This window comes from Pezoporus wallicus, unplaced genomic scaffold, assembly GCF_028554395.1.
Source record: "Pezoporus wallicus isolate ANWC-B61680 ecotype Strahan unplaced genomic scaffold, APGP_CSIRO_Pwel_v1 contig_5863, whole genome shotgun sequence".
NCBI classification, from domain to species: Eukaryota; Metazoa; Chordata; class Aves; order Psittaciformes; family Psittacidae; genus Pezoporus; species Pezoporus wallicus.
In genome coordinates, this window is record NW_026635152.1 from 780,585 (window position 1) to 848,759 (window position 68,175).

The window sequence follows — 68,175 nt, forward strand, 5'->3', positions numbered from 1 at the left end:
GCCAGCCACACGGGTGGTGGGAGAGCTCATCACATTCCATTTGGAAATGGACCAGAAGTCCAGGCTGGCTGAGAGGAAAGGAGAAGCATCCAAGGTCCCCAGCACTATGGCAGACACCCTCCTGCCCTTGGGTCTCCTCAGGAAGGGGACCAGGTTCCTATGGGACTGCCAGCTGCCCTTGGCTCCCTGGGGCTGGAGCAGATAAGGCAGCATAAGAAGAGAGCGTGTCAACCTGTATTGTCTGTGGCGTCTCCCAAGCCTGCAAGGGTTGTGGAACAACCAGTGCTGAAGAAAGCCTTGGTGACCGGTGCAGGGACAGCTGAGGAAGACCATTCAAAGCAGAAGGCCCACCAGGATGACACTGGGCAGGAGGAAGAGCGAAAGCCCCATGCAGGTACTGGGGGCTCCAGCCGTGGGCTGATCCACGCTTGCATGGTCCGAGTTTGTCTCCAGTTCTTCGGTGTCCAGGGCTTCTGCTGGTGGGAGAGGAGAAAAGGAGGAGTTAGAGGGGAAGGTGCGGGCAGAAAAAGGAGCTCCCTCTCATGCAGGTCCATCGGTGACGTGCACCAAGGCAGGGCGAGATGCGAGGCAGCAGTGCAGCCACCCAGTGAGGCGGTTGGTGGGTTAGTGGGGAGCAGGCTGCAGACAAAACCGCGCTGCGTGGAGGAGACATCCATCCAGCTCCTTTCAGTGTTAGAGGAGAGTGGGGAAGAGTTGGTGCCACGCACAAGAGGAGGATCCAGAGGACCTGGTTCCTCCCAAGCATTCTCCATGCTGCTTGGGGATCACGGAACGTCTGAGGGTCCATGCCAGGACAGACTCCACCATCACCTTACCTGAGAGGGAGTTCTGGAAAGCAGGGCTCTGCCCTTTTTGGTCTTTGGCAGATGAAGTTAAGCGCAAGAAGGTGGGTTCTTCAGGGCTGAAGAGCACTGGCTTTGAGGGGGTTATGAGCTCAGCTTTGTTAAAGCCTAACTTGATCTCTGGAACTATTTGGTTGAGGGATGGAGGTGGGCTGGAAAAGGCCGATTTCTCCTTCCCATCCTCTTTGAGACCTTGATTTGTTTCTGGGACTGATTTGGGGCTGAAGGCTGTGCCCATGCTTTCTAACAAGGCTGGATCCTCTGTAGTTAAGGGGCTAACAGGCTCTCCAGTGTCTACCTCTGCTTCTGGAGACACTTCATAATCTAAGTCTGGGGTGGGCTCCAAGGAAAGAGATAGCCCAGTTGCCCCAGTAGGAGTGGGTCTTTCTGTTTCAGTGCGTTCTGGCTTTGTGGTTGTGGTAGGTTTTGGCTGCACCTTTGCTGTTGTGGTAGAAGCTGGTGTTGTGGTGGTGAGTTTGGGCTTTGGTGATGTTGTAGCAGCAGGTATTGGCTTGGCTGTAGTAGTGGTAGGTGTTGGTGTGGTGGGTGCTGGCTTGGCTGCAGCGGTGGTTGTGGTGAGTGCTGGCTTGGTCATAGTTGTGGTGGGGTTTGGTGTGGTGGATGTTAGCATGGTGGCCTTTGGCTTGGTAGTAGTGGTGCTGGGTGCTGGCATGGTGGGCTTTGGCATGGCCATGGCTGTGGTGGTTGCTGGTGTCATGGGTTTTGGCTTGTCTGGGGTTGGCGTTGGTTGTGTGGTGGCAGGTTTTGGCTTGGCTGTTGTGATGGGTGTGAGCGGTGTGGGGCTGGGCTGGGCTGTGGTTGGGAACGTGGTGGTGATTGCAAGTGTGGTTGTGGGTCTTGACTTGGCTGTGGTGGGCACTGGTGTTGTGGGTGCTGTTTTGGCTGTGGTGGGCACTGATGTTGTGGGTGCTGGTTTGGCTGTGGTTGTACTGGGTGCTGGTGTTGTGAGTGCTGGTTTGGCTGTGGTGGGCACTGATGTTGTGGGTGCTGTTTTGTCTGTAGTGGGCACTGATGTTGTGGGTGCTGTTTTGTCTGTAGTGGGCACTGATGTTGTGGGTGCTGGTTTGGCTGTAGTGGGCACTGATGTTGTGGGTGCTGGTTTGGCTGTGGTGGGCATTGATGTGGGTGTTGGTTTGGCTGTAGTTGGTGCTGGTGTTGTGAGTGCTGGTTTGGCTGTGGTTATACTGGGTACTGGTGTTATGGGTGCTGGTTTGGCTGTGGTGGGCATTGATGTGGGTGCTGGTTTGACTGTAGTTGGTGCTGGTGTTGTGAGTGCTGGTTTGGCTGTGGTGGGTGCTGGTTTGGCTGTGATTGTAGTGGGTACTGGTGTTGTGAGTGCTGGTTTGGCTGTGGTGAGTGCTGGTTTGGCTGTGGTAGGTGCTGGTCTGGCTGTGGTGGGTGCTGGTCTGGCTGTGGTTGTAGTGGGTACTGGTGTTGTGAGTGCTGGTTTGGCTGTGGTGGGTGCTGGTTTGGCTGTGGTAGGTGCTGGTCTGGCTGTGGTGGGTGCTGGTCTGGCTGTGGTTGTAGTGGGTACTGGTGTTGTGAGTGCTGGTTTGGCTGTGGTGGGTGCTGGTCTGGCTGTGGTGGGTGCTGGTTTGGCTGTGGTGGGTGCTGGTCTGGCTGTGGTGGGTGCTGGTCTGGCTGTGGTTGCAGTGGGTACTGGTGTTGTGGGTGCTGGTCTGGCTGTGGTGGGTGCTGGTCTGGCTGTGGTTGCAGTGGGTACTGGTGTTGTGGGTGCTGGTCTGGCTGTGGTGGGTGCTGGTCTGGCTGTGGTGGGTGCTGGTCTGGCTGTGGTTGCAGTGGGTACTGGTGTTGTGGGTGCTGGTCTGGCTGTGGTGGGTGCTGGTCTGGCTGTGGTTGCAGTGGGTACTGGTGTTGTGGGCGCTGGTCTGGCTGTGGTGGGTGCTGGTCTGGCTGTGGTGGGTGCTGGTTTGGTTGTGGTGGGTACTGGTCTTGCTGTGGTGGGTGCTGGTCTGGCTGTGGTTGCAGTGGGTACTGGTGTTGTTGGTGCTGGTCTGGCTGTGGTGGGTGCTGGTTTGGCTGTGGTGGGTGCTGGTCTGGCTGTGGTGGGTGCTGGTCTGGCTGTGGTTGCTGTGGTGGGTGCTGGTTTGGCTGTGGTGGGTGCTGGTCTGGCTGTGGTGGGTGCTGGTCTGGCTGTGGTTGCAGTGGGTACTGGTGTTGTGGGTGCTGGTCTGGCTGTGGCTGTGGGTTTTGGCATGGCAGTGGTTGGGGTGGAGGGCCTTGCCTTTGCTGTCACAGGGGCTGGAGTGGTCTCTTCTACAGTGGGCTCTGGTAAGAGACGAGAAGTGCAGGGTTAGGGCTGCTGTGGCCTCCCCTCAGCAGAGCCCTGTACTGAGCAGGGCCAGCAGGACCCAGCGGGGCTGAAGCAGCAGCCGAGCCCTCTCTGCTCAATGGGGCTGTCCCGCCTCTGGGCTCCCAGCCTGGAGACCTCTCATCCCCCTCCCACCGCTTCCTGCTCCTCAAGGGGCATCCTCACGGGGCAAAGACTGCAGCCTAAGGGGGCTCCAAGTCCTCGTCCCACCCTCATCATGGAGCCTGCCAGCACACCTCGTGTCTCACGGTCCAGCCCTGGAACTGCTGGTCCAGGGCTTCCCAATAGCTCCAGCAGTGTTCCGAGCTTGGACCCCAACGCAGGGGTCCCAGTCCCACACGCGCCGCTTCTCTTCACCTACCACACAAGGAGTTGACGCAGACTCTGCCCTCGGGACACTGTGAACATGAGGGTCCTTCCTTGTAGGGCTTTCGGCCTTTCATATTACCCCTGCCAGGAAAAAGAAGTGTGAGGAGAGGGGGAAACACCCATCCCAGAGGAGGGGTCTGGTCCAAACGGAATATCCCAGCCAAGGCAAAACTCAGGACTAACGTTCTTAGAGGAGGTGAAGTTTTTACAATAAAACAATAATATAAAATAGTAGAAATGATTATGTTTGAGAAATTTATAAATGAATAGTGAGGTTTTGTATATTAGAAAATGTTGTAACTGCAATTTTGTATCACGGCTGTTCTGTAACCAGTGTTGCAATGATATGTGTATGGGTGGATTTAGAAAGGTATGTACTGGAGACTATACCCAAATGGAACCTATGCATAAGGTAGCCAGAAGAGCATACCAGAAGCTGATAAGAAAATGCTAGCGTCCACACAAGGGTTGGGATATATCCAAGTAAGGAAAAGGTCCTGAGGAAGACTCCTTACTTCACCTGAGGAAGACTCCTTACTTCATCAGGACGACCACCAGAGGGGGCGGCGCAAGCGCAGAAGAGGCTGATGTCGTAATAGACTGATGTGGCAATCCTTGATGCATATGTATTAGTCAGTGATGTAATCTGTGTTGAATATGTATTAGTTACGAAATTTTTAGTGTATAAATTGCGAACGCGATGGGACGGGAATCGGAACCAGATTTGGGTGCGTGCCCCTGGTTCCCGGCGCCTCAATAAAGCACCTCATATAACCATCCCGGTGGTGATGTGTTTGTCTCGACGCTAACAACGTGAAAGCCAAGTCTTGGTCTCCTGCCACACCGTCAGTGCCGTTTGCTCAACAGCTTTGCACCAAGGCTGCTGCAGCCATGGAGCCAGCTTCAGGGAGCAGATCCTTCACCACCCCTAGAACAGAGCAGGAGATGGGCATTTGGAGACCTCACTTTGTCTCCCGTCTGCTCAAGACCCCTAAAGTCCTGCAGGCACCAACTGCTCTTGTTGGTGTCATCAGCTCCAAGCAAGTGGTCCCCAAGGCTGGTCCCAGGGCTTCGCAAGCAGGCACCCACCTCTCCTCCCATGTCCAACCGCTTCTGATGCTGCAAATGGGCTTCTCCATCCAAGGTGACCTCTGCTGCCGGCGGGGAAGAGCAAGGCACAGCCCAGAGAGCTGCTGTTTGCGCCTCAGCTACCGCGACATCAGCCCCGGGGAGCTCTTTGGGGTAAAGGTCCCTCCCCAGGTGTGTGCCAGGAGCTGACCCACACCTCAGCGGCGGCAGTCATGGGCAGGGATCACCAGAAAACCCTTCCTGCCTTGGTGACCAACCCAAGGTAACAGAGACCTGTCTGGGAATCGCTTTGCCTTTGCTCCTGAGCAAGGCCAAACCCTGCCCTGCTGCGGGGCTGAAGGAAGGACATCTCCTGCACGGAAACCCCACGGCGGCGCACCAGCCACGGGAGGAGTGGGACTTACGGGGGGTAATAGTTGCAGACGAGCAGGTGCATGCCCTCAGCTTCGATTCCATCGATCTTGTCACAGAACTTTGCTCCACAGCCGATCTGGTGCGTGCTGGCCCAGACCACCTGAGGAAGACAGGGTGATTGGGTGGAGGCAGATAGAGCCATAGGAACATGGACTGGTTTGGCTTGAAGGAACTTAAAGCTCCTCCAGCTCCAACCCCTGCCACGGGCAGGGACCCCTTCCATAGAGCAGCTTGCTCCAAGCCCCTGTGTCCAACCTGGCCTTGAACACTGCCAGGGATGGGGCAGCCACAGCTTCTCTGGGCACCCTGTGCCAGCGCCTCAGCACCCTCACAGGGAAGAGCTTCTGCCTTAGATCCAACCTGAACTTCCCCTGTTTCAGTTTAAAATGGTGCCCTGTTGGTGATCTGTCCCTTGGCACTGCTCTATCACTGCACCAATGTCCTCCTCATCCCCTAGTGTGTGCCCCACATCCCCACATTACTTTAGCATTCAGGATCCTCTCTCTTGCCCTTGTCTGGACCAACCTGGGGCTGCAGGTTGTATATCCAAGTGCCACAGCTTTCCTACTGTATTGTCTAGCCAGGTAGAGCATCACCATCTCTACTTTGGTCCTGGAACACTCTCTTCATCCATACTCATACTTAGCACCACCATCTCTGCTCCTCCTTCCTCCTACCTAGGGTTGAAACCTCGTATCTCTGCCCAAGAGCAGCTGGTGCCCAGGTCTGGGTAACCCAAAAATTGCTGCAGAGCTTGTTTAAGCAAAGGTCTTCTCCGAAAGGCTGCTCATGGACCGTGCCCAGGTTCCTTTGTACCATTGTGATTCCTCCCTGGTTCCCCATCCCTCTCTAAAGACTTTGGGAGCCCAACAGCCCCATCCCTCCACCCTGCAGCCCGGTACCTGGGTGTAGTGGCCGCACATCTGCCCGGAGACACACGTGGAAGCTGACAAGTTGTAGTATTTCTCCTCCCCGTTCCAGTCTTCCACAGCGAATTCCAGGTCCAGGATTGGGGCCATAGCGAAGAGGTTTTCTCCCCGGCGGCCCCTCTCCTTGTTGTGGTCCCAGATGCACTTCTCTGCATAGGCCTGAGCAAAGGCCTCCAGCTCCGTGTCCCAGCTCTGAAAGGAGCTCGGTGTCAGCGCGCAGAGAGGGACGCGGGGCTCTCAGCGTGAGCCAGGGCTCGCACCAAGGACCCCGATTTCCCCGTTCATGAGAACGTCAGCTCTCCAAACGTTAGCTCCTGGGTCAAACACGAGGCCAGTGCAGCAGCATGACTGTGACAGCCTTGCCCAGAGCATATGGAATCATGGAATGAACCAGGTTGGAAAAGCCCTTTAATCCCATCCAGTCCAACCATTCCCAGCACTGCCAAGGCCACCCCTAACCCATGGCACTGAGGCCTCGTCTCCACGCTGTGTGAACACTTGCAGGGACGGTGACTGCAGCCCTGCCCTGGGCAGCCTGTTCCAATGCCTGAGCACCCTCTGGGGCAGGAATTGTTCCTCAGCTCCATCTAAACCTGCCCTGGGGCAGCTTGAGGCCGTTTCCTCTTGTCCCATCCCTTGTTCCTTGGGAGCAGAGCCCAGCCCCTCCTGGCTCCATCCTCCTCTCAGGCACTTGTAGGCAGCCATCAGGTCCCCCTGAGCCTTCTCTTCTCCAGCCTGAACCCCCCAGGTCCCTCAGCCCTTCCCCATCACACTTGTGCTCCAGGCCCTGCACCAGCTTCTAACATCATCGTCATGGAGCATCCTCAACTTAGCACAGAGGAACCGTGACACTGGACAGCAGAAGGGAGGAAATTCACCCCGGGTCATGCAGGAGGGGAACCTGGGGCCACCCCTCTTTGACCAGAGTGGGGATGGGAGGGAGCAGGACACAGCACTGAGCCTGCGAGCACACGTTCCTGGGCAACGTCATCTGTCTGCTTGGATCAGAGATGTGGATGGCTGAACGCTGCCAGGAGCCCCCTCGCCAGCTGAGCCCACCGGCCACAGAGATGTGCAGGAGGAGGAGGAGAGGTTTCCTCCCAGGGATGCACACAGGGAATCCTAAGCCGCAGCTGTTTGGACCGTCCTTACACCATCTGATGGAGACGGCAGCTCTGCTGGGAAGGCAGGCCAGCAAACAGGGGATCCTAAGGGGGGACCTCTCCAGTGGGAGCCAGGGATATGTCCTAGAGGGATCAGGGCATGGCCCTGGTGCAGGGCATGTCACCGTCAGAGTGTCCACGGGATGTGGATGAGCCCCTGAGCAGCAGCACTTAGGGACTAGAGGGGAAGGAAGCACCAAGGCATCTGTAAGGGGGCACGGCTGGTGACTGAGCTCCCCCCATGGCCCCAAGGCAGGCTGAGAGCGGTGGCAGAAACCCCATTTGGGAGCGCACGCCCCTGGCACGGAGCTGGGTCTGTGAACAGGGACTCCCCCCTGCAGGGTTTGCCTCGTTCAAAACAAGATTGGTTTCAGGCTCTGGACCCCCCCATCACCGTTTCCACGGCCCCCGGAGCAGTGTCCCCATGGAAGCAGGGGGTGAGCTCAGCCGGGCACGGTGCCACGGCAGCGGGAGCTGGGAGGCAAAGAGAGCCTGAGGAAAGCGAGGATGGAGCTCTCCTGGGAAACCTCTGCCAAGGAGGTGCCGGGGCCGCTGCGAGCTCCACGCGTGCTGTGCTCACAAACCAGCCCCCTGCTCCAGGCTGGGAGCGGGCTCGCTGTGTTGAAGCAGGAACAAAGCAAGAAGAGAGGGAAGGAGCATCTCGGAGCACGCGATCCTCAACGGCAGCTTCAGCCGGGAGCAGCAGTCCCTGGTTCAGAGCTGCTGCTGACTCAAGGACCTGCAGAGGTCGTTTCCCTCAGGCTCCAAAGCCCTCAGACTCTGAGTCTTCTGTGCCTTGCTCTGGTGGGTGTCTGTGGGACCATGATCCTTAGGGTTTAGGCTCTGTGCCCTTTGAGTGTGAAGCCACTCGTCAGACCTCCTGTACCTGCACATGGCTTTTTGCTTCATTTGCTCAGTAAGCTCCCATTTACCAGCCCACAAAGGTTTCATTCAGCCTGGACAACTGCTGGGGGGTCTGCTGCAGGCACGCTGGCACAGCTCGGTGTGACCAACAGCCATCCTCCTCCTCTCACTGCTCTGCAAACAGTGACAAAACCCCTCACGTGCTAGAGAGCACCACAGCCAGATGTTGATCAAATCAAGGGGGTGAGTGAGACAAAAAGCACCAGCTTGAGAGCTTGGGTTTGCTCCCACTGCAACCACACGTGATGGTGGGCACCTGATTGAGTTTCCCAAGCAGACGGGGGATCCCTCACCTCCAAGAGCCACGCACAAGTCATGGCAGGGGTTCGGAGCACGATGGAAAACCCAAACAGCTGAATGAGGTGGCCGTCATGGTTTTGTCATGTTTGAAGTTGATGCTTCCTCCTATAGATAAAGGCCAATGAAAGGCAGCAGGTGATGCCCGCACAGCATCCACAGGACATCCTCCTCCATCCTCCCCATCGCATCGAGCTCCAGCAGGCACTCACAGAGGGAGCTGCATCGCACTCACACAGAGCATCAGGGCGCCCAGATCGCACTTAGGAACTTCCAGAAGTGATCATAAACATCTCTATAGGTGAGCAGAAACTGATCTCTTTAGAGGCATTGACACTTGGCTGTAACCCTACACAAGAATTGCTCTTCTCCCCTAAAGGGAACCCCAATCCCTACAAGCATTAAGACCGAGGCTTGCACTACTCAAACCCTGACATTCCCCTGCACTAAAAGCCACTTACCATCTTCAGCATGTCCATGGCAGGAGGAGAGACCTGGGAGCGATATTTATTATGCCCATCCAAGATGATCTTCTTTTCCTCATCGCTCAGCGATGCTCCAGCATCAGAGCTCAGCTCCAGCACAGCGAGCAACAGGACAACAGGAGGAAGACCTGAGCTCAGCATCGTGCAGCCAGCTTCTGCTCTTCGTAAGCCCACGGCTCTGGCAGTCAGCTTTAAAGCACCTCCCAAAAGCAAGGAACACCCAACAGCTCGAAGACTGGGGAGGAAATGGATTTCTTTATGAGAGCAGAGTTGGGAGCCACAGGAACACACCCAGCTCACATATCGGCCTCATGGAGGAGCAGCAGTATGGCCCTTGCCAGCGAGTGCACAGGGTCTGCTCCCCAGGAGAGACCCTCTGCCTGCAGCCTAACCCCGGGATGGGCGCTTTGCAGCCAAGCCTCTGCTGCTCCAAACCTCAGCCACCCCCGAGGCCCCCGGTTACGGATCCTCTTCCACCTCCTGTCCCTTCCCTCCTGGACTACACTGAGAAGCCCCAAGCAGCCGGCAAAGCCCAGCCTTGTACAAGGGTCCTCCCCTGGCCCTGGAGCGCAGCTGTGTCTGGAAACGAGGACAAGATGCAAGTGCTGGGAGCGGTTTGGAGGGTGGAAACTCCCCAGGCAGGAGTCAGAGCCCACCTCAGCCAGCCCCGTGCCTGCGAGGGGGGCAAGCGGCGAGGAACGGCCCCTCCGGGGCTCCCCCAGCCTGCTGGGAAGGGGGGAAACACGGAGGTTGATGCTCCCTCCCTGACCATCAGAGGGATGAGCAGGAGAGGAAGAACGGGACCTAGAGCTGAGCCTGCCCCAGAAACAGGGATTCGAGGGCCCGCAGCTGCGCGCAGGGCTGCCTGCAACCACAGACATTGACCCTGCTGCGCTCGGGCCCCAGGCGGACACCGCGGGGCTCAGCACCAGCCCCGGGGCCATGGAGCGGCCCTGGCAGAGCCCCAGCAGCCTCTCCCCCCCCATCTGCACTTGTGCAACCGCCGGCTCCGCGCCGGGAGCTGCCCTGGGAGCGAAGCCCCATCACTCGCACGCTGCCGGCTCTGCCCCGGCCGGGCTTCACCACCTCTCCTGGTTTGGACCACACCGATCACCTCTGACCACAGCAGATCTCCTGCCCCCCGCTTGGCTTCAGTGGGTCCAGGGTCTACCGTGGCCTTGGTAGTTCAATGATTGCGGCAAGCAGGGTCTGGGCTGACATCTCAACAGGCCTTCAACTCCCAGCTTCTGCCTAAGAGCTCAGCTCAGTCTCCCCTCGGGCAGGTTAAAGCCATTCCCCTTGGCCTGTCCCTACATCCCTTGTCCCAAGCCCCTCTCCAGCTTTCCTGCAGCCCCTTCAGGCACTGGAGCTGCTCTCAGGTCTCCCCTTCAGGAGCCTTCTCTTCTCCAGGCTGCCCCAGCCCAGCTCTCTCAGCCTGGCTCCAGAGCAGAGCTGCTCCAGCCCTCGCAGCATCTCCACGGCCTCCTCTGGCCTCGCTCCAACAGCTCCACGTCCCTCTTGTGCTGCTGCCCCAGAGCTGGATCAGGGCTGCAGGGGGGGTCTCCCCAGAGCACAGCAGAGGGGCAGGATCCCCTCCCTGAGCTGTGCTCACGCTCTGGGGATCAGCCCAGGACACGGGGAATCCTACAGGTGGGACTGAATGACTCTTAAAAAGCTCTGCTCTATGTCAGAGGGCAGAGAGTCCCTTCCTTGCGCAAAGGGATCAGCGCTGGTTATAGCTCCTGCTGCTCAGCTCACCAGGGTCTGACTTACAAGGAATGCAGCAGTTTGCAAAGCCCCAGTGCAGGCACAGATCTCTGCAGACACGGTGCAGAGATGAAGGGCCACGCTACCATGTAGCAGCGTCTGGCACTACAGCGTCCTGACTAAGGCTCACAGGAGATAGCGTGGCAACAAGGATTAAGGGAAACGGGGCACATGGTGCTTGTAGGGAAAACAGCCCTGAAGGAGGCACAACCGGGGCATGTGGCTCACGGGGCAAGGTCAAGAGCAGCTGCAGGCAAAGGGGGAGCAGAGCCATTTCCCAGCTCCCCAACCTGCCCACAGGGCTCCTGCTGGAGCCAGCGTCTGAAGCACGGAGACTGGGAGCACAAGGTCCCCACCCCGGGGCTGACGGCTCCCGTCCAGCACCATTAGGTAAGTGCAAGAGGAACGCGGCTCTCCTGCTGCCTGCCCCGGCACCCGCAGCCTCGGCACAGGCAGGAGCCGTGACAGGCACCAAAGGGGTGTGCAAGGCCTGGCTCGAGGCTGGAAGGCTCCAGGAAGGCTCCGCTCCGGGCTGGGGAGCAGCAAAGGCTGGGTTGCCACTGACTCATGTCTTGAAGGTCTCCAGTGTGGGTCCTCTGGTGTCTGAGAGGGCCCAGGCGTTGCCTTGGGAGGAGCAGCAGGATCTTTCTCTCCTCTACTTGCCCGCTTTTATGCGCTCTGGAGGAGCTTCACCATCAGCCCTGTCAGGTAGGGCTGAATAAGGAGCGTGAGCACAGGCCAGGGAGGGGATCCTGCCCCTCTGCTGTGCTCTGGGGAGACCCCCCTGCAGCCCTGATCCAGCTCTGGGGCAGCAGCACAAGAGGGACGTGGAGCTGTTGGAGCGAGGCCAGAGGAGGCCGTGGAGATGCTGCGAGGGCTGGAGCAGCTCTGCTCTGGAGCCAGGCTGAGAGAGCTGGGCTGGGGCAGCCTGGAGAAGAGAAGGCTCCTGAAGGGGAGACCTGAGAGCAGCTCCAGTGCCTGAAGGGGCTGCAGGAAAGCTGGAGAGGGGCTTGGGACAAGGGATGTAGGGACAGGCCAAGGGGAATGGCTTTAACCTGCCAGAGGGGAGACTGAGATGAGCTCTTAGGCAGAAGCTCTTCCCTGTGAGGGTGCTGAGGCGCTGGCACAGGGTGCCCAGAGAAGCTGTGGCTGCCCCATCCCTGGCAGTGTTCAAGGCCAGGTTGGACACAGGGGCTTGGAGCAAGCTGCTCTATGGAAGGGGTCCCTGCCTGTGGCAGGGGTTGGAGCTGGAGGAGCTTTAACGTACCTTCAACCCAAACCAGGCTGGGATTCTATGGATTGTGAAGGGAGGACAGAAACTGTTACTGGAAGAAAGGAAGGATGGGCAGAGCTGTGGCACCAACTTTGGGAACCAGCCCAAACCTGACAAAACATTCTCCAAAGTGTTCCTTCGGAATTTCCAAATGAAAATGTTCCAACTTTTCACTTCAAATGACACTTCCACCCAGAAAAAGTGCCCTAAAACAGTTAAATACCCCGCAATGACTGAGATACAACATGAAAATGAATCAGGAAAGGGGAAAAGCTGCATTAACACTTGGATTTAATTGCAAAAAGTAAAAACTGTTTTTATTCTTCTTCCATACAAATCTCATTTATTTACACACTTTACAGGCTTTTCCCAAGTATTTACAAAGGTTGCAATATATTAAATTAGGACCATCCATAAAATTCTGCATTAAGTGCATATTTACATCCTTTTTTCTTTTAATCCACCACTGACTTTATAGTGTTCAGCATCAAAACAGTCTTTATGCATGTCCAGCTCGACTTCCCAGCACCCCTGAGCCCTTCTAACACAGCTTCTCTCCTTGAGGACAAAGAGATAACACCAAGAGTAATCACTTGCCATGTGCTTGAATCTCCAGAGCAAAGGGGAAGTCCAGCATCTCCCGTGTTTAACTCAGCAGGACAGTAAATCCTGTGCAAGAAGGAGCTTCCTGAAGAGGAGAAAGCAGAGTTCTACCTAGGAAATTTAGCAAGAGGTGAGAGTTTGGTTTGTGGGAAGCCAAAGCTCGTTGTGCGCCCACCACCATGGCCTCAATACAGAACGTATCCGGTTCTCCTGGGAGCCACGGGGCTAAACTCCCATCATGGAGCCTGGGATCTGCAAAATTCCCTGCTGGAGCAGCATTCCCAACGTGAACACGGGTTTAGAGGCAGGAGCATCCCCTGCCTGGGATGGTGCTGTTCCCGGAGCTCATCTCCAGTGATGAGGTGCTCTGCTCCCCACTGTCCCGTGCTGCGTGTGGGACGTGCTGGGAGTGCAGCCACGAGAGCAGGGGGGCTCTGATCCAGCCCAGTAGAACCAGCCTCTGCCAGAGTGCGGAGCGGGAGAAGCAGCAGGGATCCCAGGAAACCCATTCTCCAGGGCACTGCTCAGGGGGTTTGAGGCTGGGACCCGGACAGCTGCCCTGGGGGAACTGGTGTGTGCAGTGCCAGAGGGGAGGGGAAAACGAGAGGGGAGAAAAAAGAGAATCAAGAGGAGCTGGCAGCCTGGCTCCCACAGGGGATGCTGACTCCCTGGTGCTGAAGGAAGTAACACCCCTCCTTTCTCCTCCTTTCAGTTACCCTGAGTTCAGGCCTGGCTGAGACCCTGCTTACGGAGACAGCTTTAAGCCAGGAGCCTCAGCCCTGCTGCCGGGTGACAGCCTTTGTACCCTGACAAGTAGAGGGATGATCCCCCCTCCCCTCTGCCCACGGGGCTCTCGGGTAGTACCGGTCTCTGTGATTCCAGAGCAGCTTTGCAGCCTCTGAGTGAACAGAGCCCATGTCCCAGCTCATGGGCAGAGCTCTGCAGCACACAAAGAGGCTTTAAATAGGGAAGTTGCATGCATTGATTGGCACCCCCCAAGCTGACCAGGGTGGGGAGTGGGGATTGCCCAAACCAGCACGGACACTTGGATACACCCAAGTGCCAAAGGGAGGCTGGAGCTGAGGGAGAGCACGTGGGACACACCCCCAGTGATTCATCTGATCGATGCCTCAGTAGCTGAGGAAACAGCCACATCTCCCCCAGCTCAGCCTCAGCAGCTCACTGGGAGCTGCCAGGCTCTCTAGGGAAGCCACAGCCTCCTTCCTGTAGCCCTTGCAAAGGGAAGCTGGAGCCCTGGGTGAGGAAGACAACCAAGACTTGCTTGCTTGGATGGCCAAGGGGTCAAAACCTCCTTCTGGCCACCCCAGTCTTGCCACTTTGGCCTCGCATCCGAGTTTTCCATCCCGGCTTCTTGCCCATGCTCCTCCTCTGGCAGCTGAGGACAGGAGCTGCTCTAGAAGCCGTGCTACAGACTGGGGCTCAACAGTGGCCAGGGCTAAGATCAGCTCTTTATCAGCAGAACTGCCCTCCTGTTTCAGTTTAGCAGCTAATTCCTTACAGCTTTTGGAAGAGGAAGAGAAAATATACTGGAAGTTTGAAAACAAATGATGTAAACCCCAAAGGGAGCACAGCTGGGACATATGCAATGTATCGCCTAGACACAGAGCTGGAAACTTATGCAGAGACCATAAAGTGCACTTGGAAAGCTGATCTGCAAACAGGCCAGATTCACCATCTTCTGTCCAACCAGCTGCAACTCTGAGGAGGGGAGAAGCAATACTTGAGAGCACTTTTCGTTAAATAGGCACAAACCTGCCCGGGAGCCCTCCCCTTTTCCCCCAGTCTAAACAGCAAGCACCAATAGATCCGTTTTCTCTGCTTCTTCCCAAAGGATCCAGACAGCCACAATGGCTTAGGCGGGACTCACAAAGCACAGGCATTTCACAGACACTTTGAGAATTGTCTCTGCAGCTCTTACAAGTTACATTCAAGGACACTTGGAAGTGGCAGCACCACCAAAGCACCCACAGCCTCCACAATCATAGGCCCAGCAGGTTTTGCCCATAAGCATCTCTAACCAAAGGGCTCAGGTACAACCCGGGTGAGAGGTGAAGTCACCTCATCAGCCTTTGAATTTGACTTGAGAAGCTGCCAGAGTGTAAACAGCAACAGTCACTAACGAGGCCCTAATTCTGCCATCACCAAACCCCCAAATTTCCATTAACTAAGACCCAGGCTTTAAGAGGAGGGAGAGGAGGAGGGGGGTGTGTGTCTTGGCATGTACAAGATTGCACGTAGTGTCACAAGTGGAAAACATCCCCCAAGCATTAATTATATTGATGGCAGTCTTATTAATCCAATTCCCTTTAATATTTTGTCACAAATTAGATCAGTTCTTTCCTGTCCTGACTCAGTCACACTCTCCCCCTTCGGTTCTACCAGACCTGCTGTGTGTTGGTGCAGTGTTGAGGGCCATGCATCCAGACTGACACAGGTCCTGGGGCTGCTCTCATTTGTTTACAGGAGAAAACTAAGGGTTATGCATAGAAATGTTTGTAGTGTCAAGGCCTCAGACTAAATTCTTTGGAGCAGGAACTGTCCTCTGCCTTATCCTCGTACAGGAGCCAGACGTGGTCATCCCACTTGGCAGCTTTTGTCAGAGTTTACTCGGACCAGTGCAATGTTTGCTCCCATTCTCCTGGTCTCACTCAAAAACAAAGGCTGGGCACACAGTTTTCCAACCTGTCATTTCACATGTACCTAAAGTATTTACAGAGGAAAAGGTTCTTGCTCCTGAGAACAGAGTTAACTCGCTTTCAAACAAACCCCCTCCCAATTCCATATTAACAAGTGTGAGAATATATCCTGAACCCCAGCCCTGGCCTGGCAGTTCAGCCCTGACACATCTGTAAATGATCTTCCACAACAGGATCAGACCCAAAGGATCAGACTTGGAAGAGCCCTCAGCATCCACAGCCTGCAAACACTGAAACTGAGCCTCTCTCAGGGCATTGCTGAGCAGTGCTCGAGCAACAGGAAGCAAGTGAAGGCAGCTTGGAAAGGACTCAGGAAAAACCAACGTTCACTCTGACAACAGAGTTCCAGGTCTGGATGGAGGCAACGCAAAAAAACACCAGGGACAAGGAAGTTTTCAGGTGCTCCTGTAGGTACTCTGGGCGGGGGACACAGGCAGCACCTCCCAAAGCAAGGAGGAAACAGTGGAGCAGCCCTTGTGTCTGAAGTGCAGAATCAGGAGATGGAACCTGCACAGAGCTGCTCTGCCCCCAGTCCCGTCTCCATCCAGAATTACGAGGCCCTCAGCACCACCAGCACAAAACTTGCCTTGGTATGTTTGTAGGAAAGGAGGTGGGGAAAGAAAAAGCACAGTTACGATTTGACTCACTCATAACCTGCTGACAGAGAGCCGCAGGAGAGGGGTCACAAGACACAAAGAAGAGGCCTGAACAGATTATTTTGGTACAAGAATGATGCTGAGGGTCTCTGCCCTTAGGCTGCAAGGGTCATCTCAACCCTGGAGCATGGAGCAGAGATGGGCTTTATGGGGCACACCACTGAGGCACACAGCTGCGAATGTGATGGAGATAGGGTGAAGTTGGAACACATCAATTCATTCCCTTTATAGAGCTGGCCTGACAAGACAGGCTCAAAGCTTCCTCCTCAGGAGGAATGTACACACAAGTGTTACACACCCCCTCCACTCCCAAACCCCCCAGGAAGTTTCAGAAGTGCCATAGTCCAAAAAGGACACAAAGTGAATCTCATCCTGAGAAATCCTTTTGCTGCAAACCCAGGGCTTACCTGACAGGACAGGGAAGATCATAAATAGCTTGAGCTTCTCCCAAAATACATTTGGGGAAAGGCAAAGAATTACCTCAAGGGTCAGGGAAACAGTCCTTTTTAAACATTGTAAACATGCAGGGTGGCAAAGCTGCCTGCCCCAGCTCGATTCTCTTGCATGACATTGCCTTGGCTTCAAAGCTGAAAGTCTTCTTGTCCTGGATACAGCTCTGTTCTCCCACCCATGTCCTTAGCTAGCAGCTCCATCACAAATCACTGCTGGCTCTGTCCCTTTGGCCATGAAGCTCATCATCCAGTAATCTGCGCTGGCATAACCTTTGGGAGAGGCAATGAAGAGGGTGTATTAGATGAATCCATTCTTAATGACTGCACCGATTCCCATCAGGTGCTGCAGGTATGCAGAAGCTCTTTGGAAAGACACTGCCCTCTGTGACACACTGGGTTTGTGATACCCAGCAGAGCGTCGTGTCTTGTGCAGCCCACCCTGCTCACTTTTCACACTGAATGTCACATGTGTCCCATTCCAGGATGATCTCTGTACTGGCACAAGCAGGTACACACCAGTTTGGAGGTGGTAATGGAACACACCACCTTCTCAGGTGTCACACAGCAAAGACCCAGCTGGAAGCAGTCTTCTGACACCAAGGGATCTTCCAGACCCTGCATACTATAACACCAGTACTCACCCAAATCTCCAGCTTCCAGCTCCACCTTGAACATCTCACAGTGTTCTCTGCACTTGTCCAGAGGTACAACAGTCAGGGTGAGCTGTCCACTTCCAACAGCAAAGAGGCTGTGCAGACTGTAGCTCTAGGATGAAAGAACATTGCAACAGCTTTGCCAGCTTCTCTTGGGTCTGTCTGACCAAAAAGGGGGCAAGTCTCTGCCCTGCAGCAAGGTGACACAGCACAAACCACAGCTTTGCTGCTCCTCCCAGTTACCAGTAGGTCATACCTGAGCTCAGCTGCATGCAAGGTTCCTACTCCCATCTCTGCCAAAGGCAATACAGGCTCTTTGCACCCACAAAACCCACAAGAAAGCAGGAGGAGATCAGGCTGGAAGCCTCAAGTGTCACTACCTTCAGTGAAACACCTCGATGGCAGGTATCTCAGAAGGGTGAAACTCACTGCCCCAAACAGCTCCTACAATGCAACTCTTCAATGAATTCTGTCCAACTGTGCACAAAAAGACTATCCCCTCACCCTGAAAGTGAACAGAGCTTGCACACCACTTGGGCATCTCTAACTGCTGAGGGAGACGGGCCTGGTGTACCACCTGCACAAAGCCAGACAGCTTCTGGGTGGCACAGCAATCTTGAGATGTCACATTACACAGGGATGGACAGAACTCTAACCCCTAAACCCTTCTTGCCAGGATTGCAGCAGCTGAGAATGTCCTGCAAATCCCCCAGAGACTTGGAGGACAACTAACAGTCAGGAGATAATGTCTCTGGGATGAATTTCTTCTCACCTTATTCCCCAGATCTGGATGGCGGATGAGGAAGCAGCTCTCCAGGGACACTGCCTTGGGGAAGGACAGCAAAGAGGAAGCAGGGAAAAATTCCTGAAGAATCCGAGTTTTATTCACAGATTTGTTCCTAAACAAAACAACCCATATTAAAGAAATATCTTACAATGATAATGCTTGTGTTTAAAAGACTATTTTCTACTTCTTCACAAATATTCCTGCTTGATGAACAGCATGGCAACCCAGCCCCAGGAGCAAATTTGACTTCCCAGCTTCTAAACCTGTGCTCTGTCTTATCCCCTTCTGTAGCAGGACCACGCAAACAGGGAACAAAGATCATGATGGATGCCTCAAGTTAACTTCCCACCTCCTTCCCTTAAAATGATCTGAGTCATCAATCATATCCGTTAATTACAAAGATACAGAGGTGGTACTGGACACAACCATAACTGAAACCACATGGCAAGGAGGGGGAACACAAGTCTATTCTCTAGGCCAGGGAGCGTAACTGGAAAAGGCAGGGTGGGGATTGTTATTTTTCCATCTCAGTCTAGTGACATGATTAACACTCCTGTACCCTGACCATCTGTCTACCAGTGCTGCGGACAAGAAGCGCAGCAAGAAGATCCCATCTAAGGCACAGGCTCCACCATGACCTTCTCCAGGTCTGCTTGAACCATGCTCCTCTGCTCATACAAACATGCCAGGAGCTGCTGCTGGCTCCTGTGAAGCTCCTGCTCCATGCCAGGAGGCACCTCCTCACTCTCTCCTCACCCTTCTCCACATGAAAAGATGCTGCTGGGTTGCTCTGTAACCTTAAAGAGCTCTGAATTGTTCACATAGCTCAGAGCCACACTAAAGGCTTTGGGAAAAAGCTTTTGGTTAACAGCAGCTCAGGATTAGGGTGGGCCATTTTTCCTGCACGGGACCAAACACAAACTGCTTTCTGCTACTCCTCGGTGTTTTGCAGAAGTCATGGTACCCCTTCTCAGCAACACTAACGGTGGAGGATTTCCACTGAGCAGACAGAGGGGATCAGAGATGTAAACCAGTTGCCTCAGGTGATCAGACCACAGCCCAGATGATTAATGTATGGCCTGAAGAACAAGACCGAGCAGTTACTGGATATTTTTATCTTGCAAAGGGAACAATATGTGAAGTCCCAGCCACAACACTCCATTTTTAGTGTAAACCTTCTCCTTGGGTTACATCAGTGCTAGCAAGCAGAGCCCATAACCCACTGCTGTTCCCCTGCTCAGTGTGAAAGTTGAAGTACAGCTTGCAAGCTCCTGGTTGTTCATATAGAGTCACAGAATTAACTACGCTGGAAAAGACCTTTAACATCATCAAGTCTAACCAAGGCAAAGAGGTAGGACACCTCTGCAGAAAGGATGTGTATCATCTATCATATGTTTTGTCTTTAACTCACCAGGGAAGGAAAAATGGGCAGCTCCACAATTCAGCTGAGTTTTCTTCTATTATAACCTCTGCCAGTTTTGGATCCTGAGACTGAAAATGTTTGATTTCTTCATAGGAGAGATGCTGCCCTGTCTTAAATGACACAAACCAAAGATAGAAGCTGTGCACCTGATGTTCCCCCCACTCCCATCTCCATCCTGCCAAGGAACATCCAAGAGGGACAGCCATCTAGACTGCTGTTTCCAACCACATCAATTAGTCAGAGGAACAACTTGCTAAGGATGCAGAGAGCTCCTCACCCCCTGACATCTATTGACTGGGGCTAAATGTTCTCTTAGATACATGTTCTACCTCAACCAGCAGTATGTAGTTGAAAATACTGGCCAGGGGTCTTTGGTTGGTGAGTTTGGACTAATCATCCAGCCTTACAAAGCCCTGCATTACCTTGATTAGAAAAGGCTGAGGCCTCTGGAGCTTTTCTGATAGTTCTCCAAAGTCTGTCACTATCTGAAGGCTTTTCACAGCAGAACAGACTGTGCAGTTTGCAGGAAGCGTAGAAGTGTTCTGCCTGCAACCTGCTGCCCACCAGTCCTGGCATTCTGGGAACGAAACAAGAGAAACGTGGTTAATAAGACCAAAAATGAAATGGAGAGACTTGATGATAAACTCATTATCCCGAATATGAAACACTGAGATTTCTTATAGCTTCTAATGGCTGTAAGTTACTCAAAAAAGCAAGTTTCCCCAGGCAGGGAACTCATCACAGAATGTTTCCAGCACAGGTTGAAGATGCTGGAGATACAGCTCAGAGTTGGGAGAAGCTTTATGGAATTGCCACTTCTCTGTACATACAGGCTAAGCTACCCCTTCATTATGGACAGGAGAGTGGCAACTGCCACATATAGTGCCATTCAAATGAAACAAGTCCACAGGCACAAGAGGAATCCACACATGTGATCGAGGAGACATTCAGAAGACAAAATTAAAGACCCTGGTTGAAAAGAGTAACCCTCACAGGGTTAGAACTGGTGCCATGAACCCTGAAATCAGCCCCCTTTACTTCTGCGCTAACTTCTCTGTCCTGGGCAAAGCTTTCCCAGTTTCTGATGTGCAAAAGAAACCAGGGAATGCAGGATCTCACCAGGATGTGCTGCTGCTCTTTCCATTCACACTGACTTGAAGATGAAACAGGGAGAAAAGTCCCATCACGAGGAACCCCTGAACCACAGCTATATCCATTTTCAATCCCAGAAATCGTTGTTACACCACAATGGGCTGAACAGGCCTATAATTCATGTTACATCTTCAAACAGCCAGCTTTTATGTGAAACCATGACTTGATGCCTCCCTCCTCCAACTTAACAGCCATCCCAGCACAAACCAGTAAGTAACCATTAACAGGAACCACATGTTGCAGCACGGAACAAACAGGACAAGGATCCCTAGGAGCAGCTGCCACACTAAAAGGTTGTGGCTCTAAGTTCATGACAGTGATAGCCCTGGTTCTGCAGCTTTAATCCAATGGGGAGATATAAAGTGTCCCTGCCCATGAGAGGGGTTTGGAACTGCATGATCTTAAGATCCCTTCCAACCCAAAGCATTCTATGATTCTAGGTTTAACTCAGGCAGTGGCAGCAAACCCACCCAAGTGGGATTGTCAGGGTGGGTCAGGAAAAACCCAAGGCCGGGGATACATTTCACACGGAACATCCAAAGATCTGTCCTCAAAACAGACCCATCTGTCCTGTATGGTGCCAGCACATGTCAAATCAGCTCATGACAAACCAGCTCATGTCTCCTGGCCATCGCTGCAGGCCACCCACTCAGAAACAGAGTGGATGGGAAAGGAAAAGGGGGGAAAGAAAAGACAGTGAAGGCTGTCTGAAAAATGAAGTTGGAGAAATGAGGATGCACAGTGGGTTTTAGAGGGAAAAAGACCCTGCACAGCCTGTTACTGCCATGCCATGGTGGTTTCCAGCCATGCTCATGCTTCTCTGCATGGGCTGTAACTGATGAACAGCACTTAACAGGAAAGCTTTTGTTTTACTTCTCCTTCTGACATCCGCAACAGACAACAAGGAACATTACAGAGGATTTAGGTTCACTGGGACGTAACAGCAAGGAGCAGATTGGGATTCATTTTGCTTTTTTCTTTCTATTTCCAATCTACTCCCAAATGCTGCATTTCCCACCCCACTGCTGGGATATGGACTGAAAGGGATCAGGATGTAATTCCTAATCTTTCTGGAAGACACGACTACACTGCTTTCAGGGAATAGGGTAAAAAGGCAAAAGAAAGTGTAAAATCCTTATTGGAAGCAGAAGTCCCACTCCCATGAGAACCTGCTCCAACCTACTTTCCCTCCCTGCTCACAAGAGAAAAAAGAACATCTTTGTTCCCCTGCCTGTAAAAAGCTTCAATTTTACAACAACAAAACAACTCAACTCACAAAAAACAGCTGGTCAGGGACAGGAAACAAAAGGCTGAAAGATCTCACCAGAGGAAGGGCAGTTGCCATGAAGAGAACAAGAAAACTTATCTTACGGTCTCTTACAGCGGGAGCAGCAATACTATAATTTCTCTCTGGGCAAAACTTAAGAAACCTCATCCCAGAGCATTAAGCACAGTTGTCCCTACATTTTCTCCCTGGGCTCAGAGCAGGACCCCACATAAGGGGATGCAAATCAGCTTGACAGTACAGAGCTTGATTCCTCTTTTGAGCCAGGCTGGGATATTTGCATTCTCAATTGCTTGATTCAGGAGGTGATTTCTTTGCCCCATGAATAACCCAAGCAGAACACAGTTGAGACGCATTTCAAATGCTGCAAGTGGGGTTGTGGGATCTCTTTTTTTTTGTTGGTAATTAATCTTTTAGATTGATTGCTGAGGGTGTTAGTCTGTGCACCAGCATGTGTGTGACTGGCATAACAAGTACGGGCAGCGAGAAGCGCCTGCCCTGCCCATGCTGCGAGGGAGAAGAGACTGGGGAAAGGAGAGGGCACTCAGCTGCACACTGAGGACCACAGCAGGAGTGCATGGAGGATGCTGATTCCCTCTCCATTACCCTCCCTGCATTCCTTCTACATTATCACCCTGCCCAGACACCCTGGGGGATTGCTCCGGGTTAAGCCGAGCACTGTCTTGTCGGCACACACAGTCTGCTTGGAGACTGAAAAGATGCATTCTGCATCCCAGTGCAAGCGTCACACCACGGGCCCATCCACTCACACTCAACCACTGAAGTGCTGGGTGTGTGCAACCATCCCTACGGAGCTGAGTGCAGGAAAGCAGCTGTAGGATTGACACATACAACTATCCATCACGCAACACAAGCACAGGCCAGTCCCAACACACCTCTCCTCCCTGCTTGTGCTTTCTCACCCCCTTTTGAGGGGAACCTCAATTCCCCATCAGTCAGACCTACCTAATAGTTGCTTTTATGCTTTGTTATCTCTTCAGAAGAGCCGTCTTCTCCCCTGTGTCAGGAGAGCTCCTAGCAGAGGTAGTGCTGGGGACTTCCAGCTGCTAACACAACACAGATGAAGAGATAACAGAATTCCTTAGCACACATCTATGATTCATGCGAGAAGTTTATGACTGTACTTCCCACTATGCAGAAAAATAATAATTCTCAATTTACAATCCGTTTTAAAGGAGTACTCCTCCCTTCTTGGCCATTTTCACAGAGGATTTCCCAAGTTCTTGGCTGTCCCCAGAACGAGAGGGGTGTGTGAGCACAACCCGAGATGCTGGGTGTGGACGATCAGATTGGAAGCTAAGAGGTTACTGAGAAGATCTGGCCCTGCTTCTGCCCGTTGCAGCAAAGCAATAAACCCCATGGAAACTTGCCCACATAGATCTGAGGCTGCTCTGGTCTCTTCAGAGACCATACAGAGGGTGAAATATCAGTCTGCCTCTGCAGCAGGTTCAAAGCCTTTGCTTTGAAGGGGAACCCTTGCCTCCTGCAGGATACACAGAGCCAAAGGCTGCTTCTGACCCTAATGAAGTGTTGAAATCCATGTCCTGCACGTAGAACTGCAGGTGCTGAGGCAGCTGCTGGCTGCCCACAGAGCTGGTTTACTTCCCAGCACTCAGGACTGCAAGGCTGAAGAAGCAGGAAGCCTGAGGAAGAAGGCAAATGACAGCTATATCTGCACAGGAGTGTCTGCCCCAGGGGAAGGGACACTCCCCCAAATCTTCACAGTCCCCCAGTTCTGTCCTTACCTGTTGTGGTCGCTACTGTCACCCATGATAACTAGAAGAAAGCTCCCCAAAGGGCTGCCTAATACATTAAGCAGTTCCACAACCGCAAAATTTGGTTCCAAATGCCCGATTTCTCTTTCCTAGGACAAAGCTATTCCCCAGTTCCCACCTTATACCTCACTAGGGACCAGTGTTAGGAGTATCCAACTTCAGCAAGCCCGGGATGAACACAGGGTTCTCAAGAAAGACTGGATTGCACACTGGGTATTCACAAGACATTTCTTTGTCCAGGTCCATTGTGCAAGCCTGGCTGTTCCATTAACACCCACAACACTTCTGGACTGTCCCTCACAGAACCAATTGTACCATCAAGGTAGGACAGCAGGAAAATCTCAGGGCTCTCAGAAAGCACGACCAGCTCTATACTCGCCAATTCAAAGGTAGGCTCAGGATGGGGGTGGGCTCAGCAACTCATTTATGGTGCCACACTGACAGCCACAACCCTGTTACTATGTCCTAGATCCAACAGCGAGAAGATGCTGATCTCCACTTTTACAATATCACCCCACAGCTGCACATCTGTAAAAGTCAGGGGATTCTTTTTAAGGTAGATCTGAAGAAAAACTTCAAAGGAAGGGGTTAAGACCTCAGCCTACCCTCTGCTGTCTACGACCATACCTTCCCTTGCCCAAAGGGATGCTTCATGGATGCAAATCTGACAGTCCATGGGATACCAACCTCTTCTATTTATTTTCATAGTGAAAGCCCAATCACAAGCTGGTTCTCATGCTTACACAGGGCAGAGATTTTTAGGAGACATTCAATCCCGCCTGTAAGAGTCCCAGTATCCTGGGCTGCATCAAAAGAAGCATGACCAGCAGACCAAGGGAAGGGATTCTCTCTCTCAGCTGCACCCTGGCAAGACTCTACCACCAGCATAAGAAAAGCCCCCAACATAAGAGGGACATGGAGCTCTTGAAGTGAGGCCAGAGGAAGCCATGCAGGTGCTGTGAGGGCTGGAGCAGCTCTGCTCTGGAGCCAGGCTGAGAGAGCTGGGCTGGGGCAGCCTGGAGAAGAGAAGGCTCCTGAAGGGGAGACCTGAGAGCAGCTCCAGTGCCTGAAGGGGCTGCAGGAAACCTGGAGAGGGGCTTGGGACAAGGGATGTAGGGACAGGCCAAGGGGAATGGCTTGAACCTGCCAGAGGGGAGACTGAGATGAGCTCTGAGGCAGAAGCTCTTCCCTGTGAGGGTGCTGAGGCGCTGGCACAGGGTGCCCAGAGAAGCTGTGGCTGCCCCATCCCTGGCAGTGTTCAAGGCAGGGGCTTGACAGGGGGGCTTGGAGCAAGCTGCTCTAGTGGAAGGCATCCCTGCCCGTGGCAGGGGTTGGAACTGGATGAGCTTTAAGGTTCCTTCCAACACAAACCAGCCTGTGGTGAAGAGCCCACAAGATGCTCTGATGTCCAACTACTGTCAGCACAGAAGGGCCACAGCTCTCCCTCCAGCTGGACAGATCTACCTTCCAGATGCTGTTACAGAGCTTTCCATTCTTTTAAGGACAGGAATTTGCAAGGTTTAGCCTTTAACCTTGAAGTGATATTGCAGCCCATAACCCACTGTTACTGCTTTGACAGCCAGCCTATGCAAGGCCAGGTTGTACCAGAGCCTGAGATACAAGTAGCCACTTGCCACCCTGGGACCACTGCACACTTACAGATACTATACTCCTTAAGTAAATAGCTTTTTACTTGTTGTTCTATGAAATTGCAGCAGGATACACTACATGCTTATCATCATGCCCCCTTTCCCAGATTTTATGCGAAGATAAAGCAATTTAGACATGAATTCATGATCACAATCTATAATGTGGGAAGATCTCGTCATTCTCACACAGACAGAAATGAAGAGCTGCAGTTACCGTGTGGCACAGTTCAGGAGACATTTGGAGCACTTCGTTGCAAACCCAATGTTTCCCAAGCTCCATTTTGCTGAAATCTGTCACCAGCCTAAAAACTAATTCAATCATTTGTAATGTCATGTCAAAGTCAGGCTCAACGATGGGTTCCTGAGCAAGTCAGACAGGAATCATAAGGAATGATTATTAATTACAGTGTGGAAGTCCTGATTAAGGAATGCATCACAGTGGGGGTTTTAAATATACGCTACAAAGATGGTCCCTGTTCAGCACAGGTTCCTCGCTTCTTTCTCATATTGAACTTCTTTGTAGCTCTGAGTATATTTAATACATTTATGTCAGAAGAAAGCATATCCCAGCTTGGTTCACCACATTTTTAGGAACAGCCAGCAACAAAATAACAGCTACAATAAACCCACCAAGAAACCTTTGTTTTTGTTCTGGGTAAAAAGTCAACAGCTCAAAGAGCTGCTCATTCATTCCACTAATGGGTAACGGCTGCTCAAACAACCAAAGGAGGATTAGTCAACCTCTAGCAAAGCACAAAAGTGATTTTGATCCAACGAAATATTGTGAAATCAAGTCTGCCTGGCCCAGCCCGAGAGGAACACAGTCCTCTGGGGTGAAAGAGCATTATTTCCAGGAGAAATCTGCACCTACCAATCTAGAGGGCAGGGACCAAGCCGTTAGGAAAGCCTCCAAAGTCCACTCCAGCCTGCACTTCTGGTTACTGCCCTGGAAGTCAACTTGTGCTGTGCTGACAGCGTCTGCACGAGCAGTGTGGCTCAGGGCAGCAGCACGATGCCAAAACAACTCCCTCCCACTTGCTGCCACTTGCCTGATGGTGGCTTCAGTCTGGATGTGTCTGTGTCACTAGTGCAGAGGGCTCTGCTGGGTCGCTGAATGCCTCTGCAACAGGCCATGGGTGGCACGCTCTCTTTCCAGGAAAGCAAACCCACCTGCTCCATAAATGAGGAACTAAGAGATTCTGAGAGCATCAAAATATAGAAGCAAAAGGAAGAGTTCGTGTTCCACATTACCACAATGATTTGCAGTTAGTTTACTGTCAGCAAATCCAAATAAACAGTCCACTGGTTGAACAGAGGCCAAAGCAGTATATGAAACCAGCTTGGCACCACCCTGCGCTGCAAAGTCAGCCTGGTTTTTCCCCTTTGGACAAGCCAACACATGTTTGTCGGTCCCTTTCAGGCTGTATTATAAAAGTGTTATTTAGATACTCATAAAAAAGAACAGATAAACTGGCAGCTGTGTGGCAATGGGAGCAAGCCCTGTGCAGTGCTGAGCCCACATCACACTCACATCCAACACTCACATCCACCTCAAAACACCCCAGCCACCGGAGCGGGTGCATGAGAACATGCACAAACACAAGAGCAAACCAGCTTGACTTTGCTTAAGAAGAAACAAACAGCAAGATCCTTTGTGAGCAAAGGGAGAAGGTTTGCTGAAGGTAGCAAGCAGTTAGAAATCAGATCCTGCTTTACCTCCTAAGCCACCTGGTTGTGCAACCCTTTTGTTCAGGCAGGACTGTGTTCCCTGGGCTCACGCATCACTGAACCCAGCAGCTTGGATGCAGCATGGGCTGCAAAACCCACAGGGAAAGCCCAGCTGAATACCTGGGGGCTCAGGTCTCGCTGGGCTCAAGGAGCAGAAAGTCCACCCTTGGGGAAGGCGGGCACACTGGCTGCTCCCTTTCTGCACAGAGCTGCACCAAGGATAAACACTGCAGGGCTGCAGCAAGAGGGGAGGAGCGTGAGAAGCAGAGAGAAACGTGGCTGCCTGCAAGGGGTTAAGATCAGAAAGAAGATAGGACCTGGCCAGGGGCCAAGGCAAGCCTTCAGCTGAACTGAAGGTGGCCAGCCAAGAGGCAGAGGCTGCTGTCCTCTCCCTGTAACCCAGCCTCCTGTGACCTGTCCCCAACAAACAGCTCTCACGCCCACCAGGCCCCTGATGTGACAGTCACAGACCATTCACAAGGTGCTGCTTCAACACTGGTCCTCCACAGCTGTTTTCTCCAAAATAGATATATAAATCCCATAAACACAGTTTTAGCCCTACTGGTCCAGGCAAAAAGGGATATTTAATATAAGGAACCTTCTCCAAGCTGGGGGGAACTTGCACAACACTGAGATACATGTGTGCTTGTGTCTGATTTGAGGTGTGCTGAGCAGCTACTGATCCAGTTGATTTTGAGCAGTGCAGCGTACGTGGTCAGGACCAGGGCGCATTATTAGAAGCAAAGTTGGATTTTCTTCAAGGTCATTACAAACCCGTCTATCAATACACGTGGAGACTGTCACGTTGTTGGATGAAAGCCTGCTCACCACCCATGACCTGCTCTGCTGAGCTGCATGGAGTGAACTTAACCACAGGCAGACACAGAAGTTAATGTGAGAGCAACTTCAGGGTCTGCTCATAATGTCACTGCTCTGTGTGGCTGGCAGGGAACAGTCATCAACCAGCCAACACCAAAACTCAGCTTTATATATTGAGAAAGCTAGAAGCACGCCACAGAGCTGTGAAGTGAAGAACCTTTGGAGAACAGAGTAACCACTACTGTGGTTTGAAAATTTCTATTACTAGAAAGAGAAAATCCCTTTTCATTTGGCTCCGATTACTACAGACTTTGGGACCTCATTATATTTCTTCCCAATGCTTTCAGGGGAGAGGGAAGTAGTTGTACCCCTACTTTGCACCGGAGAACTGAAACACAGAGGGAATGCCATGGGCAGGGATGCCTCACACCAGACCGTGTCACCCAAAGCTCTATCCAAGCTGGCCTTGAGCACTGCCATGGATGAAGCATTTACCACTTCTTTGGGCAGCCTGTTCCAGGGCCTCACCACACTCACAGGGAAGAACTTCTTCCTTAGATCCAACCTGAACTTCCCCTGTTTCAGTTTGAACCCATCACCCCTTGTCCTATCGCTACAGTCCCTAATGAAGAGTCCCTCTCCAGCATCCTTGGAGCCCCCTTCAGACACTGGAAGCTGCTCTGACGTCTCCATGCAGCTTCTCTTCTCCAGGCTGAACAGCCCCAATGTTCTCAGCCTGGCTCCCTGTGGGAGGTGCTCCAGCTCCTGATCATCCTTGTGGACTCCTCTGGACTTGCTCCAACAGCTCCATGTCCTTCTTATGTTGGGACACCAGAACTGCACCCAGTGCTGCAAGCGGGGGTCTCATGAGAGCAGAGGGGCAGGATCACCAATCTTAAAAGTCCTTTCCATTCCAACCCTAATCATTCTATGATTTGTCAGCCTGTGTCAGAGCAAAGATTCCAGCTTACATAGGCCTACTTTCTCCTTCCAACAGCACTAGAAAGCCTTGAGTTAACCCATATGCCCACTCAAAATCCAGTGTTCCTTACAGCAAGTAAACCCTTGAGATCTGCAAACTCATCATGTCCCTGAGTGTATGTGAAGCACTGATCCACCCGGCTCACCCTGCATGCTGCAGTGGCAAGAGGTGCTTTCCCAGCCCGGAGCAGGCAGTGGGACCCAGCACTGGGGCTCTCACAAGCTCTGTGCAAACACAAGCTCCGGAAGAGCAAATGCAAACCACATTTCCACAAAAACTCTTCCCCAGCCAAAGGGACCTCGATCCCTAGTCCTGGGAAAACAGCTGAAAGAGAGACACAAACTCCAAACCCAAGGGTCCAAGAGTCAGCTTTGAAGAAACAAAGGGCAGGAACATTAGTTTTAACATGAGAATTGATCCGGGGGAGAAAGCAGCAAACAACAGAGCAAAGAGACAGGCAAAAAGGAAATTTACTTTGGACCTAATCCTACAAACTTAACACAAGAGGAGCAGTGTCCACAAAGCACTCTCACCTCAGCTGCTCAAAGATCCACCCACAGCCACCGACAGACAGCCCTCGTCATCCACAGCATGGCTCTTGGGGTGGAAGGGATGAGGGTGAAGGTGAGAGTGAAGGCAGATCACCCTGAGCTGGAGGGAAAGGGGAGCAGAATCCTGCAGCCCTGCTCTTCCCAAAGCCTAACCATCACTCTAACATGGAGCTTTGCCTCCTGGAGGAAACCAGGTATCTGAGCTCCCCTTGTTCTGCAACACAAACCTGGCTGCTCTGCCCACACCTACCAGGGGAACCGGCTCCATCCTGCAATCCTGGAGACAGGAAAGCTGCTCCAAGCCTGAGCAGGCTCAGGAGGAATAGCACAGCCCCAGGCCACTGCCCCTGCCTGCTCAGGCACTTGGAGGAAGTGAACTGGACCACCCATGTGCCCACACTCACTACGGCTGGGCTCTGTCCATACCGAGCTGAGTGGCCAGGGATGTCTGCCAGCACTGCCGGTGGGCCAAGGCAGCCTTCAAACTGCTACCAGGAGGCTTTCAACAAGAACAGCTCAAGCTGGATTTGAACTGGTGCCCAAGCGCAGAAAGCTCCAAGTTTAATCCTCAGCCCCCTCAGAATCTTCATCTCCCAGGATCGACACAGAGAAAGGAAGAGGAGTCTGTACAGCGAGTCCTTTCTTAGCAGTTTTCTCTGCTGTTCAGTCTCTTGCACAGTGCCTTCTCCTGTGCAGGAGAACCTGTCCTCTTTGACACCTTTGTTTCTGGGACCGAGTTGGGGCTGAAGACTGTGCCCATGCTTTCTAACAAGGCTGGATCCTCTGTAGTTAAGGGGCTAACAGGCTCTCCAGTGTCCACCTCTGCTTCTGGAGATTCCCATGAAGAAAGGTTGTCTGGTGATCCTGTGATTGTGGCCATTGAGGTCTGGTTCAGCCCCTGGTACCTTCCCAGCCTTATGCTCACATTAACAAACAGGATGGCAAGATGTAGCTTTACCCCTTCCCTTCAGCAGAAAAAGCCAAAATTAAAGGCAAAATATTTCATTATACACAAGGCAGGGCTGAAAGAGAGCTTGGGAGATCACTCAGCCCCATGACATGAAGCTCCCTCTTCCAGCTCCCTGCGGGATGCAAGCTGTGAAGCTGACACCAGTGCTGCTGGGACAGCCGGACACTGGGACAGCCCTGGTGGCTGCAGCTCCCTGCAAGAAGCCGGCACATGAGGGATTCCCACAGGAACCCAGCCAAGGTTCAGGCTGGGTGCTGCACTTCCATTCCACTAGCCAGGGACTAGCCCAGATCCTTTTGCTGAGGCAGGACCAAAGTCACCCCAGCCATCCCAAGCAAATCTGTTAACTGGGACATGCTGTGTTTTCCATGCAACCCAATACTGTTGGAAAAACAGAGTGGGAACTGCCTTGTCCCCTCATTTCCCCAGGGCTGGCTTGCTGCCCACCCTCTTGCTCATCACTTCAGAAGAGTTCCAGGACTCATGGAGGCATGAGGGATTTTATATACATTTAAACAACCTTGCATCCTTCCTCTCCATCCATCCTGCTGTCCCAAGGAACCTCCCTGGGCTCTTCCCATCCAAGGGCGCTCTGCAGCATCTGAAGGAAGAACCTGTCAGCTTTCTCCACAAAATTCCACTGAACAAATACAAGCATTAAAGTGCCCATTGATTTGCCTCCCCATACAGAAGTGGAGGGGTGTTCACTTGTGTCAATGCTGACATGGAGTAAATAAGCAGGCTAGTAATGTCAAGTGGCTATCAGCCATCTCCTTGCCTTTGTTTTTTCCTCCCTGTGAGAGATCCCAGTGTATAAGGAAGGAGAGGAACAATGGGGATACCCCATCCCACCCCTACAACCCGAATCAACAGCAATCCCACATGTCAGCGGAAGAGAGGGAGACACAAGAGAAAGCACAGAACAGCGCCAGCACTTCAGGGAGCCCTTTTTAGCTCCAGCAGGAAGGTCAGAGCCAGCCCAGACAACTCTAACACAATGAGCTGCCCAAGCTAAATATAAACCCTTGGAGGGCATGGAAACAGGAGTTTGTTTTTACAGTGAGCTGCGAGAGGATCAACATTGTGCCACATCTCTGCCCAAAATAATTCACAGCTTTATCATTACTGACAGTCTTTGTGTTTTATCAGAGAGGCTGAGCCCATGCTCACACCCCTTTGCCAGCCTCAGTCAGTGGAAATGATTAACTGAGAACAAGAAATACTCAAACTTTTCCATTTCTATTACACCAGTCTAGGAAAATCTATTCTGTTCCTGTCCCATGATGTGTCCACCTCAATAGGGAGCTGCTTATCTCCCTTCCTCACACACACACATTACCCTTAATCCTACATTAACTGCTATAAACACTGGCTCTCAAGCCCACAGTCCTTTCCCAATACTCCACTTGGCAAAAACTACTTTTCCTTAAACCCGGGTCACATGCTGAGGTTTCTACCCTTTGCTCACAGGTATCAAGATCTGGTTGATAAAGTGGTTTTGTTTGCTTACTTAGAAAAAGAAATAGAAAGGGTGACATTTACCCAGCATAACTATCTCAGATTCTCTGAACTGCAGAGATTTTTAGAGGAAGGGGAACTCTTGTGGAAGAAAAAACCCTGAGGTAAAGAAAAGCAGGGAAAAGGGAATGTGCAAGAACAAAATGATGAAGGCAGAGATCAAATATACCTCAGTGAATGGAAGGAAAAGAGCCCTAGCTAGAATTCAGATTGCTATTTTTAAGTACAGTGGTAGGAAGAGAGAAAACCATGGTGCCATGCCAGTAACACATTTGTTATTGGGTGCTCAGGGAGACACTCAAACGATTTTTATGGCTGATATTTCACTTGGTATTTCTTGTGAGGCTTATGTTAGAGCAGAGAAATCATTTCCTTACTCTCAAGCATGTACTTCTTGGCAATAGGCAGAGAGAGCAGCCGGATGTGACCGATGAGGGAGCCCCAGGCATGGGCTCTGGAGAGCGGAGCTTCAGGCGGCAGCGGGCTGTATGGCTGGATCACAAAGTAAACAGTCAGCAGCACCAGTCCCAGGGTGAGCAGGCCCTAAGAGAGAAAACAGGCACAGAATTTATCACAGTGCAGCCAGCAGATGCATCTTCAGAACAGGACACACCTCTGGCTGCTGTCAAAGGGTTGTGGCTGTGCACCATAAGATGAACACTCCAATTTTTTGCTGTGGCTGCTCATTCAACTGCAGTGCTATTTATGTACACAGAGTTGTCACTCTTGTTTTATTGGTAGGGCTGTCCAAGGACGAAATTAAGCAGCCTTCAAACCCCAGCTACACAACTGTGTTCGTGGATTTTAGCACTGTAAGCCAGCACCAGAGCAATGAGGATTATCTACAAACAGTTCCCATTCCTCCAACCTGCTTAGATCAAAGCTGGCACTACTGCCATCCCTCTTTGCACTGCTGCCACCCCTCTTTGCACTGCTGCCACCCCTCTTTGCACTGCTGCCTCCCCTCTTGCACAAGGTTTTCAAGGCTTTGTGCAAACATTCGTCAAGCCTCAAACCACTTTGGCAGAGTTGGCACCACTCCCTCCTCCATATCACAATCCCAAATAAGCCTTAAAGAGACGACATGACACATTTCTCAACTCCCCAGACAAAGTCAAAGTGAACCTACAACAAAAACAAGAACAGAAGCTGAAAGTTCAAGTTATCAGTTTCCTGCCTTATTTTACAGCCTTCTATAGGATGTGAGGAAGAAAGTTTGATTTTTTTTTAATAGAAACCACTGAGTGGATTTAAAGGCAACACTAAAATATTACTGGATATTACACCAGTGGGAAGGTTGTCATCCTTGTTGCAGCAAACAGCTCAAACCTAGCCAACAGCAGCATCCTTTCACCCACTTTGCAGAGCTTTTCACAGCATCTTTTAGTTAACCGCCTCAAACATTTTTCTAGCATTGAGCAGCAAGGCAACAGGTTTAATTTATAGACTAGAAGGAGAATAAAGACAGGTAGAAGCTTGTGATAGGGTCAGAAACAGAATCTGTATCTCTTCATTATTCAACCCTGAATTTCCTTCCTTCCTTCCTTCCTTCCTCACACTTCCTCTGAGGGTGCTGACACTGGGAATCTTTGCCTGAAGGATCAATGCAAGTCTCATTCTTTAATAATTTCAGGAGAGGAAGGTGTTGACATGTTAAATTTTCAGCACACATGAGCAATTTCAAAGCTCAGTCAGCTGCCTTCTGCCTTCAAACCAGCTCAAGGGATGCAGGAAGCTGCACTTCACAGCTTTTTAAATTAAGAACTTGGGAAAATTCATCAAGAAAATGCAATGGGAAGTGAAAGGCTCAGGTGCAAAAGGAGAACTCCAACCCTCAAATGGTCTGTGCATGCACAAAAGACATGGAATCATAGGATGGTTTAAGTAGGAAAGGACTTTAAGATCATCAAGTTCCACCCCCCCTGCCATGGGCACCTCACACTACACCATGTCACCCAGGGCTCTGTCCAACCTGGCCTTGAACACTGCCAGGAATGGAGCATTTACCACTTCTCTGGGCACCCTGTGCCAGCGCCTCAGCACCCTCACAGGGAAGAGCTTATGCCTTGTATCTAACCTGAATTTCCCCTTTTTTCAGTTTAAACCCATCACCCCTTGTCCTATCGCTACAGTCCCTAATGAAGAATCCCTCTCCATCTTACCTTGTAGAGAGCCACTAAGACAGGATACCGCGGAGGTCCCCTTTGGGGTTCATTCCTTTCCAAGAGCTGCCTGATGAATTTCTCAATGGCTTTTTCTGACATCCCACACTGGTGGCCAGTCTGCCTCACTAGATCAATCGTCTCTGAGAGCTTGTCATAAATGCTGAGCTCGTTGGACAAAAGCTCCATGGCCTCCGATGAAAAATCCCTGTGGAGAGATCCAGTACGTTAACAGAAAACACACTGCAGCTGCACAGCTCAGCACCAGCATGTGCAGAGAAATCACAGGAACACCCCAATGCCCAAGCAAGAAACCTCTTCACAGCTAAAGGCACACCATTTAGCTGCAGTCCCAACAATCTCTGCTCGTCCTGTATCTCCCAGGGACCTAAAGAAGCCATGAAATTTCCTGACAAGAGCAGAACTGCCTGAGATCCGCAGCTTATGTAAATGAACAAAGCTTCCCAGAAATCAATGAAACTCCAGTTATTCATCTATTCCAAATGAATCCATCCTATAAAGTGATTGCTCACCAAGTACAAAAGCCAGCTATACAAAGCCGATCGTCACACACAGCAGCCAAGCTAAGCTCTCCTGCAGCGCAATGTTAGTCGCTTAGTCTAACATAGATTTGTTTTCATTAAATCCCCTGTCAGCAATAGGACCAGGAGAGGGGAATAAACAATACGTATGGGGCAAAGTTCAACAATTTAAAATTTGTCTCCATTTTTGCAACCTTATGTCCAAGCCAACTGATTATTGAGTAACGGTAACATGATAGCAGCATGCTCTGCAGGCAGTGAAAGCTCTTGGGCCCCTCTGAGTTTGCCTGCAGGACGTTCACATGCAGAAATGCAGCAGGAATTGCATTGTGAATCCAAGACAGAGACAAAGAACCATTTGACAGCAAGTTATTTCCCACCATGAAGCTTGTAGGAACACATCTATGAGCAATCAATATTTAGATGCCAAAATAAGAAATGAGTTCCTCTACCATTCCCCTCCTCATGTGCCACAAAGGCAGAGCGTCGTGGCACCAAGAACAGCAGATGGGCTGAAGAAAAGATGCAAAGAAACTGCTGGACAGGCTAATAGCCACCAACGGGAGGATCCCATTGTTAGAGAGACATTTTGCTTTGGAAAAACACTGCTGGGGAAAGGAGCATGTGCGAGGTCTTGTTTTGCCTCTTGTTTCTGAGCTGGGAAAATCTGAACCTGATCAAACTGGGACAACAGAAACTTTCTGGGGAGCAGAGTTTAGCAAGGCATTGCCCTCAAAGCTCAGGCTGAGGACCAGCATGTAAAAACACAAGCAGCACAGAATCCCAGACTGGTTTGTGTTGGAAGGGACCTTAAAGCTCATCCAGCTCCAGCTCCAGCCCCTGCCACGGGCAGGGACACCTTCCACTAGAGCAGCTTGCTCCAAGCCTCTGTGTCCAACCTGCCCTTGAACACTGCCAGGGATGGGGCAGCCACAGCTTCTCTGGGCACCCTGTGCCAGCGCCTTAGCACCTTCACAGGGAAGAGCTTCTGCCTTACATCTGATGATATACATGATTCATACACCCAGCTCACTGCTGAAAATGGAAATCAGGCCCCTGTCCCCCTTTTACTCTAAATACTACCTCACACCAGGAGCCATCTCGTGAACACATTGTGCAGCTTCACCCAATTCACCAACTTGCTCAGTGAAGTCTGTTACTGCACCATGGGAACTGTATAACTACCTGCATGGGTCTGCTCTGCACACGCCTCACAGCACAGCGTTTCAAAAGCACAGATCCATTCGGCTCGCTTGAGAACAAGCTGACAAGTGCTGCATAACTGCTACCAAACTTCAATTTGCTGTGCTGTAAGTTGCTCTGACTGCTCCCACAGCACAAACCAGCCATAAATGTATGTATGTATATACATCAAGAACTAAGATTCTCTTGTTTGGCAACCAAACTTGAAGTATTATTTGCCTTTAAAAAACTGGAGGACAGCTCCACCCCTAAACCATGGGTTCCTACAAGTCAGAACCCAAACAACGGCATTTTTAATACCTTTTTTCCTGCGATGCTAGGTACTCTCATTAAAAACCAAACCCACTTTTCAACAGGGCTACCAGCTTCAGCAACTGCTTCCCCCCCCCCAGCCCCCCCGATCAACTCCCTGTTCTGCTTCTGCACATTTGTTTATACGATCCCATGGTGAATCAGATCAGAAAAATGATGTGCCTGCAAAAGAACCCATTTGTTCGGCCAGCAGCAGCCTGAGCACCCAACTCAAGCCGTTCGTGTCAGATGTTGTATTCACATTAGTGCTAGATTTCTAGCCACAGCCTTAGAAAGGCCAGGAGAGTAAAATGCCAAATTAAAACCTAACCCCAAGCAGGCAAGGAGAACATGCCGCACTGCTTTGCCAGGTTAATGAGCTACCGACATTCCTTGCATTCCACACAAATATTTGTCCCAGATCTTCCCACCTGAGCGGCCCCATGGGCTACCAAAGCTGCCCCAAAGCAGGTTGGATCCTAAATTCTCTGAGACAGGGACCTTTTCTTCTTGCCTGTAAAGCACCTGGCGTGCACTTGACTCTGTAAAACAATGCATTGCTTTTCTCCTCCGTTCATGTAATGCCGTGATTCACACAACAAGCAGGGGCCAGCACATCTGCGGGATATTTAACGTCCTCTTCCCCCTCCAAGCTTTTGCGATTACTCTAGTTGCCTTGACACTGCAGCTGGCCTTCTAACTGGTCTGCGGGGTTATCTAGCTTCCTCTGGCTGTCGTGTGCCAAAGCTTTCGCCTGTGAAGCTCTCCCGTGTGGAATTCCGGCAGATTTCACAAGCTTCCAGCATGCAAGGTCTGCCTGCTCTTGAAACAATCATCCCATACAGAAATGGTGCCAAGCACAGTGATTTCCCCCTTTCCGAACAGCAGAAACATCCTACCTACGGTGATGAAATGCTGAGATACATCCCGCTTCTCCCACCTCTACCTTTGTATTCAACCCTGAGCAACACCTTTGTATTCAATCCCTGCAAGTCACAGATGCTAAAAACCCAGCACAGCCCCTTGACAAACTCAAAAGTAACCCACGTCTTCAGCTAGGAAACCAGGCATTACGCTCCCACATTGTTTTGAGAACAGATGAGGCCTTAAAAACCAAATAAAAACCTATTATTTCCCTTCCTATCGCCACAATACAGCCGACAAAATAATAACAACAGACTACTGTACCCTCTTCACCATCACACACACACACTGAGCGAGCCTTATCCCTTGCAAACAGCAGCCCCTCAGAGCCAGGCCTCTTCAACTCAGGCACCCATCTGCTATCGTATTCCCTTATGGACTCCACCACCCTGGCAGGAATAAGCAGCTCTCCACACACGTAAGCAGCAGCAGCTCTCAGCCTGGAGGGTTTCCACGCAAGGGCCCAGCTCTTGGCCCCGATGTGTGCTGGGTGTTCAGAGCCAGGCTTTGCAAAGATGAGTATTTAGAGAGCAGCGCTGTCGGGGGAGTCGTTAGAAGGGAACGGTGCTCGCCTTGCTGCTGCACCTGAAACAGCGACACAAAAAGGATCCGGCCCCTGCTTCAGCACCGCTTGCGCGGCCTCCCTCAGCCCTGCTCGGGGGCTCAGGTCCCAGCCTCAAGCCCTGCGGAAAGGGACGGGCCCCGGGAGCGCCCTCGCTCCTCTCAAGCGGCAGCTCCAGCCGGGATGATTACATTGCTTTGCAAGTCAATAAACTGGAGCAAAAACCAGCGCCCACCGCCACCGCCGGGCGCCTGCCGAGCGCCTCGCTGAGGCCCGGGAGCCCCCCCAGGCCCGGGCCCGCAGTGAGGGGCCGAGGCCCGGCCGTGCCCGCTGCTCCAGGCACCCCCTCCCCCCCCCGGACCCCCGCCCCGTCCCCCCTCCTCAGCCGCCCCCAGCCTCACCCCGGCACCGCCCGGCGGCTGCCCCGCTCCGCCGCCCGGCTCCGGGCTCCTCCCGCCCGCGATGGAGGCGGGACGCGGGGGCCGGGCCGCCGCTTCCTGCTTCCGCCATGGCCCGGCCCGGCCCAGCGCCCCCAGAGCCACCCCCGGCGGCACTGAAGACCCCCCCAGCACCCAGGTACCCGCTCCCCCGTGGGCCTGAGACACCCCCCCAGCACCCACCGGAGCCCAGAGTTCCCCTGCAATGCCCAGCTCCCGTTTAAGCCCAGAACACGGGGACCCCCGGCCCCGTATCCCTGCGGCACCCCCCAGCACTTACCTGAGCCCAAGGCCACCCTTAACTCCCCCAGCACCAACCTGACCCCCTCCCATTGCCCACAGACACCCCCAACACCCACCGGAGCCCGCAGCACCCTAACGCACCCCGCCCAGCACCCACCTGAGTCCATGGGTACCCTCAACACCCCCCAGCCCCTGCCTGAACCCCCAACACCATCAGACCCCACACACACCCCTGAACCCCCAGCACCAGCCTGACCACCCTGAGACCCCCCCAGGAGCCCCAAGTCACACCCCCCCCAGCACCCACCTGAGCCCATGATCACCTTGAGACCCCCCCAGCACCTGTCTGACCTCCCACATTACCAAAAGACCCCCCAAAACTAAGTCCTCAGCATCCTCAGACCTAAATCAGCACCTTCAGACACCCCCCACCCCAGCACCCCTGAGACCCCCCCAGCACCTCCAATGCCTTTCATAGCCAGATCCACAGCACCCATGACACCTCTCTACCCCCCAACATCCATCCACAGCACCCACCCCTCAGCCCTTACACCCTCCCAAACCCTACAGCAGCCCCACCGGGCCCATTTACCTCCTCCAGCTCTGCTGAGCTGCCTTTGTGCTCCCCAACAGACCCAGCCAGTGCCCCCCAAGCCCCGCTTACCCAGCCCCTTGGGGACATGGGTGTCCATTCCCACAGCTCAGTGACAAGTGGTGACCGTGCACAGGGTGTTAACCCACTAAAAAGCATGGGAAAACCCTAAAATGTATGGGAAAGGCCTGCAGAAGTAAAGGGCTGGCGGATGGAGCAAGAGGAGGTCTCCAAAGCCACCCCTGACATGAAAAGCTTGGAAGAAATGAGGATTGAGGGGTCTCAGCCTTACCCAGCCCCCCGATATGGGCTTCAGTCCTTAACTGCAGTTAAATGCATTTTCAGTCGGCAGTTGGTTGTGGCTGTGAGGGTTTTTTCTGGTATCTCCCCAGTCCCTTTGGAGCCTTGTTTAAGTTCTTGGCCTCAACAACTTCCTGCAGTGATGAATTCTGCAGTTGAGTTAAACACTGCGAGAAGAAGTACTTCCTCTGATCAGGTTTGAACTTCCTGCCCCGTCCATCCCAGCGCGGGAAGCGCGATGCTCTCCGCATCCTGATTTCCCTGCCTTTCAAGGGGAATGGGGGGAAATTCAGGAGACGCTGTTGGGTGAGACCCGAAACCCAGGGGCTGGGACACTGGAAGCTTTGGCTGATGATTTGTTCTGACTTAAGAGCTCGTCTGGGTTCTCTGCTTTCAAAGTGGAAGCATCAAAGTGAGATGGTGGCAAACGCCCGCTGAGCTTGGGCTGGTATCCGAGATCTTCTGAACCTGGGTTTGGCTGGGGCAGCTGCTCTAATTCCTGTGGAGTGCCTCAAGCAATTACAAATGGCTCGAAGGGAAGCAGCCCGATTTTAAACCAGAATTCCTGTGGTCCAAACAAACATGCATTTCCCTCTTGCTATTAATATCTCAGCCCTTGATCTTCCTCCAAACGCTCATGCATGCGTTTAACAGCTTGCAGAGGAGCGGTCCATTGGATTCTGGAGTGGGAAAGTTTACTGGGATTATGAATTATTAAAGGTGAAAGATGCTTGCAAATGCAACGCCCTGGCCATACTTCCCAATATCCTTTATCGCCTTCCTGGCATTTCTCTCAACCTGGCAATGAAAAATCCATTTTCAGGTTTGGAGGGGAGCTCTGGAGTGGAGTTAACACTTGTTTTATGCTTTGGGCACAAACTCAGTCTGTAATTTCTAGTGGAATTAGACAGACGTTTCTTTCTGTTTGCTGTTCTGGGAAGCTTTTGTTTCGCAGATCTTTCTTCTGGGCCCTTTCCAAGCTCCTTGTTTCTTTCTTTGCAGAAGCAGTGTTGCAGTTGGAAGGTGTTGCTGCATTTGCTGCCATCTAATGGGAGAATCAGGTTGAGACATGGGAGACTGAGATGAGCTCTTAGGCACAAGCTCTTCCCTGTGAGGGTGCTGAGGCGCTGGCACAGGGTGCCCAGAGAAGCTGTGGCTGCCCCATCCCTGGCAGTGTTCAAGGCCAGGTTGGACACGGGCTTGGAGCAAGCTGCTCTATGGAAGGGGTCCCTGCCCGTGGCAGGGGTTGGAGCTGGAGGAGCTTTAAGGTCCCTTCAACCCAAACCAGTCTGGGACTGTACGAATTCAGCCTTGGCAAAGTGTGCTTGGAATTACATTATTTAAAGACAAACCAGCAAAGCAGAAATAGTGAAGATGGGCCCAAACACCAGTTAAAAAAAAAAAAAGCCAGAAAGATCCCCCAGATACTGAACCCAGGCACAGCTCTCAGCTGAGGAACTCTTCCTGAGGAGCTGTGATCTTCAGGCTGCTCCCACTTCTCCATCAGTAAAATATCTCAATAATGAAATATGGTAAAGACTGATATGGAATGGGGGTGTAAATATATTGCATTAAGAAAAGAGGGTCTTTCGACAACAGAGCCAAGGGATGTTGGCTTTTGATTAGGAGCAGCCTAGACCCAAATCCCAAAGACATTTAGGGGATGGGATGGGAGCTTCAGTAGTGCAGAGGTAACACTGAGATGGGGCAAGCAGAGGAGATAACTCATCTCAAAATGACTCCTCAGTTCCTGCATCACTGCAAAGTTGTACCCTACCTGGAGAAGCTCATAACCCTGATCTTTCCAAGCATGAGCTTGGTCCATCTCCATCTAGAAATCAGCGTCGTTTCCACTGAGGACTTTCGGGTATCACACAGAGCTGGCCCATTTTGAAGAGGTAATTCTGTGAGCCGCAGAACCAAGAAGGTCTGCTCTCACCTGGCTCTGTGCCCTGCAGGTCTCTCCCATGGAGATTTTTCATGATAGAGACTAAACTTAAACTGCATTTTTTCCATCAATGGGGGTATTAATTAGTCTCAGTTACTCAGGCCTTTATTCACACAAGTCACAGCATCTCAGAGCTTTGCAATTGCTCCTCACCAGGGACTTTTGTACCAACAGGTACACATACACGGGCAGCAGGAGCTCCTAAGCCTTGTTTCCTGGGAAAGCTGGGCTATAACAGTCAGAAACATGCAGAATGATATCCTTTTCTTTAGCATATAGTGTTATTAGGAAACCAACGCTTCTTGTCACTGTATTGTTATAAAGCAGAAACTGGCTGCTATTCTGCTCTGCCATAATGTATATATAGATAATAATGTCAACGAAAGGCAAACCCATCTGAGCAGAACTATTTTCCCCCAAATCTGCATGAAAGCATGGTCTTTAAATACCTCTCCTTGCTGGAGGACAAGGCAACACCTGTAACACAGAAAACCATTAAAACACAACAATTGTCATTTTATTTATTCAGTCTCTATGTCTTTCTCTGCAAAAAATACAGTTCTCTGCATGAAGCTGTAGAAAAAAAAATAATTAAAACCCCCTTGAAATGTGCTTGTTTAGGTTTTTCACACTGGGTTTTCTTTTTGACCCCAATTCAGTACTTCATACAGCAGCCACCTCAGTGCAGAAGGGCAGGGTGCAGCAGCTTGCTCTGCCCTCCTCACCCTGAGATCTGCAATAGTGCAAATACCTGCTCTGGGGGCAAAGCAATGAAAAGAGCTCCTGCAAGCATTTACCTGCTCCCACATCCCACCACCCCAGTGCTCTTTCTATTATCCTGGATGTGGTTTTGGAGGTTTTACATTTGTTTTAAGCAGTTTTTAGCAGTTTTCTGTCAAGACCCATTGCTGCTAACTGGCACAATAAACCAGGAAAGAGAAAAACTTAACTTTACCTTGCCTAACTGCAGGGAGTTAAAAGTGCATTTAGGATATATTCCATATTTCATTGTTCCAGATCAGATTGCAAAGCCATAGCAAAAGACACCACCACACAGCAGCACCAACAGCCCTAAACCCCCTGTTTTACACACCAGCCTTTGGTGACTCCTGGTATTCATGTCTTTCATCCCAAGACTCGGTTTTGCTCCCTGCTGCTTCCAATATCATTCCAGCATCTCAGATCTGTCTAATTTCCTATTCTGCCTCTTTCCATAGCCCATTTTATGTCTTCAAAAGAAAGCAGTAAAGTTTCCCAACAAGTATTTACAAGGGCTCCTGTCCTCTGGGATGGTGGCAGGAGATGAGCAGAGAAGGGGCTGGGTAACAGCCACTCCTCCACAGCGACTTTTGCTCTCAGCATCTGAGGGACATGGGGCCAGGCAGACACATGGGGAGCAGAGATGGTGTCTGAAGGCTATTTTTGTGCTTTTCTGTCTGTCACTGCAGTTTCAGATCACATGGGGGGGTCTCTCCATCACCAGCAGCAGCTCTTTTTCTTCTGAGGTAGCTTTGGTACCTCTTCTGCCTTATTTTTCAGTTTATCCTCATTCACTTTGAGCAACCTGGGAGAAAAGGAAGCAAATTAGTCAAATATTTCTCCCATATTTTGTATTTCTGTGCTCTTTGTCTTGACAAGCGTTGTCAAAGGGGGCTTGGCACAAATGAAAGGCATTAGGAGCCTTCCAGCTCAGCATGATTTGAGTACCATGGACTCTGCTAAAAAAGCCACCCTAAATCAAGCCACAGAGAGAATTTATTGTCTGTCAACCAAGAGAGAAATCAGCAGCATCCTGAAAAGGGTTTTATTGATCTCTTACTAATTCAGGACACATCTTTCAGCACTTAACCTGCACCTCACCCCAGCCATGCACATGCTGTTCTGAGTTTTCCCTGATATTTGGGCACATGGAGTCTCCGGTGACACAAACCCACCAGCATTTGGGGTTAAAAAGGTAGCAAGGGAGCCCATTAAAATCAGGAGAGCTGGCAAAATCCAAGCACACCTCACCTGATCAAGCTGACCATGGACTCGGAGATGTTGTGGCCCGAGGCAGCACTGCATTCGTAAAACATGAGCTGATGCTCCTTCAAGACACAGAGCACACATAGAAATGTAATATTCTTACACTTGAATAGCTTAATATGGGAGTAAATGAGTAATAGCCACAGGACAATCACAGGGGAAATAGGAGGGACTCAAGGAAACAAATGACTCAGTAACTTATTTACAGGAATATGAGGGTGAAATCCAGCTTTTCTGGTAGCTGCAACACCGACTTTTAATACCAAGGAAAAGGCGGACAGAATGTGATGTGATGCCCTCTGGTTAGTGGAGCAAATACTGAGATGTAACTGCATGTTCCCAGGTCTTTTGTGCCTGCCAGTGACTGCTTTGGGGGAAAAAAAGCATCTATCCCTTGTCCTGCTGTCTTCATTTGTGAAATCTGTAAATTCTCCGTGTGAGGGTGCTGAGGCGCTGGCACAGGGTGCCCAGAGAAGCTGTGGCTGCCCCATCCCTGGCAGTGTTCAAGGCCAGGTTGGACACAGGGGCTTGGAGCAAGCTGCTCTATGGAAGGGGTCCCTGCCCGTGGCAGGGGTTGGAACTGGAGGAGCTTTAAGGTCCCTTCAACCCAAACCAGGCTGGGATTCTATGAAAACTGGTCACTGGATACTGGCCCAAATCCCATAAAATTTAAGTTGGTAAAGGTGAGATTGTTCTCACCTCATTTTTTATTGGAAGAGGTTAATTGTACTTTAAGCATTTCATATCATTAAACCAGAATAATTTGGTGGTTTTATAAATCGCATGATGCTGGGAAGATCTGTGACACTTCACAGCAAAGAGAAGCAGAGCTGAAAACATTTTCATTTATAGATCCAGCCCCATAAGCTGTTTTACTGGGGTGATGCTGAGTCAGAACTAAGATGACAAGGAGAAAGCAAGGCAGAGAAGGGTGGAAGATGGGTTCAGAGATCACCTTTATGATGACCAATGCATGACGGGGAAGTTAAGGACTTTAGCCTTTCTCTGTGTCCCCAGGCTGGTGGAATCCACCCTTAGCTGTCCTTGCCTAACCTGGGTGGACACATGCTTTAGCAGGGCCATGCACCTACCTTAGCCAGGCGTTCCCCCTGCTCCATAGGGACCTGTCTCTCTGCAGCACAGTCAGTTTTGTTCCCAAGAAGCAGAATAGCGACTCCATCTTCTGCTCCTTCCTGGCAGTTAAAGAGGGTAGGATCAGGAGCACATCTCAACCTCCCCTGGATCACAGCTGGCCACACTGTCTAGACACATCCTGGAGCAGTGTGAAGGATGTCCACAGATTTGGGCTGATACCAAAACCTTAAATTCTTAAATGAGTTTAACAGCATTTAAGAAAGGGATTTTATTTTTGCTATTAAATCATCTAACCTGGTCTATTAAAGGGCAGAGCATTGGATGAGTCCACTTTGTGTTCAACTTCAGGAACCCTCCAGAGATGCTCTGGCTGAGCAAGGTGACATCCTGTTTTGTTCTGGTGTTTTTAAACACTGATTTTGTACTTGATTGGAAATCTCTGGCAAGCAGTTTGTAATAAGACACGAGTTACCTCCTATTCCCCAGGACTCAAAGGGGACTATTCTTGATTTATAAGTGTTATCAAAATCACTTTCAATCCTCTGCAGTGCTTTTGAATTGAAGTTGATCATTATCATCATGTTACTATTAACAAATTACCCTAGCAAACAAATGTGGAAAATGTGAAACTGTCACTATTTGAATTTAAATCCTCCAAGAAAAACTATTTTTAACCAAAACCAAAGCAGAATGCTCTTTACAAAGGGCTTGGTCACCCCAAGATGTCCATCCCTAACCAGTGGCAGATGTCAAGGGGAGAAAACACTGATCTCAGAGTCACCTCCAGTTCCAAGACCTTGGGGACAGGACGAGGTTTTCCTGCTTCACCCACCTGGATGCAGCTCAGCCAGTACTGCACGTCCAAGAAGGAATACTCGGATGTGATATCGTACATCAGCACAACCCCATCCGCCTTCCGGAAGAACTGCTTGGTGATGCTGTGGTACCTGCATGCATTTTAAATGGTCATTGATATGGTCTGGGGAGGTTTTCCCTAGAAGAAATATGGAATCCCGATTGGAAAGAATGTGTATAAAAAAAGGCAAACCCAGATTTTGCTCCTATGCTGATCGTAGAGTCAGCACGAGCAGCCTGATGCTTATTTTTATCCTAATTACTTCCTTTATTACACTCTATCACACCATGTACTGTACAGAGTCTGTCCTTAAACAACCCTCCTTTGCTTAGCAGAGCCAAGAACATCCATATCCTCCAAACTACCAGAATGAGGAGCACCAGAGGTTGCTCTCTGTAAGCAGACAGCTCAGCACTCACCTTTCTTGACCAGCTGAGTCCCACAGGCGGAGAGCAAAGCACTTGTTGTCCACGACAAAGCTTTTCACCTGATAATCCAGTCCTAGGAGACACAAAAAGGGATATCTCTGTGCTATAGAGTTCATCCCTGTGACAGGAGGTGGATGGAGAAGGCACATGGTGCAGGTATGACCTAAGGTTGCAGCACAAGGGGACTGGTCTCAAGTGAACCTCTGGCTTTTAGATCCTTCATGGCTGGGGTTTGGGGAAGGTCTCTGATCTCATGATGAATAAAACCAGGTTGGTTAAGAGAGGAGAATAGAAATGAAAGCCAAGCAGAGAGAAAAGCACTAGGGACACTGGTGTTGGTGCCCTAGAGTGAGCAACAAGGACCAGCATCGCCTGCTGCAGAGCATACAGGTGTGTTAAGTCAGCGCTCCTGTTTTTGGTCCTTGGTGACAGGTTGTGTAGCACACCTGATGTGAGCTGTAACATGCCTGAAATGATCACCAGGAGCTTGTGGGGTGGAGGAAAGGGAATTGCAATAGAGACCCAAGCGGGTGCAGAGCTGTGCTGGAGAGAAGCTGGAGGAGACCTACCTACGGTGGCGGTGAGGTGCGGGTTGAAGGTGTCAGCATGCAGCCGGTACAGGAACGATGTTTTGCCCACATGGGAGTCCCCGACAAACAGCACATTGTAGAGGTGATCTGGGTCCAGGGGGGCTTTAGGAGAACCCCTTGGGGCAGCTCCTGCCCCATCTGCAGTGACAGTCCCTGGCTCCCCTGGACTTGGCTCTCCTTCCTGGCTCATTTTCCTTCCAACCTCCTGCTTCTTCCATTGATCAACATCAAGGTCTTTGCTCTGTTCTCCCAACGACTGCCTTTGAGGCTGCGTGCTGGCTGCATCCCTCAGTGAGCTGCCTCCAAGAACTGTCCCCAGCTGATCATTCCCAGCATCTTCCTCCTGTAGGACCCTTGTGTGAAGGGGCAATGCTGGTGCCACTTCTTGTTTTGGAAGCTCAGCAGGTCCAGCAGCTGCTTTCTCTGTTTCCATCGCGTGTGGTGGCTTCTCTGCCTCTGCTGAGACCTGCTCCTGGAGCTCGCTTTGGGCTGCCTGTCCTGAAGCACCTAACGGCCACACATCTGGAACAAGAACATCCTCCTGCATCATTGCTTCCAGCTTTAGTGTGCTGATCTGTAATGGCACCTTGAAGACTGGGAAGGCTGGTGCAGATGCGCCATCATCATGGCCCTGCTTTAGCCCTAGAGCCTGAGCTTCCACTAAACTCCTCACCCCTGCCTCCAGCCTCTCTCCCTGCCCCTCTTCCAGACCTTGAGCTCCATCCAGAGGTCTCCTCTCTGCAGCAGCCCTCTCTCCCCGTGGTAATTGCAGTGTCTGGGTATCCTCCAGGATCTGCCCATCAGGACCAGTGAGTGCTCCCCGCTTTGCTTCCACACCAGGAGCCTTGGGAGCAGCGACACGCTCAGGATACGAAGTGGCCTCAGCTGGGGGGGACACATGAGCACCGGCAGCTTCCCCACACCCTTCTGCAGTGTGTGCTACATCTGAGCCTGGAGTGTGGCTCTGCTCCCCTTCCTGCATCCCAGCTGCACCCGCATTTGCCTCTGGGCTCCCTCCTGAGCTTGATCTGAGCTCCTCTGGCCCTGTCAGTGGCTGCACACTGGTATCAGTGCTCTGGGCCTCCAGCCCGTCCAGGATTACAGCCTTGTCCTGTGCCTGCACACCCGCAGCAGCCCCCTCTCCCTGCCCAAATCCTGCTCCCTGCAGATCAAGCACAGACTCCTGCTGCAGCCCGTGTTCACCCTGCCCTTCTTCCTCATTCTCATCTTCTTCCACAAGCTGCATGACTGCATGGTCCCCCCCTCCCTGGGCTGTTTCTGGGCTGGGACCCCCATGCAGCTCCATCTCTGCCCAGTCCTCTGCCTCCGTTTCCAGTAACTCTGCTCTATCGACCTGATCCAGAGGTTGCACATCTGGAGCCACGCTCCCTCCCTGCTCTGTATCCAGGGAGCTGACCTCACTCAGGAGCTGCTGATCTGCCTCGGGGGTCACTTCGAGCTCATCCACTTCTGCAGGAGGCTGCACATCGGCAGCAGTGCTCTGAGCCTGCAGTGTGCCCAGGATTACAGCCTCTGCATGGAGCTGCACACCCGCACCAGCCCCCTCTCCCTGCCTCACCCCATGGGGGTGAAGCACAGGCTCCTGGGGCAGCCCGCTCTTACCCTGCTCTTGTGCACCATCCTCAGGCTCCTCCATGTGATGTAGGGCTGCATGCCCCCCCTGTCCCTGGGCTGTTTCTGGGCTGGGACCCCCATGCAGCTCCATGTCTGCCCAGTCCTCTGCCTCCGTTTCCACTAACTTTGCTTTATCAGCCTGATCCAGGGTTTGCACATCTGGCACATCTGGAGATACGCTCCCTCCCTGCTCTCTCCCTGGGGAGCTGACCTCGCTCCAGAGCTGCAGATCTGCCTCTGTGCTGCCTCCTGGGGTCACTTTGACCTCATCCATCTCTGCAAGCATCTGCACACTTGCATCAGTGCTCTGGTCCTCCAGGCTGTCCAGGCTTTCAGCCTCCTCCCATGGCTGCATGCCTCCAGCAGCCCCCTCTCCCTGCCTGATGGCCACTCCACTGGGGTGAAGCACAGGCTCATGTGGCAGCCCACACTCACTCTGCCCCTCTTCCCCATCCTCATCCTCCTCCACAAGCTGCAAGGCTGCATGGTGTTCACCCCCATGGAGGGTTTCAATACTAGGACCCCCATGCAGCTCTACATTTGCTGTGGAATCCTCTACCTCCAATTCCACTAACTCTGCTTTATCGACCTGATCCAGAGGTTGCACACCTGGAACCACGCTCCCTCCCTGCTCCGTACCCAGGGAGCTGACCTCACTCAGCAGCTGCAGATCCCCTTCAGTGTTCCAGCCTGAGATCTCTTTGACCTCATCCGTCTCTGCAAGCATCTGCACACTTGCACCAGTGCTCTGGTCCTCCAGCCTGTCCAGGCTTTCAGCATCCTCTTGTGGCTGCACGCCTGCAGCCGGCTCCTCTCCCTGCCCAAATCCTGCTCCCTGTGGATCAAGCACAGGCTCCTGTGGCAGCCCATGCTCACCCTGCTCTTGTGCACCATCCTCATCCTCCTCCAGGAGATGTACCACTGTATGACCCTCCTCTCCCTGGGGTGTTTCTGGACTGGAACTCCTATGTAGCTGCATATCTGCCCAGGAGTCTTTTGCCTCCACCATTTCCAATGCCTGAGCCTTAACTGGGAAGAGCCCACACAGGGCTGGGCTCCCCAAAGACATTTCTGCTGGAGAAGGACCCTCGCCATGCACCACAGCAGCCCCCGTGTCCTCCCCCAGCCCTAGCTCTGGTCGATCACCCTCCTCCAGGGGCTGCACATCTGGAGCCGCGCTCCCTCCCTGCTTTGTCCCCAGGGAGCCAGGCTCAGCCCATGGCTGCAGAGCTGCCTCCACCTCTGCCCGCAGCTGCACGTTGGCCCTGCTGCTCTGCGCCTCCAGCGGTGGCACATCTGCTCCTGCTCCCCCTTCCTGCACCACTGGCACCCCTGCACCGGCACTCCTGCCCTGCTCTGCATCTCCCCTTGCAGACTCTCCCTGGGCTACTTGCACCTCCCTTTCCTCGGTTCCAGCTCCATGCTGAGCTTGGGCTGGCAGCACCTCAGCACCCAAGGTCTCTCCCTGGAGCTTCACCTCTGCCCTGACAGTATCTTGCTCCAGCATCCCGGGGCCAAGAGCCGCAGTCACCTCGGGAAGGACACTGTGCCCCTGGGCTGCTCCTATTCGTGCCTCACCCTGCGGTGGTGGCTCTGGCTCCAGGAGCTCTCCTGGCTTCATTTCCAGTTCCTTGGAGAGCCCCAGTGGTGGCTGAGCCTCTTCCCCCAGCCCCGTGCCCAGGGGCTGAGGTGCAGCTGGGTGAAGCTCATCCATGCCAAGGCGCTGTCGCACAACCAGACCTGCCTCCCCAGCCCCTGGTGACCCCAGACCTGCCTCCCCAGCCCCTGGTGACCCCAGACCTGCCTCCCCAGCCCCTGGTGACCCCACACCTGCCGCCAGGTTTTCTCCCTGGCTTAATGCCACTTCCTCAGCTTCTCCCAGGAGCCATGCCTTTTCCCAGCTTGTTTTTTCCTGCATCCATCCTGCTCCCTCCACCTCCATTAGGACCTGCTCTCCTGCCTCCGTGTTCTCTCCCAGTGCTCCCTGGAGATGCTCCGCCACCTTTAGCATCGCCTCCTTCACACCACCACCCTTTCCTTGCGGGAATAACATCCTTTGTTCCTCCTCTCCCTGCTCTGGCTCCTGAGCCCTGTGGTGCCCAGCTCCCGTGGACGCACCAGCCTGTGGCACATCTGGACCTGTGCCTGGTCCTTCTTCCATGTCCCCTTCAAACAGCTTGTGACCAGTATGACCAGAGAGGGTCTCCTGTTGCACCCTGGGGGTTGTTCCATGTGCTGTGCCTTCCTCCCGCCCCATTTGGGGCTCAGCATCATCCTGGGGGTGATGTGCAGTGTTTGCTGGAGCAGGGGGTGCACCTGGTGCCTGTGGCTTCAGCTGTTTGCTCAGAGCTGCTGTTGCATCATCCACCTCTCTTAGCAAAGAGCTCTGGACAGAGAACCATTCCTCTTTCAGAGATTCTGGACAGGGGTCCTCTTCCACAGAGCTCGCTCCCTGCGGGGCTCCCAAAAGGCTTACTTCTGCAGGCAGCATTTCCCAAACCCTGGAAAGGGCAGAAAATGGGGAGGGTCAGCTCAGCCCCCAGCTCGCTCTCATCCTCCTGGGCCAGTACCAGGGGGTCTCTGCTCTGCCACGTCACCCCATCCCTCTCCAGACCCGGTTTTATTGACCCTCTGGGGATACTGGAGGCTTGCACAGGCAGTGAAGGTGACAGGGGAAAGGGGGATGCCCACTCAGGGAGCCAAATCCATGGCCATGTCCTGGCTGGGATGTGAGCGTGTCCCTTCGCAGGCTCCATGTTCACATTACTGAGGTGAAAAGGAAACGTTCAGCCAGATACAGCAAGTGCCTGAGCCAATGGGGTGATGCAGGGTGAAGCTGGGGTTAGCTCGCTTGATGCTGCGAGGGCTGGAGCAGCTCTGGGTCAGCCTGAGGAAAAGGCTCCTGAAGGGGAGACCTGAGAGCAGCTCCAGTGCCTGAAGGGGCTGCAGGAAAGCTGGAGAGGGGCTTGGGACAAGGGATGTAGGGACAGGCCAAGGGGAATGGCTTTAACCTGCCAGAGGGGAAACTGAGATGAGCTCTTAGGCAGAAGCTCTTCCCTGTGAGGGTGCTGAGGCGCTGGCACAGGGTGCCCAGAGAAGCTGTGGCTGCCCCATCCCTGGCAGTGTTCAAGGCCAGGTTGGACACAGGGGCTTGGAGCAAGCTGCTCTATGGAAGGTGTCCCTGCCCGTGGCAGGGGTTGGAGCTGGAGGAGCTTTAAGGTCCCTTCAACACAAATCAGTCTGGGATTCTGTGAAGGGTCCTGATCTCCAGATGGGTGGGAGGGAAAGGAGCCCTGAAAGGACTAAACATGGTGTTTGCCTGGGGCAGGAGGAGGACTTGCAGACCTCGGGGGCACAAGCTGAAGCAGCAGGTGTTACCCAGGACCCCTTACACTTGGTGGGTGCTCTTGGCTTTGGGCTCGCTGCTCTGGGACCCCACCCTCGTCTGCGTCTTGGAGCGGTACTTCTTGCTCTGCTCCCGACTCATCTGCAGTAAGCAAGGTGGGAAGAAGAGAGGAAAATGCTTGATGAGGGGGTGAACCCACCTGAAACAAAGCTGGGCTCTCCAGCAGGTATCGAGATGTACCCACAAGAAATCTTGGGGGTGCTTCCCCCCCCCCCTTCCCACACATCTCTATGGCACCATATTGATCCAGTGAGAAAGCTTTTAGGGGAGGCACTGCCCCTGCTGCAGAAGCACCCTGTGCTCTTGGGCTTCCCAATGGTCCCAAACCAAACAGCACAATGCTGTGGAGCATGGACACCTCATCCCATCCCCACTGAAGACCCCATATCCCAGCTGAAGTACCTTTGGGGACATGGGTGTCTCGCTGGGCAGCTCTGCCACTGCTCTGCCCCTGCAAACACAGAGCACAGTGGTCAAAATGGCAGTTGCATCCTCTCCACCACATCCACCCCTGCCCCAGGCTGTCCTCAGCCCCACAAGCAGTGGTGGGCTGGAGCAGGACATCTTTTGGATCAGTGCTGGTTAGGTCTTTCTGAGTAGGGACATCCCCATCTCTGCAGGCACTGCCCTCAAAGAGACATGGTGTTGACAGACCTGGCTTTTTACTGATGCTTTTCGCACCAAGCCATGGTTAAGTATTCACAGACCACATAGATGAGGCCCTCAGTGACATGATTTAGTGGTGGCCTGGGGAAAGCTGGACTTGATCCTAAAAGTCTATTCAAACCTAGCTGATTCTATGATGCTGTGATTCTACTCTGCACTGTGGAGACCACTAAAGCCCTGTGAAGCCTCAGACCCATCAAACAGCATTAACCCCAGGAGGAAACCACGTGTGTGCACAGGGATATGATGGTCACTCAGCCACTCACCCCGGCTCCTCCACGTGCTCCCAAGCCACCGCAGCCCTCACTGCCCGCAGGCGCCCGTGGGTCTGCTGGAGCTGCTGGTGGAGGTGCTGAAGGTGCTGCTCCAGCGCCCGCTTGCTCTCCTCAAGCTGCCGGTTCTCGGTGCTGGCAGCTGCCTGCATGCTGCGGAGGCTGTGGCACCGTGTCTCCAGCTGTGGGATGGCAACAAGGACACTGAGACCTGCCAGGACCCCCGCGCAGAAAGGGAACTGACGGACACCCAGCTCCTCTAGACCTGGGGCCGTGGCGGGGAAACCCAGCCCGGGTCCTTTGGGGATGGAGAGGAGAGTGGGGATAGGGGTGTGACAACTACATCAGGAGCTGGTGGGCACAGCCTGGGCTCAGCTCTATTGCACAGTGCTGCTGCTACAGCCCAGCGCAGAGACCCCGCATGCAGGAAGGGGGACCGGGAGCTGGAGCCAGCTCACCTCCAGCTGCGCTGTGACCAGGCGCTGCACCTCCTTCTCACCGGCATCCAGCATTCGCTGGAGCTCCGCCGCACGCTGGGGGCTCGGGGCCACGCTCTGGGTCGGCAGCAGGGACATCAGCACCCATTGACCCGCCCGGGAGCTGCCAGGGGGGTGCTGGGCCCCTCCTGGGGCCGGCAGTGAGGGGAGCGGAGCAGCCGGGACCCACCTCCTGCTCCAGCCGCTGCTGCTCCCCCTGGATCCGCTGCTCCAGAGCCCCGCAGAGCCGCTGCACCTCCCTGCCGTGCTCGGCCACGCGTCTGCCGGGGACAGCGAGGCCAAGGGCTGGGCGATCAGACCCTGCTGCTGCGGGTGCAGGCCCCCACGCTGCCCGCGGGCTGCAGCAGGGTTTGCCGGGAGGGGTTCTCCCAGCAAGGATGTGCCCCGCAGCCTGATCCCAGCGCTTTGGCCATCCCATGTGGGACTGCAGGGGGAGCCCGACCCCAAAAGGCAGCTCCCTGCGAAGCCTCTGCTCCAGCTGCTGATGGAGTTGCTGGGAACACCCAGGTTTCTCCCTCCTTGGGTGGCCCCATCCTTCCCGTCCCACCCCTCTCCACTGCCCAGGGCTGACTCACTTGTTCAGGGTCTCCTCCAAAGCCTCCTTCTTGTTCCTCACTTCCTGGATGCGGTGCCTCACCTTGGCCACAAAGTCCTCCTGAGTGTCCAGGAGCTGGGGTTCATCCTGCCGGAGCTTCCGCCAGAGCTCCCAGATCTCCTGTCTGCAGGGAGGTGCTCTGTGTGAAACTGCCTCAACCCCCTCCCAAAGCAGGCCAGCTATGGGGCCCTGGGGCACCATGTGGGGTACTGAGTCCCCCTGCACTGGGCACTGGTGAGGCCGCACCTCAAATCCCGTGTTCAGCTCTGGGCCCCTCACTGCAGGAGAGACATTGAGGTGCTGGAGAGGGGCCAGAGAAGGGCAGCGGAGCTGGTGCAGGGCCTGGAGCACAAGTGTGATGGGGAAGGGCTGAGGGACCTGGGGGTTCAGGCTGGAGAAGAGAAGGCTCAGGGGGGACCTGATGGCTGCCTACAAGTGCCTGAGAGGAGGATGGAGCCAGGAGGGGCTGGGCTCTGCTCCCAAGGAACAAGGGATGGGACAAGAGGAAACGGCCTCAAGCTGCCCCAGGGCAGGTTTAGATGGAGCTGAGGAACAATTCCTGCCCCAGAGGGTGCTCAGGCATTGGAACAGGCTGCCCAGGGCAGGGCTGCAGTCACCGTCCCTGCAAGTGTTCACACAGCGTGGAGACGAGGCCTCAGTGCCATGGGTTAGGGGTGGCCTTGGCAGTGCTGGGAATGGTTGGACTGGATGAGCTTAAAGGGCTTTTCTAACCTGGCTCATTCAAAGATTTAGCTCACACTGTTAAGGATGCATGGTCCTGGGGGACAGGTGAGCACGGGGGTGAGCATGATCCTGTCCTGGGGCCAAAGGCAGCTCCAAGTCATTTCTGGGCTCACTCCCTCACTCCTGCCCAAGCCTTTCCCTGTCTACCCCATCCAGCAGGACACCCATGGGTGCTAATCAGGGCGGCTTACTCCTCAGAGATGTTGTCCATGCCCAACTGGTCCATAAAGGCAGAGAACTGCCTCCGCTCCTCACTGTCCACCTCCTCCAGCGCCGGGCTGGGAAGGACCAAGGGGATCCTCCGCGATGCTGTTTTCTGCCAGCGATGGTCCCTGGCAGCCTTCTGGGAGCTCAGGAACTGCCCTGTCAACAGAGACCCCAAACCCTCAGTGCCAGGCCAGGGTGACAGCAAAGCCCCAAACAACACTTCCCACCCCACGGCTTCGATGAATCCATTCTGGCACAAGAGGACCTCTCACCAGTGGAGCCATGGGATGAGACCCGGACGTGGGGACAACTTTTAGGCCATCCTCTGCCACCCAGCAAGGGCGGTGTTTCAGATATCCCCTGGGAAAGCACTAGGGCCATGTCCAGGATCAGCTTGGAGGCGTCGTGCCGGCACTTACAGAGTCCAAAAGTGAATTCCTCAGTTCTCAACCGCCCGGCGCCGGCTGCATCCAGCCCATTGAAGACGAGCTCCAACTCCTCCGTGCTGCATGGGAGATCTTCCTCCTGTAATCTCTAAGAACAGAGCAAAGCAGGGGAACACCGCTCCCATCACCCATTCTCCACCCACCCCAGCAGCATCTGACCCGAGGAGACATCCCCATCCCTTACCTGTATGGCCGAGCGGGTGACGAACCCCTCCTGGTCCTTGTCCTGCTCCCTGAGGAGCTCCTGCACCCTCTGCACTATTTCAGCTGCCCATGATGGCTCCTTGCCGGGGCTGGGGGCTGCTGTGGGTGCCTCACCAAAGCCCTTGCGTCGGCTGGAGCCCAAGCGCCGGCTCTTGGTGCCTGCCCGGCGCTCGGCCATGGCCCCCAGCTCAGTCCTGTCCAGGGGACACTGATGGTTGTTGACCCTTGGCCAGCTCCTCCTTGCTGGAGCCCTTGGTGGGAGATGGTGGAGTGGGATTGAGCTGGAAACGCGCTTTGGCTGCTGTAAAGGGCCCTGGGTTTGGCAATAGGAAGAGCAGCGCAGCCTTGACCAGATCGAGCAACGGCTGCGAGCCCAGCACCCACTGGGTGAGCACCTCCTCCTGCCACCACCCATCCCACACCTCCCATGGAGGATGCGCAGGGCACCGGCACCCAGGGGAAACCCAGGAGGTGGCACTGGCAAAGGAGCAGCCACAGCGATGCTGGGCAGAAGGGGCTGGTCCCAGAGCCCAGCAGCAGCTTTTGGTCATCCTCCCCCAGCTTTCAGAGCCGGGAGTACCTCGGGAGCTGTGTGAGAGCTGGGGAGGCCTTCAGGAAGCCTGGGTGATGGCAGCGGCACCAACAGCCACTGGGCCCATGAGGGGCTGTTCTCTGCATGGCAAAGCCAAAACCCAAGGGAAGGAGCCCACAGCTATGGGGAGCTGTGACGCAGAGGGGGCCATGCTGCAGCCCCACTTTCTGCTCCCAGCCTGGAGAGACCCCGGCTGCTCCAGCCCTGTGCTAAATCCCAGCCTGCATTGGAAATACAGGAAGAGGCCCCCAAAACATCCCCTTAAATCAAGAGGGCTTTGTGGAGCTGCTGGAGTCCTACAGGATGCTTGGGGGGGGGAGAGGGGGTGAACAGAAACCATGTGCCTTTATGGTGGTGCCAGCCACTAAGACAACAGAAGTGGGAGCTCGGGGGGGCGCTGGGGTTGTTTAAGGCATGAAGAATCCCCCCGTTACCTGCTCCAACCCAGCGCAGCCCCAGCAGAGGCACAGAACAAGCAGCGTGGGTGCGATGGGAGCAGCGCATCCCCCAGCCCGTGGCATCACCGGCTCCCAGGGACCTGATCCTGTCCGGAACGCTGCTCCCAGCCTTCAGCAGAGGCCCATCAGCCACGGTCCCCCCACAGGCAGCAAGAAGCAGCCCCCCCCCCCCCCCCCCGCCCCAGCTCACCAACAGCGAGAAAACCCCTTCCTTTCCTTGCTTTTCTTGTTCTCGAGGTGCTGCAGGAGCCCTCCCTGGGCACCAAATCTCACCTTCCCCTCTGGCCGAGAGGGACCCTCAGTTTCGGGGTGCCCGGGGCAGCGAAGCGCCCGGGGCCGGGGGATGCTGCTCCTGTGCTCTCTTGCTCTTACTCAAGGCACTTTCCGCTCTGGGTTACACTCAACTGACGGTGCTCCCACGTTTCCTGTTTGCTGCATTGCAAGCAGGGTGCAGGAAGGGCCCATCCGGAGGGTCACCAGCCCCCCAAGCCCCCCAGATCCCAAAGCAGCTCTGCAAAGGTGCCACTGGCATCACCAGGAATCCCAGCAGACATCCCCATCCTTTCCTTGCTCCCAGTGGTCTGGAGGGTGTCTGGGGCAGGGGAAAAGCAGCAGAGAAGTAGCAAGTGGTATTTTAAGAGGCTGAATAACCCAAACTACAGGACTGTCTATAACCCACATATACAGCATCCCACCTACAGGACAAACCTGCACACACCACAACCCACAGAGGCTCTTGAGCCCCAGGGTTTGGAGCTCATCCCACTGTGCTGCTCACACTGGTGGGTTTTCCAAGGCTCCTGTTGGAATCATTAACTGGGCTTTAAAGCCAGCACCGAACCCACTGACTGCCCATGGCTTGCACCCACTCTGGTTTGCAGGGGCACAGCGGAATTAGGCGGGGTATGAACATTTTTGCTCTCCTTTAACTGCAAAAATGGGGAAAAGATCCCAACAAGGGGAAATCCAACAATAACTTTAGGTTATAACCAGAGCTAAGCCCCGAGCTCCCAGCACAGGGCTGAGCTCCCAGGGCAGGAGGTGCCTGTCTCTCCCCATCTAAACTGGTTCAATCCCTTGCTGGGAACCGGCTGCACCAGTGCCCTGCCCCATCGCATCCCCAGCCACAGCCCAGCCCTGCTCTGCTGCTCTTCCACCTGAGGAAGCAGCTTAGGTGCTGCTGCTCCTCCTGGGTATACCCAGCTCTGCAGTGCCAAGAGCCCTTTCCAGCCCCAGGGAGAAGCCAGGCAGGTCCTGGGATTGGATATAATGGGGAAAGGAGGAGAAGAACCGGACCCTCCTCTCAGCCCCACCGTGTGAACCCCAGCATCCTTGCTCCGTGCTGCGGCTGGGATGGGAGGGCAGCAAAACCCAACCTGGAAGTGCAAGGTTTCCATCCATTGCCCAGCTGCAGGAAGCCCATCACCACTTTGTGTCCCCAGAGCTGGGCACACACACAGTCCTCCCCAATGGGAGAGGCTGTGCAGGGCTGGAGTCTCCCATGTGGGTGCAAACTCCAAACCTAGATGCCAAGCTCCCTCCTGCACAGCAGAGCCAGACCTGGGCTGCGCTCAGAGCCCCACACACAGGGACAAAGGGGGTATTTGCTGATTTATTTGTCACTTCCTCCATCACCACCGCTCTGACAGACAGGAGGTGACAGCAGAGGGGGCTGACGTAAGGGGAAGAGATTAAAAGGGCTAAATCCGGAGGGCTTGACTCAGCAGCAGCTAAAAGGCTGCATGATCGTGCTCTGCAAGCATCTCAAGGGGCACTGGCATGTGCGGGATCACCCAACACAAGTGCAGAAGCTTGAGGGATCCTCAGTTGAACAATGCACAAGGTTGTTACCATCAAACCTTTGTATTCCCCTGGATCCTCTGCAAATGAGGGCATTTATGGGCCTGGAGCACCTCCTGTATGAAGACAGGCTGAGAACATTGGGGCTGTTCAGCCTGGAGAAGCTGCGTGGAGACCTCAGAGCAGCTTCCAGTATCTGAAGGGGGCTCCAAGGATGCTGGAGAGGGACTCTTCATCAGGGACTGCAGTGATAGGACACGGGGTGATGGGTTCAGACTGAAACAGGGGAAGTTCAGGTTGGATCTAAGGCAGAAGCTCTTCCCTGTGAGGGTGCTGAGGCGCTGGCACAGGGTGCCCAGAGAAGCTGTGGCTGCCCCATCCCTGGCAGTGTTCAAGGCCAGGTTGGACACAGGGGCTTGGAGCAAGCTGCTCTATGGAAGGGGTCCCTGCCCGTGGCAGGGGTTGGAGCTGGAGGAGCTTTAAGGTCCCTTCAACCCAACCCATTCTATGATTGCAGGACACAGCATCCCTGCCACTGCCTCAGTGTCACTCAGCTGGGCTTGCCTGTCCTGTCTGTCCCTCCCTGACCCGCAGTGGTGCCTTCTGCTGCATGCAGGGACCTGCCAACATGCAGGGATGGGATTGTGCTGGGTACGCACCCGGCCTTCACTGCCTGACCCAGGCAGGACCCTGCCTGCATCGCCCTGCCAGCAGCTTCAGGGGCAGCCGGGATTGCTCAGCCACCGGCACAGGGCGACTGAGAAGTCTCCGCCCCGCTCCTATCCTGCACCTTGCTCTGAGGTCCCACATCCACCCTGTAGGACAGGGGCGAGCAGTGGGCAATGCTCTAGTGGAAGGTGTCCCTGCCCATGGCAGGGGCTTGGAACTGGATGATCCTTTGGGTTGGTCCTTTTCAACCCAAACCAGTCAGGGATTTCTCACATTAACCCTAACTTAATCTCACAGCCCACGTACAAGTCTTGCTCAGCCCTTGGAAGAAGCAGCTGATGGTGGAGGCATCCATCTCCCAGAGAATCCCAGCCCCAGCAGCAAATTTCAGCCCCACGCAGGGCTCACTGTTGTGTGTTATCTGCAGTGCCTCCACCTGCTCCTGCTTGTCCAGGTCCCACAGCACAGGTCACTCACTGGCCTGGGCACCCAGGACCCCTTTAGAGGAGGATGTGACCAGCTTGCCCATGGCTAATGGCCATTTGCCCCATAAGACAGTGCCCTGAGGGCTGGGAGCAGAAATCCAGTGTCAGGGCAGGGAAAGGGAACAACGAAGGCAGCAGAGGAGCCTGCATTCCCACAGTGAGACCCCACACAAGCAGCAGTGGCTGCTCCTGGGTACATGGTGGCAGCATCAGGAGCAGGGTTAAGCGCAGGGGTTGTGGGGAGGTTTTACCCCCTCAGCCCTCGCACAGCTCCTCATCCCCCTGCTCTGACCCTTCATGCTGCAGGAGGCACCCAGGGCTGCAACAGCCCCTTCCCATGCTGGCTGCAGCCACCCCATTACCAGCACAGTCATTCCCATCAACCAGAGACACCAGTTCCCATACACGAGGCGAGTGTTTATTCAGAGTTAACATTTGGAGTCAAACAGGTATTTCCCCTTCCCCCACATAGTTAATAGCCTTTTTTATATAAATAAACATTTAGTGCTGGGAGCTCGCCAGCTTCACTGACAGCAAAGTGCATCGTGGTGCAAGGCGGGAGGTTGACCCTGGCCCTTTTCTACCCGGAACCATCTTGCACCGGTTTCCAGAGTCCAAATCCAGCAGAGCAGGAGATGAACGCTGTGAAAGTGCTGAGACCTGACAGTGTCGAGTCCCTCCAGAGCAGGGACTGACCCTTCGGCGCTGGGACAGAGCAGCCCTCGCTCCAAGACATCCCTTGGTCCCAGAGGTGGCCGAAGCCACTCGCTCTGCAGAGCCAGGTGAGGGTCTTCTCCCAGCCCCAAAGGAGGAAAAAGTCCAGGAAAACAGGCAAAAAAAAAAGCTACAATTTCTTCTTTCAGTATCATCCCTGCTGGGGAGCAGGACTACCGTCCTAGAGCAAGCCAACAGCAGGAAACAGGAGCTCCCCAGCCCAGTGTCAGTGTTGAAAGAGGCAGGGACACAAGGGCAAGCAGCCCCACTCAACAAGGCAAGGACAGGAAAGGGAGGCTTGGCTCAGCAGCATCCAGGGGACCCCAAAGCCTCCCACAGGCAGCGTTGGTCCTGCAATGAGCGCAGCACTGGGGACCTCCAGCGGCTCTGTCACCATCTGCAGCCTGTCTGAGGGGTGACACCACCGGTGAGACACCCCAAGGAAGGGCTGTCCAGGGAGCAGCGTTTCCTCTCCCAGGCAGCCCCTACATCACTTACACACATGGACAAGGGCTTGACACTGCTGGGTCCATCCTGCTGGGGAGAGGGTCACCACCATGTACCAGCAACTGGGGTGTCCTCTGGCCAGGCTGTCCCAGAGCTCTGCAATCTACATCAGGGACCCTTTCTTAAGGACACCTGATGCCACCAAGTGGCTGGGACACAAGTGTCCCCCATGGCCAGCCATCGGGCAGGAGGAGGACCACGGCTGGACAGGAAAGGGGTGCAAGGATGATGCTTGGTCCCACCAACGCTGGGCAAAGGACACACTTTCTTCTCTGCAGGCAGGGTAATGCCTTAGTGCCATCAGGCCCCTTTCAGCTCTCCTCCATCCCCTCTGCTGTAGCTACAAGCCACAACATGGGCTACTCATACATTGCACACAGTGAAGGTCCCTCAGGACCCCAGACTACTCATAAATAGGGAACTACAGACTCTACATTGCTTCATAGACAGCTTACACAGTACAGAGGGGGGGGAAGAGCCATGGACACCCCCAGGGAACATCAGCAGCCGTCCCCGATGGCAGAGGAGAAGAGCACCATGTCATGGCTTGGGCTTCTCAGGGATGATCCTTCGCTTGGAGCTGTAGAAGTCTAGAGGGCAGAAAGAGAGGGTTGGGAAGTGCCTCCAGCCTGTTGGAAGCTATGGGGCAGGAAGAGGGAGGTGCTCCCAGGGAGGCTCCCCAACACCCAGCCCAGGTGGGCTCCATCTTACAGCCACCCCCAGAGACCCTGAAGAAAAGAGTTGGCCACCCTCTGCTTGGTCTCACCTGCGTTTCCACTCCAGGCCCTGATCTTACAGGACAGGATCAGGCCATGGCAGCTGAAGGTGAACAACTATTTTGGGGCACCTCAGTTATAAACCCCACAAGCACAAAATAAGGGCCCTGCCTAACCCCCAGCATCCAAAAGACACCCAGTCTGCAGCCTTTCCCCCGCAAGATAGGCTCTGCTCGCCCAGGAGAGCGGAGCGGAAGGTGCTCCCTTCCCATGGCCAGGAGCCAGGCAGGGCTCCTGCATCCAAGTTCCCTCCATCTGTCCCTACTGCAGCCACAACCCCAGGGTGCCCCCGCCTCCAGCACTCACCTTTGATGGTGGCCTGCCCACGCTTCAAGCTCCGCGGGGCACCAGCCCTGTAAACCCCCGAGCTCTGCTGGGATCCCTCGGGGCAAATCCTGCCAAGGTGCTCGTTGGAGGGGACCAAGGAGCTCCTGCTCTTGCTGCTGGTGGCCCTGACCAGGCTGTGGAGCTCCTGGGGCTGCTCCTCAGGCAGGAAGACCCTCTCCCACTCGAAGCGTCCTTCCAAGGGAGTCTCCGTCTCGAAGTCAAAGTTCCAGCGCTGCTGAGCTTCTTCCAGGTTCTGCTTCAACAGGCTCTCCAAGTCGTGCTGGAGCTGCTGGTGGTCCACGGGGCCAAAGAGGTTCCTGCAGACCTTGCTGTTGCATGGCATCTGCCCGGCCTTGCTCTGAGACAGGGGCATCGTGGTGGCTGGGAGGGAACAGAGCAAGTTACTGGGGTGCTGGACACGCCACGAGCAAGCCCGAGGGCCAGCACGTGCTCCACCAGAGCAGTGCACGCCGTAAGCAAGGTGGGACAACCAGGGCTGGGCTCTGCACTGAGGCAGCGTGGAGAGAACCCCCACCTGCCCAGGGCTCCTCTGGGGTTTTGGTGGCATCTCAGAGGCTTGAGCATGACCGAGGTCAAACACAGCCTGGTGCAGAATCAAACCAGGCTGGAAAAGACCCTTAAAATCATCAAGCCCGTCATCCAAGGAATGCTGCTGGGGATGCAAGGATGGGGAAGGGGCACACGGCAACGGTTCCTCCTCCGGCAGGTAAAGCCCTCCCAGGGCAGAGCATCCAGCATCGAGGCTGCCACTGGTTCCATCACAACCTGCTTCATTCCCCTTCCACACAGGCACAAAGCGAGTTAGCACATGGGCAAGTGAAGCAACAGGATGGTTTTCTAACCCATTTCTTCACCTCCAGAACCCAGGCTCAGTGGCAAGGGAGCCTTTTGAGCAACTGCAGGAACATGCCACAAGCTTGACCACTGTTAACCACCCTCCTAATCTGCAAGAAGCTGTTGGGTAACCAGAGACACAACCCTGCTTGTGTTTGGTTTTGTTTTGCTTCAGATCGGTGCCAAAAGCCTTGATCCTGGGGCAGCGAGTGGCAGAGCCTTCTCCCAAACCACCCGCTGCCATGAGGAGCCTTGTCACAGAGCAGAGCAAGCAATGCTCTGGGCTGGGGTGGCTTTTGGAGCTAAGGCTTGACCAGCATTGAATCTGGCACAGGGTGCCCAGAGAAGCTGTGGCTGCCCCATCCCTGGCAGTGTTCAAGGCCAGGTTGGACACGGGGGCTTGGAGCAAGCTGCTCTATGGAAGGGGTCCCTGCCCGTGGCAGGGGTTGGAGCTGGAGGAGCTTTAAGGTCCCTTCTAATATAAACCAATCTGTGCCTTAAAACCAGATTCAAGAACAACCGCATGCAAGACCACCTTCCTTATGGCCCGCCCAACCCAGGGCCACACCAGACTCCCAGACTTGCTCCCAGCCCCAAACACACCCAGGGATGGGGGCTCAGCCTCCTGCAGGAAGGATTCTGCCCTAACTCAGGCCCCCCATTCCCAGACATGCCAGTGGGCACCGGAGAGCCTCCAGCCCGGGGCAGGAGGTGCCCTACATCCATCCCTGTGGGCACCCGGCCCCGCTCCCCACCCAGACAGAGCACCGTGGGTAAAAATAGAAATCCAGCTTCCTACGTGGTGGCAGGCAGAGCACAAGCAGGGTGACCTCACTGCGGGGCAAGTCTCAGCATGTCCAGGCAAGCCCCGGCAAAGAGCAGGCAGGGGATGGGCTTTGACACCCTGACCAGGCACCCCGTAGCCCTCCCTGGCCTTGTCAGGCACCAATCTCCTCAGACGCCACCTGGAGCCTCAAGACAACAGCTTCACCCCAACTCATGGATGCAGATCGCCGGGGCCACCAGAAGGGAAGGAGCAGACCCTGGTCACCGTCCCCTCCATGGGCCGGCATCACTTGCAGCAGCCTCTGCAGAGCTGCGAGGCTCCCAGAGCTCATCCGAGAGCCCCAAGGCTCCATCACGGAGGTGGTGCAGGTGCAGGGCTGTGCGGGAGCCTCGCCCCGATGAGGGCACACCCAGGGTGGACCATCACCACCCCGCAGGCACCTGCAGCACCCAGGACCAGTTACACCAGTCGGGGAAGGGCTGGGTGCAGGAGGAGCTGCAGCCCCGCGCCCGCAGCCGCCGTGACCCGGCGACAGGCGTCGAGAACGGCTCTCTCGTGGCACCGAGGAGCCCGCGGGGGGCCCTCGGCGGCTCCGGAGCCCCGCGCAGCCACAGGGGATGCTCCGCGCCCGCGCCGCCAGGGGGCGAGCACGGCCCGGGGCTCCCGCACCGCGCCCGGGTACCCCCACACCGCGGCCCCGGCCCCGCTCCCTCCGCAGCGCCACGGACGAGGCCACCGGAGCGAAGCCGCCGCCGCCGCCGCCCGCTCCCCGCTTCCCCCGCTCCGCGCTTCCCCCGCTCCGCAGCCCCGGGCCGGCGGCACCCCCGGTGACACCGCCCCGCCGGCGGGCACGGAAGGCGCGGAGCCGCGGCTGCCCCCGCCCCGCCGCACTCACCGTCGCGTCGCGTCTCCCGGCCGCCGGTGCTCTCCGCCCGTTTTTTATACCGGCCGCGGGGCGGGGCCTCGCCGCTGCTCCCCGCTCCCACCGGGCCTGCCCCGCCCCGGCCGGTCCCTGCCCCCGAGCCCCGGCTCCCGTTCTTGGCGGGGGGGGCGAAAGTGGGGAGAGGGGAGCGGCGGGACCCCCCTCACCGGGGAGACAGGGACCCTGCACCAGGGGATACAGGGATCCCCCGTTAGGAGGTACAGGAAACCCTTCCCGGGGCGGGTGCAGAGATCCCCCCATCAGGGAGTGCAGGGAAGCCCTTCCGAGGGGAATGAAAGGACAGCAGGGGATACAGGGACCCCCTTCCTAGGACGGGGTGCAGGGACCTCCCCCGTCGGGGGATACAGGGAGTCCCTTCCTAGAGGTTGCAGCGACCCTCACATCAGGAGATGGAGGGATCTGCCCCTTAGAGGATACAGGGACCCCCCCATCAAGAGGACAGGGGTGCCCCCAGGAACAAAGCAGCACTTTATCTGGCCGGAGGAGGGGGCATTCCCCCACCCGGGCTTTCCTGGCCACCGGGTCCCTGTGGGAAGGGGCACAATGGATTAAGGAAGGGGTGACTCAGCCCCGTTGGGTGCTCACCCCGGGATGATGCTCCCCTGTCCCATGGCACTGCCCTGGCCCCCCTCCCCGCCCGGTATAAACTGCCCGGGCACCGCGGGCATCACCCCCCACAGGGCTGCAAGCACAATGAGCTCCCGTGGAGCACCGGCAGTGACAGCTCCGTTCCAGGGCACAAAGACCCGGTTAAAGTGGTCCCTTGGGAGTGCCAGGGGCCCTCAAAGGCCCCTGGAGCCCTGGCGCTGAGCAGGACCCTTGGCATGCACCCACCCCCGAGCACTTCCCAGCTGGACCAGCAGCTTCCCACCGGCGCCAGCAGCTGGAGGACACGTTCGGACATGTCTGGCCGGAGGTTGCCGTGTGCTGCAGCAGCGTTTGCCATCGCTGGCCACAGCTCGCGGTGCTGGGCCAAGGTACTCGTGTTTGGGTGGCTGCTCCCTGCCTCCGGATGGCACGGTGCGATGTGAAGGAAAGGGGAAAGGAGGATGGGGAGTGTGAAAACATCCTGGATGAGGATTACACAATGCAGAAGATCCATACTGGAAAGCTGAGATCTGGAGCCAAATGCTCCCACATCCCTCCTGGTTTTCCATTCATAACACACAGGGAGAGGAGGGGGCCAGCTGGAAAAGCCCTTTCCCACAGGGGTGTTTCCACGAGGGAACGATTTTTCCTCTTGGTCTCACGGAGCAGCTTTCGGAGCCGCACTGCGGAGGGCTGGATGTGGCGCTGCGCGGAGATGGATCATTCCCTCACCAACCCCCAGCGCTGCTCCCGCTGCAGCTCCCTGCTTCGCTCCCTCTGGGTGCGGAAGGATGCGACTGGCACCAACGGGAAACCCAGCATCACCCTGGCCACATCCACAGTGCTGTGGGCGTCTCCCCATGGTCAGTGCAGCCTCTAGCTGCAAGCTGGGGCTCTCAGGTGAAGCAGCTTTCGCTAAGAGGATGCTCAGCGCTTAAAGCAGCTCTTTCTGTGGGATAAAGGCCCCTTCCCAAATAAGGAGAAGGGAATGGGGCTGTCAGACCCGGCAGCTTTTCAAATGGGCGCCCGAAGTGGCGGGAGGAGCGGCCTCGATTGTGCAACCGCAGCCCCGCTGATGCAAGAGCAGGGCTCCAAAAGAGAAGTGACGTGACACAAACCGCCCAGCCCAGTGATGGGAATATCCCGGCTTACGCAGGGATGCCTCATTCCAGGGAAAACCAGGGAGAAAACAAATCGGGCGCAGGTTTTCCCTTAGGGAAGCAGCTCTGTGATTCTCCTGTGATTTCGGGGGGGGGGGGGGGGGGGAGGTGAAGGTCCCGTCGCTGTGCCCTGCATGGGGGGATGCAGGTTTCTGGTTGGTGCAAACTCAGCTCTTGCTCCTGTTCCTCGGAGCTGGGGAGCTCTGGCTGCGGACCAGCATCGGTGCAAAATGAGTTACTGGAAATGGGAAGTGGGTAAAGGATGGAGCCAGGGTCCGAGTCAGGGAGTCCGTGGTGGGGTCTGCAGCAGCATCAGCAGGAAAAGCAAAGGTGGGGAAAAGAAGCGTGATTAATACCAGGCAGTGCAGGAGCTTTAAATAACCAGGGTGACTCATCACGTCCAACACAGAGGAGGAGGAGGTCAGAGGATCAGGACCGGGGACCAGGACCAGCGCCACGGGTAGATGGGCTGTTCCGTGCTCTGCCTCTATGGTGGCAATGTAGAAACTTCCACATCTCCCACTGGCTCCCTCCCCAAGGGGTGTCCCAAGCCCTCACCAGGAGGGAGGTGGTGGTGGGAGAATCCATCCTTATAATTTGCTTGGAAAACCCATCCCGATGCCTGGAAGCAAAAGGAATATATTAATGTATTTTGTAGCCTTCAAAGCAACTTCCTTCCCAGCACCACAATGGCAAGCCTTGCCTGGGGAGCCCTCAGGAGCGTTTCCTTCCCAGGGGGATCTCCCGAGGTGGGACCCTCAGATGCGGAGCGGGGAGGAAGTCACTGCAGACATGGTGCAGATTATTCATGGTGGGGAGTTGGCTGTGACTCAGCCCATCCTCAGCGTTCCACCGGGGAACGTGCCCGGGCACATCACCTCTGACACCAGCTTTCATCCTCGCCACAGGGACATGGGGAGCAGCAGGGAGCTCCCCTCAGCAAGGGGATGTGGGGATGTGGGTGGGAGCTTCCGCATGGAGCTGGGGAATGGCTGGAGTTGGGTTTGGGTTTGGAGGAGGGCAGCGGAGCTGGTGCAGGGCCTGGAGCGCAAGTGTGATGGGGAAGGGCTGAGGGACCTGGGGGGGTTCAGTGTGGAGAAGAGAAGGCTCAGGGGGGACCTGATGGCTGCCTACAAGTGCCTGAGAGGAGGATGGAGCCAGGAGGGGCTGGGCTCTGCTCCCAAGGAACAAGGGATGGGACAAGAGGAAACGGCCTCAAGCTGCCCCAGGGCAGGTTTAGATGGAACTGAGGAACAATTCCTGCCCCAGAGGGTGCTCAGGCATTGGAACAGGCTGCCCAGGGCAGGGCTGCAGTCACCGTCCCTGCAAGTGCTCACACAGCGTGGAGACGAGGCCTCAGTGCCATGGGTTAGGGGTGGCCTTGGCAGTGCTGGGGAGTGGTTGGACTGGATGAGACTGAAGCGCTTTTCCAACCTGGTTCGTTCCATGATTCTATGAAATCAGGATTTGAATGTCCCAGGCTTTGATGGGATGGAGAAGAGTGGGGAAACGTGGCTTTGTGCAGCCACATGCAGTAATCCTGACCACGAAACGTTGAAGCAAATGTTGTTCCAAGGAAGCTTCTTGACATGTTTGGAGGGAATCACACACTGAGGGCCACCCCATGCCCATACAGCTGTTCTAAATGCACACAAATACCCGCGTGTAAGGATTTTATAAAGGCTGACTATAAAATCATTCATAAATAAAGGAAATGACCCGGCAGTGTCTTCCCAAATGGCAGCTTGTCAGTGCTGGCTGCAGGAATGAAGGGATCCACATGGTTCCTGACCCAGCCCTGCCCCGTGGCAAGGGTTAGAGATCTGGTGGTCAGAGGGGCATGGGAAGAGTTTGTGTTTTCTGGGGGGTACCTCATAGATCAACCTGTGCAGGGGGAGGAAACTGGAAAGGGTCAGGCAGGTGAAGCATCCTTCATGACTCTGGTGATGGAGCCCAGGGCACACTGCTATTTATCAGCATGGGGTACATTTAAACTCCTCAAAAACCTAGATTTCCACCCAGGGAACCAACCTGGGAGCAGGGGAAGGACCACAGGACCCCCCCCGAGCAATAAGAGTGGGGACCAGCACATGGGGTTTGGGTTCACTGCTGCAGAACCGACACCCCAGAGGCCTGCCCGGCTGTCACCCACCTCTCCCGGGGCACAGGGGGACTCCTGCAGCCCTCGAACAGCTTTTGCCCACAGGAACACCCAGAGGCAGGTGTGAAACCCCCGGGCTCAGGCCCATGGGCAGGGAGTGGAGGGCAGGGAAAGCCCCGAAGCAGAGCCCCGTGCCGCAGGCAGTGAAATCCCGCTGCGGCAGGACCCGAACCTCCGCGCCCGGGGCTTGGGGTTTTCATTATCTCTCCTAACAAGCGTTTTTCCTTTAAGCGGGAAACGCGAGGGCTCTTAATGCAACCCTCCCGCCCCAGCAGAAGCCTAAATGGAGCCAGTGTTCGGCTGCACGGCGTTTCCAGCCCGGCAGAGGCTGTTTTCCCATCAGCTCTTTGAAGTGCCCAATTAAGTGATTTCCTACTAATAGGATTTTCCCAGGAAAGAAAGGCAAGAATGACAAAACGCTGGATGCTTCATTAACTCTGCCCCTCAAAGAACTGGGATCGTGTTAATCGCCTGGTTCCCTGCCCCATACAGCCCTTGTTTGCTCCATTTATGAAGGCATTTTGATGAGACACCGGAGCCAGCAGAGTGGAAACCGAGTCCCAGCGAGCACAAATGGGGGATGAGACAGCCCCAAGGACAAGGCTTTTGCTTACTGGAAATATTCCTGGATGCGGGAGCCGGGCTATGAATTGGGCGCTTCATTCGGCCCCTCATTTCCATCCAAGATTGGGTTTAGCCCCGTTCACAGTCATTAACATAATTGCTCCACTGATGTTCCACGAGGAAGCTTTGTGGGTTGGGGTTTCTCTGCTGGCAGCACAGGACCTCATTGTCCAGCACTCACTGAGGATGGCA

General features: G+C 54.2%; 4 protein-coding genes across 8 annotated transcripts; all 4 read right to left on the reverse strand.

Moving 5' to 3' along the window:
• Positions 1–249: 249 nt before the first annotated feature.
• PI16 (peptidase inhibitor 16) lies at positions 250–9,135 on the reverse strand. Of its 3 annotated transcripts, XM_057404975.1 has the most exons (5): positions 8,863–9,135; positions 5,991–6,209; positions 5,079–5,188; positions 3,578–3,666; positions 250–476 (listed from the first exon to the last, which is right to left on the reverse strand). In XM_057404975.1, the coding sequence occupies exons 1-5, from the start codon at positions 9,025–9,027 to the stop codon at positions 334–336; spliced, it is 726 nt and encodes a 241-aa protein (XP_057260958.1). In that variant the 5' UTR covers positions 9,028–9,135; the 3' UTR covers positions 250–333. The 3 variants fall into 3 exon arrangements, with proteins under 3 accessions (XP_057260958.1, XP_057260951.1, XP_057260942.1); XM_057404968.1 differs by lacking the exons at positions 3,578–3,666; positions 5,079–5,188; positions 5,991–6,209; positions 8,863–9,135 and adding an exon at positions 837–1,695 and having other exon boundaries at positions 250–473; XM_057404959.1 differs by lacking the exons at positions 3,578–3,666; positions 5,079–5,188; positions 5,991–6,209; positions 8,863–9,135 and adding an exon at positions 837–1,695.
• A 5,701-nt stretch (positions 9,136–14,836) lies between these two features.
• CUNH6orf89 (chromosome unknown C6orf89 homolog) lies at positions 14,837–38,090 on the reverse strand. 3 transcript variants are annotated; one of them, XM_057404914.1, is made up of 8 exons: positions 38,069–38,090; positions 33,830–34,037; positions 32,045–32,210; positions 19,640–19,794; positions 19,206–19,327; positions 17,780–17,906; positions 16,996–17,119; positions 14,837–16,624 (listed from the first exon to the last, which is right to left on the reverse strand). In XM_057404914.1, the coding sequence occupies exons 2-8, from the start codon at positions 34,016–34,018 to the stop codon at positions 16,539–16,541; spliced, it is 969 nt and encodes a 322-aa protein (XP_057260897.1). In that variant the 5' UTR covers positions 34,019–34,037; positions 38,069–38,090; the 3' UTR covers positions 14,837–16,538. The 3 variants fall into 3 exon arrangements, with proteins under 3 accessions (XP_057260897.1, XP_057260888.1, XP_057260881.1); XM_057404905.1 differs by lacking the exon at positions 38,069–38,090 and adding an exon at positions 37,753–37,865; XM_057404898.1 differs by lacking the exon at positions 38,069–38,090 and adding an exon at positions 34,363–34,386.
• Positions 38,091–40,958: 2,868 nt separating this feature from the next.
• RAB44 (RAB44, member RAS oncogene family) lies at positions 40,959–54,875 on the reverse strand. The gene is made up of 16 exons (XM_057403796.1): positions 54,518–54,875; positions 54,307–54,421; positions 53,872–54,043; positions 52,917–53,060; positions 52,511–52,601; positions 52,303–52,398; positions 51,839–52,026; positions 51,177–51,357; positions 50,893–50,987; positions 47,712–50,001; positions 45,845–47,282; positions 45,267–45,348; positions 44,824–44,938; positions 43,988–44,089; positions 42,882–42,958; positions 40,959–42,435 (listed from the first exon to the last, which is right to left on the reverse strand). The coding sequence occupies exons 1-16, from the start codon at positions 54,713–54,715 to the stop codon at positions 42,348–42,350; spliced, it is 5,472 nt and encodes a 1,823-aa protein (XP_057259779.1). The 5' UTR covers positions 54,716–54,875; the 3' UTR covers positions 40,959–42,347.
• A 5,309-nt stretch (positions 54,876–60,184) lies between these two features.
• Positions 60,185–63,520, reverse strand: CDKN1A (cyclin dependent kinase inhibitor 1A). The gene is made up of 3 exons (XM_057405102.1): positions 63,403–63,520; positions 60,845–61,246; positions 60,185–60,352 (listed from the first exon to the last, which is right to left on the reverse strand). The coding sequence occupies exons 2-3, from the start codon at positions 61,236–61,238 to the stop codon at positions 60,303–60,305; spliced, it is 444 nt and encodes a 147-aa protein (XP_057261085.1). The 5' UTR covers positions 61,239–61,246; positions 63,403–63,520; the 3' UTR covers positions 60,185–60,302.
• Positions 63,521–68,175: the final 4,655 nt, after the last annotated feature.

Coding starts and splice junctions, on each gene's coding strand:
- PI16 (XM_057404959.1), bottom strand. CDS start 1,581: ATGACACCAGCAACCACCACAGCCATGGCCATGCCAAAGCCCACCATG. Junction 477..836: donor TTTCCAGAACTCCCTCTCAG/GTAAGGTGATGG, acceptor CTCTCCCACCAG/CAGAAGCCCTGGACACCGAA.
- CUNH6orf89 (XM_057404914.1), bottom strand. CDS start 34,018: ATGGAGCTTTTGTCCAACGAGCTCAGCATTTATGACAAGCTCTCAGAG. Junction 32,211..33,829: donor TCTTAGTGGCTCTCTACAAG/GTAAGATGGAGA, acceptor TTTCTCTCTTAG/GGCCTGCTCACCCTGGGACT. Junction 19,795..32,044: donor CAAGAAGTACATGCTTGAGA/GTAAGGAAATGA, acceptor TTTCGTTCCCAG/AATGCCAGGACTGGTGGGCA.
- CDKN1A (XM_057405102.1), bottom strand. CDS start 61,238: ATGCCCCTGTCTCAGAGCAAGGCCGGGCAGATGCCATGCAACAGCAAG. Junction 60,353..60,844: donor TGGGCAGGCCACCATCAAAG/GTGAGTGCTGGA, acceptor TCTGCCCTCTAG/ACTTCTACAGCTCCAAGCGA.
- RAB44 (XM_057403796.1), bottom strand. CDS start 54,715: ATGGCCGAGCGCCGGGCAGGCACCAAGAGCCGGCGCTTGGGCTCCAGC. Junction 42,959..43,987: donor AGGGGGAACGCCTGGCTAAG/GTAGGTGCATGG, acceptor TGTGTCTTGAAG/GAGCATCAGCTCATGTTTTA. Junction 42,436..42,881: donor TCCATGGTCAGCTTGATCAG/GTGAGGTGTGCT, acceptor CTTTTCTCCCAG/GTTGCTCAAAGTGAATGAGG.